Below are 71,075 nucleotides of genomic sequence, written 5' to 3' on the forward strand. Positions count from 1 at the left end.
CATGGGAGGTGGTAGGGGTGAGAGATTAGAGGGCACCCCCATCCCCTCCCTCTTTCATTTTTGCTGCATTAAAACTGCAGGAGACACCATTTGGAGAGAGTGTAACTAAGCACAAGTTCAAGGCCCTCTTTCAAATCTATTGTTCTCTTATTTTTATTTTGTTGTGCGTGACCTTGGGCAACTTAAAAACCTGAGTCTCAGGTTGCTCACATGTAAAACAGGAGTAAGAATAGTCAGTCAGTCAGTTCAGTCTCTTAGTCGTGTCCGACTCTTTGCGACCCCATGAATTGCAGCACGCCAGGCCTCCCTGTCCATCACCAACTCCCGGAGTTCACTTAAATTCATGTCCATCGAGTCGGTGATGCCATCCAGCCATCTCATCTTCTGTCGTCCCCTTCTCCTCCTGCCCTCAATCCCTCCCAGCATCAGGGTCTTTTCCAATGAGTCAACTCTTCGCATGAAGTGGGCAAAGTATTGGAGTTTCAGCTTCAGCATCGGTCCTTCCAATGAACACCCAGGACTGATCTCCTTCAGAATGGACTGGTTGGAACTCCTTGCAGTCCAAGGGACTCTCAAGAGTCTTCTCCAACACCACAGTTCAAAAGCATCAATTCTTTGGCGCTCAGCTTTCTTCACAGTCCAACTCTCATATCCATACATGACCACTGGAAAAACCATAGCCTTGACTAAACGAACCTTTGTTGGCAAAGTAATGTCTCTGCTTTTTAATATGCTGTATAGATTGGTCATAACTTTCCTTCCTCCTTAAAAAGGTTGTTGTAAGGATTAAGTGAATTAATGCATGTAGTGCAGCTTATAACCTGTCCTGCCTGGGTCACAGTATTTTAGGGGTTGCTATTAATATTATTACTATCCTTACTATTATTTTTTAAATGAGGCTCAGAACAGAGAAGGGACTTGACCAGGTGACAAAGGAACTTGGTAGTAAAGTGGGAAGCAGTACTAAGCTTTCCTGTCTAGATGGAGTTCTTGATGTTTTAGACCTTTTGAGATTGATGCTCCATGGAAATCTTTGAAAGTAAACAAAAGTCCATTTGGGGGAGGCCACACTGTAAAAGCGGCCTCTGGCACAATCTCCTGGAGAAGAAAATGGCAACCCACTCCAGTACTCTTGCCTAGAGAATCCTGTGGACAGAGGAGCCTGGTGGGCTGCTGTCCATAGGGTCGCACAGAGTCGGACACGGCTGAAGTGACTTAGCATGCATGCATGCACTGGAGAAGGAAATGGCAACCCACTCCAGTGTTCTTGCCTGGAGAATCCCAGGGACGGAGGAGCCTGGTGGGCTGCCGTCTATGGGGTTGCACAGAGTTGGACACGACTGAAGCGATGCAGCAGCAGCAGGCATAATCTCCATGATCCTCGGGAAGTAAAGGAGGAGAGGGAGTGCAGAGAAAAGGAGGGAGATGAGAGGAGGAAGAAAAGAGAAAGGTGGGGAGAGGAGGAGGTGGAAGAAGAGGTGTCTGGAGCCTCCTGAGCTCAGCCACTGAATAGGAGATGTCTTGTCTCTTGCTGCTATAGCAAGATACCACAGACGGGTGGCTTATAAACAACAGAAATTTATTTCTTACAGTTCTGGAGGCTGAGAAGTCCAAGATCAAGGTGCCAGCAAGGTCAAGCAAGGGAGGGCGCTCTCCCTGGTTCATAGCTGGTTCACCAGCTGAGGACGCCATTCCTGAGGACTCCACCCTCATGACTTAAGCAACTCCCAAAGACCCCACTGCCCAACATACCATCATCTTCAGGGTCAGGATGTCAGCATATAAATTTGGTGGCACACAAACATTCAGACTATAGCAGATGATCACATTGGGGGTGCTCTTGAGGGGACACCCTCATTAGGTGGAGGAACTAGACCTCAAAAAAATTTAAAGTCCAACTTTTGTTTGGAGAATATAGTCTAGAGTTTGGGTTGCTCAGGGTCTCAGCCTGATTTATGGTCAATTTCAATTCAGTCACAGATTCATGAGTCTCTCCTCTCAATCTAAGCTGAGCCCAGCTTGAGAGGGACCATGCTTAAAACCTGAGGAACAGTCGGGGCTTGTGCCCAGCAGTTAAAGAGAATCTGGTTCTGAATCCTGTCACTTTCTGACTGACTGGGCAAGGATTTAAACCTAAGCCTCAGTTTAATCATCTATAAAATTGGGATTATAAATCTTGCCTCATAGTATCATCAGGAGGATCAAATGGGATAAGGCATATAAAGTGCTTAACCCAGGGCTTGGCACTAGGAAGTGCTCAATAAATGCTCATGACTATTATCATCAAATGTGTCTGCCTGCCCCCATATGTGCGCACTGACTTCCTCATCTTCTGTCTAGCTGTGGCCTACATTAGTCAGAATTTGGTCTGCCTCCAAAGAAATAATCCCAAACTACATAATTTAGTAGTAATGTAGAAAAGACAGAAGTTTATTTCTTCTCACATAAAATTTGAGTAGCTGAAGAAGTGTGGAAAGTAACAGTTCCCTTGTATCTGGGATTCAGACATTATGTTATAATGCCATACATCGCCTTGACCCCATGGTCTAAGATGGCAGTATCCAAGTTCCAGGCAGTAGAAAGACAGAATGAAGGAGCCAAAGGGTGCTTGTAGGCTCTCTCATAAAAAAGATTCCTGAAAGCTGTTGTACTACTATGTCTGCTCAAATGCCATTGGCTAGGACATAGTCACATGATCACCTATAGCTGCAAAGGAAGTTGGGACATATAGTCTGTATAATGGGCAGCCATGTGTCCAGCTAAACACAGTGCTATAGAAAGGGAGAATGGGTACAGTGCTATAGAAAGGGAGAATGTATACTATATATCAGAAACCTGTAGCAGGCTCTGCCCCAGGCCTCTGGCTTGTGCAGGAGAGCTAGGCAGCTTAAAGTCAGGTCTCAGAGCACTAAAAAACAGGAATGGGAGCATGCTGCTTCTCCTCAGCTTTCCCCGGTGGCTCAATCTGCAATGAGAATGTGGAACTCAGGCCTCCTGCTGTGGTTCAGAGAAAGTCCTATTCTGTTCAACTACCTCCTGGGCCCTCCCAGGCCTCAACTCTAACGGCAGGAAGAAAACTGGAGAGGCAGCTGATGCCCCCTCCTGGCCAAAGAGAGGACACTGAACGACATGGGTTCGGAGGGGGCAGAGTGACACAGAAGGTGGGCTGGGCATGGCCTAATGAACTCTTCCCTGGTGGGATACACACCTGAAAATTGTGGGGAGGCTGGGCCCCCAACGAGTACCACAATCCAGATGCCTAACTGGACAGACAGATCTGCACTGGGCCTTCCACCCTTTGCTTCCTAGCAGGAACACTCCAGCCGGCCACCTGGCCTCTGCCAGGGCTCAGGGAATACCTTTCCTTCTCCTTCCCTCACCCGACAAAGGTCTCTGAAAAGGAGGAGTTCACCAGCATCTCCCTATCCTGGTGCTTCTAAAACAAGCCATCAGAAGACTTCCTTGGTGGTCCAGTGGCTAAGATTCTGCACTCCCAATGCAGAACCCAAACACAGACAGCCTGGGGTTGGGGAGGAATGGTGATGCACTCCCAATGCAGACAGCCCAAGGTAGTGGGGTGACGGGGGTGGGAGGAACCAGTCCATCCTCCCCAAAGCCGAATGAGTGGACTGATCTCCCTGGACAGTTTCAAAGGTTTGTACTGGAGAAAATACCTCCTTCTTTGCCAGGGATGCACTTGTTATCCAGGCTTTGAGGGCTGAAGTCCTTCTGGCCAATAATTCCTTAACCCACCTGACATCCTCTTCAGGGATTTCTGGCGAGGAGGTGATGTAGGGCTGTAGAGTTTGTTCTGCATTTAGTAATCAGAAAGGAGCACCTGGAGGAGGAAATTACCTCCTCTGTCCCAGGTCCCTGGAAGGAGCAGGGTGAGCAGTGAGGTGGGCTCTGGCTCCTGAGTCCCTTCCCTGTGCTGGATGCTAGGGACCTTACACACCTAACAACCCTGCAAGGGACTCATTGTTACCCCCATTTTAGACATATAGAAACTGAGGCTTGGAGAGACTGGATTACTTGACATCATTGTGTTATCAGAAGGATGCAGAACAAGATTCAAAGTCAGGTCTGTCTGACTCCAGAGCTTCTGTACTTTCTACCTAATCTTGCACAGAATATTTTCAGCAAAGACTGTTTCTTTCCGCTCTTCAGTCTGGCTGCAGGTTCTCTGAGGTCTTTGAATCTCTAACAGGGCATCACTGAAAGGCTCTCTTCCCCAAAGGCTGGCCACTCGGGGACCCCAGATTTGCCCCTTCTTTCTCTGCTTCACGAAAACAAGAGCTTCCTTGAGAGTATCTTTAAGCATTCTGCTGCATTTTTTTGTTGTACACTTAACCTCACACAAAGTCGACCCCCAAAACGAAAAACTCCAATTCATCATGTTCCTCGAGGCGGCATCCACCCCTCCTTGTCTGCCCTCAGCCTGAGCATCTGGTCTGCTTCTGCCTTCAGCCTCCAGATCAGTGGTCATAGCACTGTTGTCTTGGCCACTTCCTGTTGTTGGCATCTGGACAAGGCCCAGCAGTGTTCTTCCAGGGACACTCACTTTTTATTTTTCCTCTGAGAAAGTCAGGTGACTCCACAAGTAGAAAAAGACCCCTGCCCATTCCTGCCCCCTCACATCTGCTGTCACCTGGGTGCTGAGGCTGTAAAGGGAAGAAGGCAGTTTAGGTTGTGTGTAGACTGAAAATGACCAATACGGTAATTCGTTGCTGTACAGCATTTAGTTCCTGCCCCAGATTATGGTATCTGTCAGTGAAGTTTCCTAGGAGAGCAGTGAGTTTCCTGCCACTGAATGCCCTGTGCCCAGCGCAGCACCTGACACAAGACGCAAATAATAAAGGTGGCAGAGAGGGAGCAGATGCTATTAAGCACACAAGTCCCAGGGGCACCTCTGAAGGTGGGAACTCGAAGGGCAAGCGTCTTATCCTCAGCTTGCTCCTCTATTCCCATCAGTTCAGTTCCGCTGCTCAGTTGTGTCCAACCCCACGGACTGCAGCACGCCAGGCCTCCCAGTCCATCACCAAATCCCGGAGTTTACCCAAACTCATGTCCATTGAGTTGGTGATGCCATCCAACAATCTCATCCTCTGTTGTCCCCTTCTCCTCCCACCTTCAATCCATTCCCATCAAAGGCCCTGAAATCACATCATGCCTTCCACTGGTTTCTTCCACCGCAACAAGTCCGTCAATCCTGCCAGCCCTCAGGGAAGGTTATGGCGCCTTCATGATGTCACAGACCTTTCACCAATCCCTAGGGGCCTGCTGCTATTTACTTGTTTCCTTGAAGGTGCCCTTGAGTCTCCATAACATGAGTTTTCTCATCCAGTACCATGTTCTTTCCTTGTCTCTTAAGGCCTGTCCTGCACTACTTTGCACACTTTGGGTCAGACATTAGGAGCCAAAATATTTAGTCAGAAAACAATATAAGTAGGAGAGAGAGGGGCCCTGGCAGAATAAACAGCTCAGCAGTTGAACAGAGCTGGCCCAGCAGAGCACAAGCAGGCCCAGCCAGGTGGTGGTCAGGACAGGAGCATGCCTGACCTGTCCTGGCATACAGTTCCTTCTGAAAGCTGATAGCAGAGCTGAACAGCACTGAGATCTGGAAACAGTGGGCACTTTCTCCTGAAACCCAGGTGACCACAGCTGAGGCTAAGAAGGGCAATCAGCCCACTGCTATTTCTGAAGGCACCCAGTGTGGTTACTCAGTGAACTGTAATTAAGCTCATTTATAATTTGATAAGTGGGAGCAGCCTCACATTTTATAGAGTAATTAAGTCTCACTGAGAGAACAGCACAAGGAGTTTCTGGTCTCCAGCATCCCCAGAGGTCAGTCCCCATTCACACATCCTCTCTCCTCTCATGCATGTCATCGGTGCTGAGTCCGGGGGTCCCCAGCCACAGCCCTGGGAATACCTCCTGGCCTTGGTCTCTCCACCTCAGGCCCTCTCCGAGAGTCCAGACCAGGGGCAGATCCAGACTCAATGGACACACTAGCAGTGACATGTGGGAAATGCTCGGCCTCCCTCCCCCTACTGCTATCTTCAAAACTGGGCTGGGAGAGACTTGAGTTTAATGCTCCCCACCCATTGTTCCTTCACAGGTTATATGACCAGCCTTTGTGTGAGTGGTCCAGCCCAGCTCCAGGGCCTTGATAGAGAAGCTGAGGCAGCCTGGGCATAAAGGAAGGGGTCCAAGGGATGGAAGCCAGGCCTGGATTTCTGCCTTGGCTCTCCCACTTCCGGGCTTTGTGATTTTAAGCAAAACATTCCACCTCTCTGAGCTCAGTTTCCTTATCTGTAAAGTGGGAACAATAGCCTTGCCTAACTCCTAAGCCATTTATGAGGATCAGAGGAGAGATGAGTTGTGAGGCGGCACGTGTGTGTAAGAAATTGTCAGCATCCCAACAGATGTATTAAAACCTGCCTCAGATTTCTTGCTGCTTGAGGGGACTTAGGTGACCATTCAGCCTGCTGTGCGTCATCAAGAATGAGAGACGGAATAACCACAGCTGGAACCTTCTGCTCAGTGAAGAGTATGGAAACCTTGTCAAGTGAGGGACCTTGGCTCTTGAACCTGACTTGGCCATTTCCAACCCAGTGTTTTGTGCCGTTCTGGGTCATGGCCGAGTGTCAAAGGACTTATGTCACAGATGGTAGATTTCAGCTTGGTCTTCAGGTAAATTTTCCCTAACCAATGAAATGCTGTCTTAGGAAGTAAGGAGAAATTTGTCACTGAAATTGTCAAAGCCTGGCCAGCTGCCTGGAGGCTGGGAGTCATGCAGGATGATGGCTGAGTCTCTTTTCCTTCTCTGAGGTTCCAAGGGTCCTGGCAGCCTTCCCATTCCTGAGCCCAGGCCGTGGGCCCAGCCTAGTGGGTGCTCACCCTAGGCTTCTGAAGCCACAAATGTCACAACCACCTTCCCCAGTCCCCACACACATCAAGATGGGCCTAGATGCTCCGGGTTTGCTTGGTCTACAACCGAGCACCGGAGTCCCACAACCATCCCTGACGCAGATCCATATCTGAGGGTTCTCAAGCCTTGCGCTCACACAACCTCATGCCCTCTGAGGGCAGCTCCTGAATGTGTTTCTGTTCAAGGTTAGGTGTTGGTGTTCTTGGAGCACACCCTCAGAAAGGCCCAGGATGGACCACTGTGAGCCAGGCCAGGCAGATTCCCTCGGAGGGCCACTGAGGGCTCCTCCAGCAAAACCCCTTCCAGAGAGCAGTGCCCGGAGCCTGGGAGAGGGAAGAAGATGGGGGAGGGAAGGAGGAGATGGCTCATGGGGCAGCACTTGTGGTTGTACCGTGCATATGCCTATGGATCTTTCTCACTGTTACGTAATTGAGGTATTTTTCCCCCTCCTTATTATAGATCTGGGTGCCATCTGCCTTGCTTTCCATGCATCACTAACTCCGGGCTGGAGGTTAGATCTGACTTGGCCGCCTGGTTCTATCCCTCCCTTGGTGAGAGACTTGGGATAGTCTGTTTCCTCATGTGTAAAATGAGATAATAACCCCACCCTGCCTACCTCCCAGTGCTGCTGAGAGAATTGGAGGAGGGGAGGGGCTGAGCTGGCTGTGCACGGGCCCAGCACCACACAGATGGGCCAGCTTGTGCTCTGACAGCCCGGGCCTGGCTCTACCCAAGCTGAGGGAGCCTCTGCTTGCTCGCATCCACACCTGCAACAGAAGAGCTCCGTACAAGTTTGCAGAGCCAGGCCCCACTTGAAATACAGGAAGTGAGCAAAGTGAGCAGGCCCCCTTCCCTGGGCAGCAGGGGCACTCTGAGCAGCTCATGGCAGGCAGGGCCAGGCTGGTCTGTCACCTGCTTGCACAGCCCTTGGCCCTGGGTGGAATGTTAAGCACAGCCCATGTTCCATAACAAGGCGCTGTCAGGAGCATCTTGCAAGAAAGCCCTCACCCAGCCTCCAGCCATCAAGGGAGGGGCAGTTGAAGGCACAGGACCCTGTCCCCACAGACAGAGGTACTATTGCACCAAACCCTGGGTGCAGGCCAAGCCCAGCCAGAACCCTGCTCCCCAGGGCCAGGCTTTGTCTGCAGCTTCCCCTCCTCTTGCTTCAGGCCTCACTAAGGCCTGGGACCCTGAGCTACTGCTGGCTCAAGGTTACACCATGGGATTGGGGTGCAGGACTCACCCCCTCCCCCTCACCTCACACCCCTTGAGGAAGATCCCACGAGACAAGAATGCCTGGTTCCTGGCCCAGGGCCCTGTGTGGGTCCCTGCTGCTTGGGAGATGGGACTATACTCCAAGAGGACCAGGCCCAGAGCTTTGGGCCTGAACACACAACTGGAGACATGTCCTCAGGCCTCACCGACTGAGCAAACCCTTCCAAGAAGAGGGTGCCAGAGACAATGCTCCTATCCAAGGCAGCATCAGCAGATGTCATTAGTCCTAAGCAGCCCCGGACAGTGGGAGCAGGTGGCAGCCCCACACTCCCACCCCCACAAGAAGGGGCAGATCTGCTGACAGGCAGTAGGGGTCTGGGTACCAGGTGCCCCTGACTTGCCTACCTAGTTCCCAGGCCCCTGGGGTCACAGGGTGAGGTGATGATGAACAGCACCGCTCAGGAGACTTCTGTGCTGGCCCTGGATCTGCTCAGACCCACTGTGATGCTGGGCGAGTCACTTCCTTCTCTGGGTCTCTAATGTCATTTGTAAAAGGGGAACAGACCTCTATTCTGCCCACTTCAGTTGTCTCTTGTAAAGGATCAAAACTAGACCTGCCCCCAAGGAGGCACTCAGCCACTAGAAGGTGAATGGTAATTGTGAGGTTTTAATTCAGTTCAGTCGCTCAGTCATGTCTGACTCTGTGCGACCCCACGGACTAAAGCACACCAGGCTTCCCTGTTCATCACAAACTCCTGGAGCTTACTCAAACTCATGTCCAGAGTCAGTGATGCCATCCAATCATCTCATCCTCTGTCATCCCCTTCTCCTCCTGCCTTCAATCTTTCCCAGCATCAGGGTCTTTTCCAATGAGTCAGTTCTTCCCATCAGGTTTTAATTAGCTTTGAGGTCATCTGGAGGGAAGTTGTTCTGGGTTTTTCAATCACTGGGATAAAAATTAAAAATCAGGGTGGCCTGCAGGGCAGCCTAGCAGCTCTGAATTACTCCTGGAGGTCCCAGACGCAGACGTGGCTTCTCCAGTGTCTGGTTTACTGCTGATCCTGACCCACAGAATGTGACCATCTCCCTTCCCTGCCAGTTCCCAGGCATCCATGCACATGAACAGCTGCTGCATACATTTTTCCTTAATAAAATTAGGCATGAAAAAAAATAAAATTAGGCATGGACACAAAATCTCCAAAGATATAAAAAATGAGAATCTGAAAAGCAAGTTCTGTGATTCAAAAAGCTCTTCTTGTTGTGGAAAGGCAATGGCCATCAAGTGTCCTTCCCAGTGTTTCTGGAGCGTTTCAGCCTCCCTGCCCACCTGTCACCCACACAGGCCCTCTGGGCCTCACTCTGCACACAGTGAGCTGGGCAGGGCATCCCTGACTGACCACAGAGGGGACGAATCCCTAACAGGTAAGCTGAATTCAAAGGCTGTGAGACCCCCTCTTCTTTGGCTTTGCCTGAGCCCTGTGGCAGGTTCCAGCTGCCCAGGTTCTGCCTTCTTATGGAACCAGATTCCATGTTTAATCCAGGAAACTACTAGAAGAGCAGGAACACTGTTTCTAAAGGGGCTTTGTATCTTTGTGCCTAGAGTGCTTCCAAGGTGGGAAGTACCAGCCCTTTGAGACCTCAGGCTTCGGTGGAAACTCCCAAATCGGGAGCTGAGGCCACTCCGGCTGTGAAGGAGGCAGGGCGCCCTCTAGCGGCAGGCCTGGCCCTTTCAGGGCGAGGCAGAAGGGCTGGTTTGATTTGCAGGGCTGGAACTCAGGGCCCTGTCTCAAGGTCTGCAGCTACCTAGAGAAGGGTGGTGCCTGGTTCTGGTCCAAACACGCAGGTTCTGGACAATTTCAGGGATACTATGAGTTTAGCCTTCAAAGCCAAACTCAAGAAGTGATAACACAAACTCTACTTGTCAGTGACCTGGCTTAATTAAAAATAAGGCCACAGCTGGAAGGTGAGCTGTCATTGAAGGCCACGCTGGAGTGCCATAGAACAGGTGTGTGTGCAAGCACCACATGAGACAGACAGGGAACCTGGACCCACCCAGGGGAGAAGATGCCACAGTGCCCATCCTATCTGTCACAGCTCCTGCCAAGGATGCCCCATCAACATGCATCCCGCCCTGGGCAGAGCCAAGCGGATCCAAACTAGAAACAAACTACCTCTTAGCCATTGAGCACCTCCACACGTTTGTCCTAAAACAGGTTGGAGAAATCTCAAATGTAAATCTCCAGAATGTTGCCACCCCTTTCACTCAGCTCTGAATCGCCGGCTGCAGGCTGCACACAGCAACACCAAGGACATGCAGAGAGGTGCACGGTGGGCACGTGGTGTGCACAGGTCAGGCAAGGAGGGTGCAGAGCTCATCCCGGATCCTCCAGTGACTGGCCCCAGAGCCACCCGGAACATAAAACGTGAGGAGCCACCCCGGAACATAAAACGTGAAGAGCTGCCCTGGAACATAAAACGTGAAGAGCCGCCCCGGAACATAAAATGTGAAGAGCCACCCGGAACATAAACCGTGAAACATTTCTGCAGCAGTGGCAGGAACACACACCTTGGACCTTTGTATTTTATAGATATCAATATAAGCAAAATTGACTTAGCAATAAAAGGCAATTCACATATCCTCTTTGGGCCAAAAATGCTCCATGTACAAAAGAAAACCCATCCTTTTAACTTATGAGGCTGGTTTAAGGCGCAAATGAGATATATTTTTTCAATTGGTGTTTGGCTTTAAAATATAAAGGATTTGTATTCTATTTTATAATAAATCTGTTGTTAACATAGAGATATCTACCTAAAATCTTTGTATAAAATCAACTCCAAAAAGACAGATGCACCATGTTTGCCCTGAGGTTTGGGGGCCCTGCCCACCACTCTGCACCCCAACTGAGAAGGCCTGAGCCATTCACTGGGTATGCAAATTGGGCTGGGCTACCTGCTCTAGTTAATGCTCAGACTGGTGGTCGGTCCTCCTGGGATGGGCCTAATCCACCAGTGAGACATCAAGAGGTGATGGCTCAAGCCTCTCCCCGGCCCTCCCTCCACACCCAGGGCTCCCCAGCAGAGGCCAGGGCGAAACTTGTCAGTGAATATAGATCCTGTCGGAGATGGCTCCGGGGAAGTGGGTCATGATCTGCATCCGCAGCCACCAGTAGTAGTCCATGGGATGGTAGCGAGTGTAGGGAGTGGCGGCAGTCAGGGCGTGCGTCACAGCCTTGATGACAGGAGAGGTGTCCGTGGAGCCGCTGGTGCAGTAGCTCTCCATCCTGGCGACCTTCTCATCGAAGTACTTCCTGCCGTAGTCCTGGCGCACCACCTCAGGCAGCTCCTCCCACATCTTGTTGGCGATGGCCTGGATGCGCTCAGTACCGCCGTAGAGGCTGGTGGCGGCGATGAAGTTGCCGGGTTCCACCACGCTGACCTTCACTCCCAGCGGGTGCATCTCGTAGCGCAGGCAGTCAGAGAAAGCCTCCACCCCGAACTTGGTGATGCAGTACGGGGAGCGGGCCACGTTGGCCATGCGGCCCATCATGCTGCTGATGTTAACAACGCGGCCTGTGGAGGAAGACAGCAAACACCTGGTCACGGGGCCCTGCCTGCAGGGGCCCTGGGCCTGGCGTGTTTCAGGAGGCCTGATTACAACCCGGCCTCTTGGCCTGAGACCTCTTTTGCAGCCTGCGTGGCTGGGGCTCAGCCTTCTGAACCATCCAGGGTCAGGCGGGTTTCTCATTTATAGTGGAGGCCAGCTCAGGTCAGCATCAGCATCAGCATCAGCATCCTTGGTATTTCCTGTGTAGCCAGGTGGGCCCAAGAAGGATAGGGAAGGAGAAAAGAGAAGTAGGCTTGCAGAACAGGAGGGCACAACATAAAGGGCAACCGCTCTGTCTTGCCTGCCACGTTCTCCTATTGCCAGTAACTCCAAACTGTTATTACCTGGCCTGGCTCTGTTGCCAAGCAGGCAGAGGCAGGGTTCCAAATGTGCCTTCAGGTCTCAGACAATAACCTGAGCGGAGCCTCAGGCGCTAGGGGAGAGGGGACCTAGAGAGCTCTCCCACAGGCCCAGCCTGGGGGCGCTAGGAGTTGACACAGCCTCTGCCTGCCCTGGAGCAGTAGGTGGAGAAGGAGCCCATCCAGCCTTCCCCAGAAGGCCAGGCAGACCACAGAGCCCCTTGCCCTGGGTATGCCCCTAGTAAGTCAAGGCACGGCCCCACCAGGGCAGTATGGGGGAAACACCTTCCAGAAACCCCCAACTTGGAAGTCGCTGAAACGTGGGCATTTTTTTAAAAAACCGCACAGCTGCTCTCTGGGTCCCTCCTGTCACTGCTGGGTCACTGGGACGGAGGGCATGGATCTTCCCTTTTCTGCCATACTGTTTGCTACTGGAGGGAGAAAATGTGAGCCCGGGACTTCTTAGGTGGCTTGCTTACATGTGGCTACCTAACATGGTTTGGGCATTTTGTCTGTTTTGCCAATTTCTAATCTTGATTATTATTATTTTCAACTACTACCACAACTGTCTCATTTTTAAACTATGGTATAGTAACCCATAGGCTGGATCTACAAACATTTACTTAAGCACACCTCCGTCAGTACATGATGTATACACAAAGCTCTGTGCACACGGGTGGTTATTTGTCTAGATTAAGTTCTCAGACTAGGATTACTGCTATAATCTTTTAGCCTTTGGTGTAGAATGCTGACCTCTTACCTGCTCTACTGTCTGAAAACCACATGTCCCTTTCCACCCCCTGCCCAGGGCACCCCCACTGGCCACATCCACAGGCCCTGTGTCACCTGGGCTTATGGGCTCAGCCAGTGATGGTGGGGGGTAGTGGGTGCTCTGAGACCTGTTACCACTCTGAGTGAAGATGGAAAGGCAGAGCAGGTCTAGGGGACAGGACCTTACCTTTTGCCCTCCTGATGAGGGGGAGGAAGGCTTTCGTCACCCGAACGGTGCCCCAGAGGTTCACTTCCGCCACCTCCTTGTAGGTCTCCATGCTGGTGAACTCCACGTCTCCAAATGTCGAGATGCCCGCATTGTTAACCAGGCCCCACAAGCCTGCACCGGAGGGGACAGAACTGGGTCACCACAGGGCTCAGCCTCAGGCATCACCCGACAGCCTGCAGCCCATCCTCCTAGGCACTTTCATTCCTTTTCCCCACACCTTGGCAGCTTCTTGTCCAAGGCTTTCAAGACATGTTCTAGAGTCACCCAGGAATAACCAGAGATGGCGAGGTCTAAAGTGCCAGCTGTGACCTCCCGTCAGTCTACAGTTTCCAGTTCTCATCTCGCTTCTCCCTGCAGCCACTCTGATCCATCACGACCCAGCCCTGCTGACGCCCCCAGCCTGGAGCGCCCCCTCACCTTACTCACTTCTACCCTCCAGTCTCATCCTGCACCCTGCACCTGTTTGTTCATTCCTGCCTCTGAGCCTTTGCTGATCTTCTCCCTCTTCCCAGAAACCAGGGGAACCTCAGGAGTCCTCCAGGCCAAGTCCTCTCTGGAGAACCAGAGAGGGGACATAGCATCCAAGGTCACACAGCAAGTCAGAGGCTCAGCCAAGCCTTGAAGTCAGGTCAGGCCCCAGTCCGACTCCACTCTGAGGTGCTAACAACTCCTCCATCCTCTGCTCTCCACTCTGAACCACGCACTAAGGGCTGGATGTCATGTGGTCAGCTACCAATATGCCATCAGTCATCAATATGAACACTGAACACACCTGGTCTTTGCAGGGAGCAAAGACCCCTCAGGCTTGTGTGATCCCACTGGCCTTAGTACATGATCAGAGCAAACTCTCCAAGTGTACTTGGGTTGTTTCCTGCAAGACCAACTTGAAGGATCATCTGAGTCTACTTAGTCTGATAATTACTCTCATGGGTAGGGAGACAGAGGACCTGAGAGGGAAGCCTGGCTTCAGTGGGACCAGTGAGCCCGGGGCAGAGCTGAACTGGGATGAGACAATGAGGGCCAAGAGACAACAAGGGGACAAGACAGACAGCAAGGGGACAAGACAGACAGCGAGGGGACCAGACAGACAACGAGGGGATGAGACAGCGAGGGGACAAGACAGCGAGGGGTGAAGACAGCGAGGGGCGAGACAGCAAAGGGCGAGACAGTGAGGGGCAAGACAGACAGCGAGGGGCAAGACAGTGAGGGGCAGCCTTGTGCAGCCGGGCCCCCTCTGAGTTCTGTTTTTTCAGGTACAAGGACTGGACACGCTGGAACCTCAGGACAGCCGGGCCCTGCCCCTTCTTTGTGGAAACCCTCAGGGTTTAGTCTCCCGTGGCCATGAAAGTGCTCCTTCCCAAGATGTAGCCTCGAGCAGAGCTGCCTCCTGGGGGCTGTCCCTTTCTGTGGGAATTTAGGCCTGCTTCACTCCAGTTAATCACAGAAGTGAGTTTGTGTAAATGACAGAGTAATTGGTCTCCAACTGCTTTCCTTCCGTGTTACCCAAATTAAAGCTTTGGCAACTGACCTCTTGTGCTTTCTCCTTCAATTACGGAGAATTAAGAGCATTTATTAGAGAAAGGAAATTGCCGGTTAACAAAGTGCTCATGACGCTCTCACCTCCACTCCCCATGGCAACCAAGCCAAAGCCACCCACTCAGCTCTCATGAGTGACCTCACAGTGACGCAGCCACTCCCCTCCACCCTCTACCCCCTGCAGACCTTCCCCTGGGAGTCACTGCCCCGCTCCTCTTCCCAGGAGGAGCAGGAGGCCTCTCACCAATTGTCAAGGCCGACACTTCACCCTCCACTGCATTCCACATCATGAGCCATCCACCCTTCTTTTTATGCAACTTTCACTCCTCTCCCGTCCATGCTTCCCTCCCTTCAACAGTGTACACGTTAGATGCTCACTAAGTGTTTGTCAGGTGAATGAATGAATGTAAATATCAACACCATGTTTCATATCCCAAAGAACTTTCTCTTAATCGTGCTACTCCCTCACACCACTGTCTGCTCTCCTTCCCTCCATGGCCAGGCTTCTGAGAACACGAGCTACACTCTCCAGTTCCCCATTTTCCTGCCAGTCTGGGTCCCAGCCCCACACTGCTCCAGGGTGTCCAGGGCATCCCCTTGCTAGGGATATCTCTCCCACCCTCATTCCCTGCCATCTTCTCTGGCCTCAGCCTGCCCCCGGTGTGAGCACTACTGATTTGCACACACCTCCTTCATCTCCCCTGGCCCCCTTCTTCCACCTGTCCTCCAGGATCCTGTCCTAGAGCAGCTCCCATGCAGTGACACACGATGCTAGGCAGCCTCATCTTCTTTATGCTCATGAAAGTTTCCAGCTGCTTTGTGTTTGATTCCTATGGACAGTATACATGACATAAAATACATACCACCCTTTTATCCACCTAAAAATTAATAACATCTGACTCTGATATGAAAAAAGGTTAACTGCCCTTGACCTGTGGAAGCACAATGCTCCTGGATTTCAGCTCCGATGATGCGATAAGTAACAAGTCTGTGCACCCAGGAGAGCCCTGGAGTCCTTGGTCAATATTCTGAATAGACTCATAACCTTCCTGCTGGTCTGGGTGACAGCTGCTTTCCTGTAACCGCCCCATCACCCCTCTGAGTAACTTCCCACGCACCCCTCGAGAGTCACGGCTCTCCCAGCCCCACCGCCTCCTCCTGATGGTCATTTTCATCCGAAGGTCCCACAGGTCCCCAACTCACCCTAACTAACCACCAAGTGCTCAAGCCTGCTTTGCTAGTAGTTTCCTTTCGCTAAGTTTCCCTGTCATCTTTGACTGCTCCAGCCCCGTCATTTCCCCTGCATCTAAGGAGTCATGAGTGCTTTAATATTACCAAAAAGGAGCAAAAGGATGGCTGCTGGGCCCTGAACTAAGCATGTTGTATCCATTCATTCACCTGATCCTTAAAACCAGTTGATAGATACTGAGTTGTCCCATGTCCAGATGAAGCAACTGAGGCTCAGAGAGGTTAAGCAGCTTGTTCAATATCACCCAGCTAACCAGTGGATAGGATGGCGTAGGACCCAGGTCTGCATGAGGACATAGCTCTCGCCCTTAATCCTGTGCTGCTGTTGGCTTCCTCTGCTGGGTCACTAGAGTCACTGCCTTCTTTCCAGTGTCCACAGCATTAGTTTGGGTCCCTGTTCTTGGAGAAGGTCTCCCAGGTCTCCCTGTCAGTCGCTATCTTCCCCCATCCTGATCCAACCTGCTCCACCAGGCTCTCCTTCTCAGTCAGCCACTTCCTGCTCCTCTGCTTCCCTCTGGAGTGGGATGTGCGAGCCTCCTTTCCCACACTTGTCATCCACTCCCCGCCAAGGACTCTGCCCTCTCTGAGCCTGGACAGTCTGCCACTCCTCTGATATCATGGCCCCTCCTGCCTCCACGGTGTCCTAACTCTACTCAGCCATTCTGACCCTCAGCCTGAGAGCAGCTTCTGCTAAAGTGCTCCTGCTGTGGTTGGATCAAGCTGTGAGCCTCACAGATGGGCACCCTGAGGCCCACATGGTTGAAGGTACAAACCCAAGCTCAAAACACTAGTAAGAGGCTAAGCCCAGAGCAACTGCAGCCTTCTCACTCCCAGATGAGTACGCCCCAGATGTAGGGACCTCCCTGTCCATGGCATAATGTCCCCAGTGTTATAACCAATCCTCATAGGTCTTGCCGTGAAGCCACTGACTTCCATTTTGCCCAACTACAAACTTCCTCTGCCAGCTCTCACCCTTTCATGTGCTCAGCACACTACCAAACACAGTAAGCACTCAATAAATGTTTACTGAATGCAAGGTAAGAGGTGGTTTCAAGATCAGGCCATGCCCACAGCCTGCAGGTTGGTCCGCTTGCTTGGCCTCTCCCTATGGTGGTGGAGGAAGGGCTGGTCACAGGCTCTGGATGGCCGGTCCCTCAGGTCCCTGTGGGGGAGCAAAGGGGCTGGTGGCAGAAGGCTCACCAGCTCTAACCTGACAATCCCCTTCATCTCACCACCACCACTGGCTCTCCTGGCTTTGGCAGCAACTGTTCCACAGAGCCAGGGTGAAGGGCGTCAAACTCGTCATCAAAATGTGATGACTCTCCATCAAAATGTGCCTTCCACGCTGGGGGAATTGGGGGTGGCGGGGAGGAAGAATGGACTGTCTCCTGGAAGGTTCCTGCTGAGGTGGATGGGTGTGCGTGTGTGTGCTAAGTCACTTCAGTTGTGTCCGACTCTTTGAGACCCATGGACTGTAGCCTGCCAGGCTCCTCTGTCCATGGGATTTTCTAGGCAAGAATACTGGAGTGCGTTGCCATTTCCTTTTCCAGGGGATCTTCCCAACCCAGGGATCGAACCCATGTCTTTTATGTCTCCTACATTGGCAGGCGGGTTCTTGACCACTAGCACCATCTGGGAAGTCAAGGTGGATCGGTGGAGTGAGTCAAAAGTGGCCACAGACTTAGGGAAGGCATCTGGTCTGCAAGCTCAGGGAGGGCGCCCTCTGGTGGTCAAAGACAGTATTGCCTGAGGAGGAGGGGGGAATTTGCACTGTGTAACAGTCGGACACGACTGAGCAACTTCACATTCACTTTTCACTTTCATGCATTGGAGAAGGAAATGGCAACCCACTCCAGTATTCTTGCCTGGAGAATCCCAGGGACGGGGGAGCCTGGTGGGCTGCCGTCTATGGGGTCGCACAGAGTCGGACACGACTGAAGCGACTTAGCAGCAGCAACCCAGAAAAACGCTTCTTCCCTGGTGGCTCTGTGGTAAAGAATCTGCCTGTCAATGCAGAAGACGAGGGTTTAAGCCCTTGTCAGAAAGATCCAGGGGTCAGAAACATCCCCTGGAGAAAGAAATGGCAACCCACTCCAGCATTCTTGCTTGGGAAATCCCACGGACAGAGGAACCTGGTGGGCTAGAGTTGTGGGGTGTAGCCCAGGCGGGGTCGCAAAAGAGTCTGACACAGCTCAGTGACTTAATAATAAACAACAACAGCCCAGTAAAAAACGTCCATGAGGGGTTGGCGGTCAGGGGAGAGGGGGCAGAAGGAAGGGAAAAGGGGAGAGACCTGGGCAGCCACATATATGACAGATTTATTTTGTTTTTCAGATCTAAAAAATCTTGAAATCTTTTTTTCCAAAAAATGCAGTACTGGTTAATTAAGGTGATGGTGAGTGGTTTAACAGCCCTTGCAGGAATGCGTCATGTGGAAAAAAGAACAGGGAACAGTTTCTGCACCAGGGTTGGTGCTGGGATTTGAGCCCAATCCAAGGGCAAGGGGGAGCCCGGGGTCCTCCCCAACTTGCCCAGTTAGGCTAACTGGGCAGACTAGTATTGGGATAGAGTTGTTACGTCTTGGTGGCTGAGGACAAGGACCAGGGTCCTGAGCAGCCCCCGACCCCAGTGTGGCCCTGTTCTGTGCTCAGTTCTACCCTGACCCTTCCTTTCCATGGCCGTTTTATCACCACAAACCCACAGGCTGTGATGAAGTCGGTTTATGGTGCTGACTGCAGCTGTTTTCCAGCCTAATCATTTATGAAGGCAACCCAGAGAAGGCGGGCAGGAGGAGGATTTACCACCGGGGAGGAGGCCAGGCAGGCTGTACCTTCCAAGCTGGTAATCATCCCAGTGGGACCCATCCTGCCTTTGCTTAATGGGGTAGGAGTCCTGGCTCTGCCTGTTCATTACTAAACAGATGTTCAGCGAGTTCTGGAACTCACGGGCCTCTCCTCAGAGAGCAGAGGGGCCTGGGACTGGCCTGCTGTGGGGGTGGGGGTGGCCCTGGGCTGACAAGGTGATGTATCGGTGATAGCTTCTCTGAGAGCCTCCCAGCATGGGAGCCCCTGGGGTCCCTGCTGGGGCATGACAGCAGCTCCGCCTGACTGATAAATGCTCAGCGTGCGGCCAGCACTGGCCCGGGTCACCCCCCACTTGCCTGCTCCCTACCACCCACTGAAGTAAGGGCTCGGAGAGCTGCCCCACCCTACTCTGCAGGGTGGCAGAGGGCTGAATAAGGCACCCCCTTTTCGCCTGGGCTGACAAGAAGCTCGAAGGTAAATGTCCTGGAAGAAGTGACAGAACCAGAATGCAGCACCGTCCCACTGCAAGAGCCATGTCCCCTCCCCTCTGCTATACGACAGAGCCTCTCCCACCAAGGTCCTCCGTGGCCTGGACCGGGAGGGCAGTTGAGTTCTTACAATACAGAATTTTCTGCAGCATGTGACCCTGTTGGCGATGGGCCCCCAACTTTCTGTTCCCTTAGCTCCTGGGGCACTGTACCAAACCTCTCTGAGAGATGTCTTTCTCTTCTGTGGCCCCAAATTGCTTCTGTTCCCCAGGAGTTCCTCCTTGCATCTCCTCCACTCCTAGTCTCACTTCCAACCATGCACACCTGATTTGCAGCCCACAGACTTCGGGGAAGGAGGTGTGTGCATAGGCATGTCAGCATCTACCATCCCTTGGCTGCTCCTCCAGTGCGGGGCAGCAGCTGTCCGGGGTACAGACCTCTCGCCTCTACCTCACCTCGACACACAAAGTCCAGCCGGCTCTGTCTCCGCAATACTCCTTGAATCTGGTGCCTCCTCTTTTCCAACACCTAGTGTACTAATTCAGGAGGCTCACACTCATGCTCTCCCCTCCACACTGCCACCACCATCCCCAGACTACAAGTCTGAGCAGGTCATTCCTCACAGCAAAGCCCCTTCAGCGGCTCCCCTCGCCCTCAAGAGAGCAGCCACGCTCCTTCACCTGGGCCCCAAGCCCTGCACGACCTCCCTGCCTGATCTCATGTGCTGCCAACACAACTGCCAGCCTGACCCTGATTGGCTGCCCTTCAGCACAGCCTGTATGCTCCCCATCACTGTTCACGCTCTCCCTCCCACTTGGAATGCCCGTCCTGTGCTCTGCCAATCTGCCCTGGCTGACCCTCCCCCAGCCCACCCCAAGACCAGGCTATGTCCCTCTGTCCCATGTTGCACTCCGAGAGGGGATATGGATCAACTCCCCAGTGAACTGTGAGGTCCCTGGGGTCAGGGGCTATGTCTTGGCCATCTTTGTGTCCCCAGCATCAGCCCAGCTCCCAGAGCTTGCACTCAATGAGGATTGGCTGGGTTGGTCTGTATAGCCTCAGTGCAGTGTGAAATTTAACCTATTTCCTCCACTCTGCAGCAGGATGAAGAGCCCAAACAAGAGACAAAGTTGTCTTTTGGCAGGATGTTAGCATATGGAAGAGGGTGTTTGGGGAGGGTCCCCTCAGAACAGCCACCCCCACTGCCCCAAGGCGCCCTTACCTTTCTCAGGGTCCTCCAGGCTTGAGCGGATGACCTCCGCCGCTTTATCCACCTCTTCGCTTTTGCAGACGTTGAGCTGGACAGTTCTTAAGCGATCACTCTTCATGCTGTCCAGCTCTTTGACCCCATCACTCCCTTTGTCCTGGGGAGAAGAGAGGAGCTGCCGCACCTGCCTCCTTCCCACCCAGCCTGCGGGATGAGGACCAGGGCCAAGGCAGGGAACTGCCCCCGGTCCCAACCAAAGCCTGGGGCTTGTGCACAGCTTATTAACAGCCGCAGGGGATGGTCTTTGGGGACCCACCTGGACCTGCTCCACCAGTAAATGGTTCTAGTCAACCCCTGAGCACAGTGGCACATCAAATACCAAACTAAGTGCCTCAGACACAAGCCCCCAAAGCCCCCCGGCAGGATGCTGTCTCCCAGCAGAGGTCACAAACCCAGTACGGACCAGGGCCAGGCATGTGGGGATCAGACAGTGGGGAGGGTGGGGCTCAGGAACGGAGCATACACCCTCTCACCCCGCCAGCTGTTGTCCATGTGGGTATGCAATCCCAGGGCTGCCAGACGCTTAGATGTTTAAGCTAGTAACTAGGATCTCCTAATGTTCCAAGTGTTAGAAAAATTACCCTTAAAAAAAAAAAAGCCACTGCATGCCAAAGCACACTCACAGCTGCATGTGACCAGCAGGTTGCCAGCCAGTCACTTCTGTTCTAAGCCAAGAGCCAGTCACACCAGCTTGACCAGAGCCAGACTGCAACTGCAGCTGGGTCACGAACCAGGCTCTGTGCACTCAGGTGCATCCCTTAAGAGGGGCCCATTTTTTCCAGACACCGCTATTTCCAAGGGCATCGTCACCTGCACTGACCTTCTCGGGTTAATGGCATGAGGAACTCGCTTTTAAAAAAAAAAAACCTTCCTAATGACAAAGCACTATGCAAATTCAAGTATTATTAAACAAGAGAAAAGTGTCACTCACTCAGCGCTCATGTCTTGGGCCTCTATCATGTTCAAGCACTGTGCTAATAACACAGACGTGAAAATAAATAATAGCCTCTGTTCTCAAAGAGTCACGTTTTAAGGAAGGAGGCAGATGTGTGAGCAGACAAGACTGGGCAACTATGCTGCGTGAAAGCTTGTGGGAGGCAGGAGGCTGCACAGAAAGTGGGGCGGGCAGGGAAGGGCCTAAAAAAGCAGTGCCAGCCGAGGACATGAACCAGAGCGGAGCCCGGGGACCAAGCACTTCCTGAAGAGGATGACTCCGGTCCTACCACAAGCCACGGAAGGCACAGCAGAGGTAGAGGAAGTGGTGGGATGTGAGGCTGGAGAGTCAGGCAAGGGCCTGCTTGGGGGCAGCGGTGAGCAGATGCAGGATCTGAATAAAGCAGACATCATCTATTGTTTACTGTGCTTCACACTGTGCTGTCTGAAATGCACTATCTCCTTAGTCCTCCCATCCGTGGGCCTTTCTCAGTGGCCCATGGAACAGTGATGCATCTTAGGAGAGGACAGGAGTAGCCGCCAGAAGACGAAGGGACGGAGAGATGCCTCCCTGTTCCATGGACCACTGAGAAAAGTCACTCAGCCGAGGGCTGGCCTGGGCTCCATCTGGTACTGAACAAACATCCCTGGCAAGGCCAGAGCAGGGAGCGTGAGGACGGCTGTGGAGCAAAGTTCTCTACAAGATGGGCTGAGTGCCATCAGTGGTTTGAAACAGGAGGCCCCTAACCCCAGGCCTGAAGAACCCACATCATGAATGTCAGAGGGACCGAGGAGAGAATGGGGAGGCTCTCTATCACGTTGGTCCACCAGTGCTGGAGAGGACTGGAGAGGATAATCTCTCTGGAGAGGACTTGGGAGAACAGGATGGCATGGGGGCCCACTTGTCCTGTGCAGCCCGGAAAACAGAATCAGGGCAGGGAAGTCAAATTCAGCTCAAGACGAGGAGTGACTCTCACAGTCTGGAGATGGCATGGGCTACCCTGGAGGTGTTCAGACAATGAGGATGGATGTGGGGTCTATCTGGATGGGATGGGAGAACACGGTACAGAGAAAACTCAGGCATCAGGCAGGACATCAGGCTGACCCTCCTCTAATATCTCTTCCACCCCTAAACTGTCAACTTCTCTAGGGAGCCTCCCCAGAGGCCCTGGAAGACTCAGCAGCATGGCTCCCTGAGCCTCTGCCCTGCCTGGCACCAGGAACACCAGATACATCAGAGTCACCACTGCACAGAGCAGCGAGGGTGAGGCCTGGTTTGCCCAAGACTTGGCCCTGTGAACCCCTGGATGTGCAGGTCTTCCTAATCGGCATGGTGCTCCAGCTCCGGGGAGCAGAAAGGGGTGAGCGCCTACTGCCGTCCCCCAGGGGTCCACCAGAGAAGAACTGCCCAGACGCTGTCTTCAAGTCCAGAGGCTGGAGGGGCTGCCCACAGACACCTCTCTTTCCCACAGACAGCAGACAGGTATCAGGAAAACACCTATCTTGTTTTAATTCAGTCTTTGTATCAGGGATCCTCAAAAGCCCCTGAGGATAGAGTCTGCACGGCCCAAGTCTCCGAGGGCCGCTGATGTCTGCTCCAATAGAACGATTCCAGCTGAGATGACCAGGCGCTGAGTGCTGTTCCTCCTCTGACCTCTGTTAACCCTGCCACCATCATGCAACAAACAACTTCAGAACCCCACTCCAGACCTCTCCTGTGCCTCTTGCTAGCATCAAGCCGACGCCCCTGCAGCCCCCAGGGGAGAACCCCACCCCACTCAGGGTTAGGGTGGCCCCCAATCCAGGTTAGGGTGCCCACAGGAACATAGTTTGGCTGCTTGACAGCTAAGAGCCTTCTCACAGAGAAAACCACAGCTTCCAGCTCAGCATTCAGGCCCCCAGGAGAGAAGCCGCCCCCTCTCCGCCCCCCCGCCCCGCCATCCCACATCCTCATCAGCCCCTGAGCAGCCTCCACGTCTGGCTTCCCTGACTGTCGGTTGGCCTTCAGCTGTTCAAAGGAGCCTTTTCCCAACCCCCTCAGCCCACAGCCCGCAGCCCTTGGCAGTCTGTCCCCTTCTGGATCCTCCTGTCCCAGGGCTCAGGCTGCACTGTCCGATCATTCCACCTTCTCGCTCCAGGGTTTCTGTGTGTGTCCACATCTGTCTTGCTGCTTAGGGACAAGCATTTGGTCCTTCAGCGTTGGTGCCCTTGTAACCAGTTTCTTGATAAACCCATTTCTTATGTAATCCCTTTAAACTACATCTGTAAGCTATTTTTCCACCCCTGGATGAACATTCAGGCAGACTTGTAACTTTTTACCAGACTTGTCTGGTAACTTTTGCATTCATTCCCAGATTAACAGAGAACTTTTTTGTTTTGGCAGAGTCTGGTTCAGTCTACTGATCCACTAACTCCAGTACAGCCTGGCTTGAATGCCCAAACCCTCAAACTTATATCCAGCTTAGAGCCTGCCTTGACCTGGGCCTGGCAGGGTAGGGTGTGGGAGTGGGGTGCCAACTAGCAGGGCTGGAAGCTGTGCGTCTCACTATTTTCGAGCTCGTCCTTGTCTCCTGTTCCTTAATCTCTGACCCTTTCAGACTTGGATGCGGGGACTGGCCAATGAAAGGGCGAGACCATAGTCTTCTGGGGGGTGGGGGTGCCATCGTCGTCTGCTCCTGGTGCCCTGGGACAGCAGACGCACCAGAGATGGCCCTCCCTTCTTGGGACACTTTTGAGACTTCCACACAGATCCCTCCACAGGACCACTCCCTCCTCTACAGAGGTGTCTCCTGCCTCAGCCCGGGCTTCAGTGGGACGCCGCTTTGTCTGGGATCACACACAGCCTCTCAGGAGTCTCACTGCATCTCATACCCTTAAGGTGTCTCCAGGCAACTCTCCCACTGTCCACATCCAGGCAGCAGTGTCCTGGTTGGGTGGAAGGACAACCCTCTCTCATTGGGGCTATGTTCGCTCTGCTTCCAGATGAGCCACTCTGGCCTCATCTGGAGGCTTTTAGACTTGTTTTGGTAAACATTAACACATCATTTTGTGACCTCTAATCACCAAGGCACAAAAGGTAAGCTCTCCAAGTAAGCTCCCTGAAGCCCACCTCATTTTACTTGAGACTAGAGGGAAAATATACTCTAACTACCATCTCTAAACTTCCAACCTCTTTTGTATCAATTTATTACAACACTGAGGCAGGTCAGGGGCTAATCCCAGCAGAAAGGTTTCATGGTTTCTCAGCATTTTACTGTTAGGCAGCCTAGCACACCTCAAGGCAGAAGGTGAGGACACTTGGCACGTGTTATCCGTGAGCATCTGTCACATATATTAGAAGCATGGAGACAAGAGGAGCAAGACTGGGGCACTGTAATATTACAAAATGAGCCAAAGGAGAAGCCAGCAAAGGGGATGAAGAAAAACCTAGAGAGCAGGGTGTCCATGAAACCAAGAAACAAAGCGTTGTAAGCAAGAGTGGTTTGTTTAGTCAAAGCTGCTGATAATGGCCTGAGAAGTAACCAATGGATGTGTCAAGAGAGAGGCTGCTGGCATTCCCTGATAAAAGCCCGATCAGAGGCATTCTGAGCCCTGCCTTCACCATTAGAGGGAGTAGCCCTAGTATAGCTTTTATGGGGAGCAATCTGGCAGATTTGAATAAATTCTAAAATCTTTCCACCTAGCACTTTCACATCTAGAAATTTTTTCTAACAATCACTAATGAAAGCCTGCAAAGCCAGGTACGAGACTATTCACTGTGGCTTTGTTTGTAATGACAAAAGCGAGAAATAAAGGGCACAGATGGACTGCAGTTGCCATGGGGTTGCAGAGAGTCGGACGTGACTGAGCTTGCACGCCCAGGCGCACACGGGCGGGGCAAGACAGCTGAAAGCAAAGGCTTTACTTTTTCATATCACACACTTCTATATTGTTTGAGTCTATTATGAATATGTACTACTTTCAAAATTCAAAAGAAATAAACGTTGAAAGGACAAACTCTTCTCTGATCTGGAAATATGTTCAAACCATGACAATGCAAATTATTACCTGCGCTTGCTACGTTATTGAAATTTTTTACATTGCATGGATATTGTTTTATAGATATTAAACCTAGTGAAAAAAATTCCTTCCCAGGGTTCCTACTGCCTTCAAAATGAAGAAAAATGTTTCACCCACTGAACAGAGACAATGAGTTGTTCTTAATACCCATTCTTCCCTTCTTCTATAGCAGTAAAACCCGACTTCAAGCAGGGTACATATTGTTTCGGAATAACGACTACATTTACCAGCCTCCCTAGCAGGCAGGCAGGCCATGTGACTAAGCTCTGGCCAATAGAGAGAGAGCACAGGTGCCATAAATGCAGCTTCTGGGTCATGACTTCAAAGACCAGCAAGAGAAGCACTCATAGTAACTGCTGCTGCTGCTAAGTTGCTTCAGTCGTGTCCGACTCTGTGCGACCCCATAGACGGCAGCCCACCAGGCTCCCCCGTCCCTGGGATTCTCCAGGCAAGAACACTAGAGTGGGTTGCCATTTCCTTCTCCAGTGCATGAAAGTGAAAAGTGAACATGAAGTCGCTCAGTCGTGTCCAACTCTTAGCGACCCCATGGACTGCAGCCTACCAGGCTCCTCCATCCATGGGATTTTCCAGGCAAGAGTACTGGAGTGGGGTGCCATTGCCTTCTCCGACTCACAGTAAAAGAAATACAAATTACAACTATACTGAGATACAGTTCTCATTTATCAGACTGGCAAAAATCAAAAGTTTAAAGCATACTCTTATCAGTGAAAGTATGTAGAAACAGGTATTTTCATACATTACTGGTGGGAATGTAAAATTACACAACCCCTATGATAGGAAATTGGGGGATATCTTTTAAAATGATGACGTATTTCATTAACCCTTGACTGAAGAGTCACCTCACTCCTAGGAATTTACCCTAAAGATAAACTTCCAACAATACGTGAAAAAAATACCTATTCACAAAGTTCTTCATTGTCGCATTATTGATAATTGCAAAATATTGGAAAAAACCTATATGTTAGTAAATATATAGGAACCTGTTGGAGTCCACTGTGGTCCACCCACACATGGAACACTGAGATGCTATTTAAAAAAAGTGAAAAAGATCTCTGTGAACTCACATGGGGGTGGTTTCCAAGATATATCAGTAAGTTTTTTAGGTAAAAATGAGAGCATACAGTACGCAAATGTTTATGAAGGTGGAAATGAAAGAATAGAGTAGAAAAAAATAGGAGGTGGTGGAGTAACATTACTTTGAGTTTACCTTTTTAAATAATTTTAGCTTTAGATCCTTGTTAATGTTTGCATCTTCTAAAACTAAATAAATCAAGAAGAATAGGGAGGAACAAAATACAAATAAATGAATCAAACTATTTTTTCAAATAAATAATATAATAATGTATGTATATATGCTCAGTCTCTCAGTCGTGTCTGACTCTTTGTGATCCTATGAACTGCAGTCTGGCAGGCTCCTTTGTGGGATTTTCCAGGAAAGAATACTGGAGTGGATTGCCATTTCCTACTCCAATTTAATAATAATATTAATTAATCCAAGTAACTTTTAAACACAGTACTTTGTATACCTTTGATCAACAGATTAAAAAACACTTACAGAAATCTTAGGCTACACTGTGGGGACCAGAGCAGACTTCCCTTCAGGATAACCTGCTGTGGGAGCAGCTAAGAGAAGGTCCCATGCTGCTGCACCTTCAGATCTACTTTGGCAGGAATGCCATGGCCATGGCCATGTGTGCCTAGGCTGCTCTCAGCCAATGACCAAGCATGACAGGATGCTACTGGGCCATTCCTGCCCGAGACAGGTCTCCTCTAACAAATAACCTTTGCCTTGGGACTCTCCATCATCCCAGCTGAGACTCTCAGACTGTTCTGCAGTCTGAGCTCTGCCTACCTAATCCTCTTCCTTCCAATTTCTTTTCAAAGACCTGCATTGCAGTCTAAAGGACTTCCCTGACTCTTCCTCCTCCATTCTCTTTAGCCATTACAGGCATTTCCTAAATCAATTTCTTAATACATCTAATCCTGTTTTGGCACCTGCTTCTCACAGGATACAAACGGACACAACAACTTAGTAGCTTTGCTGTTTGTAGTGTATGAATGTAGCAATTCTGAAGCATTTGTGTATGTATTGTAGGATTAATTAAATTGATTAATATATATCCACATAGTTGGGAGTCAGCATTCTAACTACAGGAAAAGAAGAAAGAAATATGGAATGAGGGAAGCAGGAAGAATGCTACTGTGATGAATTGGAATAAGTCAGGACAACCTTATGGATTGTGTGTGTGTGTGTGTGTAATATTTATAGGAAATGTATGTAGGAGACAGATACAGTATATGAACATATAAATGTGTGTATGATTATATACACATTCCAGCTTTGGCCACTGAGGTGATCAAGGAGAAGCAATGCCCCATTAGCAACGATCACATCTAATACCCAGATGATGGTGTCCAAATTCCACTAAAAGGAACCAGGTAAAAATACATCTACATGGAGACATGTATGTGAATATTCACAGCAACATTATTCATAAAGGCCAAAAGTCCAAACACTTTTATCCAAATATTTATCAATTAGTAAAATTTTAAATTTAGCATATGCCGTGCCTGCACGTTTAATTGTGCCTGACTCTTTGCGACCCTTTGGACTATAGCCTGCCAGGCTTCTCTGTCCATTGGGTTTTCCAGGCAAGAATACCAGAGTGAGCTAATGTAGCATAAGCCCTTAATGTAGCATATTCATATATTAAAATACTAATCAGTAGTAAAAAGGGATGAACTACTGATATAGTCTACAATTGGATGAATCTCAAACACAGTATGCTAAGTAAAATAAACTTGGCACAAAAGACTATTTATAGTATGATTCTATTTATTTGAATAGTCCAAAAGGGCAAATTTAAAGAGACAGAAATAAGTGGCTACCTAAGACTAGAGGGAGGAGTGGATAGGTATGTACATAATCAAAGAGGGAAATTTTTGAAAGCTGGAAATGTTCTAAAAATGGATGGTGGTAATGGTTGCATGACTGTCTCCTAATTACTTTTGCAACTTCATGTCCCAGTGCTTCCTTTCATGCCCCCTAAATTCTACTTTATGAGTCCCAGTGGAGCCTCATGCTTCCAAGCATATGGTTAGGTTATTCCTTCTGTCTGACTGGTTTTCCTCTCAAGTCTCCATTTATGACAGAATTATTCATTCTCCATGGCCCAGAACAAATGTCACCCCTTCTGTCATGCCAGACTTAATCCTTGCCTTGCGTCTCCTCCGTCTCCTACATGGGCAGGCAGGTTCTTAACCGCTAGTGCCACGTGGGAAGCCCCCTTCCTTCTATGTATTCTCATTAAGCATTCTTTGCACAGCACTGAGAACACTCTCCACTCTAATTCTTCCAGCTGTGTCTGTGCATGATGGTCCCATCACTGGACAATGCTCCTTGGGGACAGGGATCAGGTCTCACTCTTCTTCAGCATCTAACAAAGTGTCAGGCACATCATTAGCATTTGACAAATGAATGAATGAATGAAGCTATGAAGAATAAGGGACACTGAAGAGAATGGAAAAGATATCAGCTGTTTTTAAGCAACAGATGAGCCAGTTGTTGGCAAAGCAATTGAAACCAACCACAAACACTGGCCCAGGTTCTGGGCAGAACTGATATTAAATATACAGCTTGATGTAAGATTCTGGGAAGATGGCAGATTAGGAAGCACCAGGAATCTGCCTCTTCACCTAGACAGTGCACTTGCAGACTCTGTCTGATGTAACTTGTCTGTTAGAATCTAGAATCTGTTAAGGCTTGCAACTTCCAGGAGAATGAATGGATGGTAAACTGCAGTTGATTTTGGGCAATCTAACCACTTCTATTCAATATTACTGAATATTATTCTACCTTACTGGAAGTTGTAGCAATTATGCAAGAAAAATAAAGATATCCAAACTGGAAAGGAAGAAATAAAACTATCTGCTTGCAGATGATATGATCTTACATGTAGAAAACCCTAAAGATTCCACAAAAATATAAGCCTGTTGGAACTCAAAAATGAATTCAACAAAGTAGCAGGACAAAAGTCAACACACAAAAATCAGGCGCATTTCTATACATAAACAATGACGGCCTAAAAAGGAAATCACAAAAACAACTCCATGACAATAGCATCAAAAAAGAATAAAATACTTAGGAATTAAATTAACCAAGAAGGTGAGAGACTTGCACTATGAAAACTACAAAACATTTATGAATGAAATGAAAGATAATAGAAATAAATGGAAACACATCCTAGGTTCATGAATCAGATGACTTAATATTGTTAAAACATCTACTACTCAAAGCAATTTAAGATCTAATCGAATACCTGTCAAAATCTTAGTGATTTTGTTTTTTACAGAAATAGAAAAACCCATCCTAAAATTCATAGGCAATCCCAAGGGATTCCAAATAGCCAAAACAATCTCAAAAAAAGTGAACAAAACTGGAGGACTCAGACTCACTGATTTTGAAACTTACTACAAAGCTACGAAATAGCCTAGTATTGGCATAAAGACAGACATATGGATCAGTGGAATAAAATAGAGAGCCCATAAATAAACCGTAATACATATGGTCAAATGATTTTTGACAAGGGTGCCTTGACCACTCAAAGGGGAAAGGACAGTCTTTTCAACAAATGGTGCTGGGAAAACCAGATATCCACATGTAAAAGAATGAAATTGGACCCTTACCTAATACCATACACAAAAATTAATTCAAAATGGACCAAAACCCTACACGTATGTAAGACCCAAAACAATAAAACTCTTAGAAGAAAACATAGAGCAAAACTTCATGACACTGAATCTGGCAATGATTTCTTGTATATGACACCAAATGTGCAGGTAACAAAATTTAAAATAGGTAAATTGGACTTCATAAAAATTTTTAAATTTTGTATATCAAAAGACAGTATCCACAGAATAAAAAGGCAACCTATAGAGTGGGAGAAAATATTTACAAATCACATATCTGGTAAGGACTTAATATCCAGAATATATAGAGAACTCCTACGACAACAACAACAAAAATATTCCATTAAAAAAGGACTTCAATAGACATTTCTCCAAGGAAGATACATGAATGGCCAATAAGCACATCAAAAGATGCTCAACATCAAAATTTGTGTGGGAAACGCAAACCAAAACTATGATGAGGTATCACCTCACACCCTTTCAGTTCAGTTCAGTTCAGTTCAGTCGCTCAGTTGTGTCTGACTCTTTGTGACCCCATGAATAGCAGCACGCCAGGCCTCCCTGTCCATCACCAATTCCCAGAGTTCACCCAAACTCATGTCCATTGAGTTGGTGATGCCATCCAGCCATCTCATCCTCTGTCGTCCCCTTCCTCCTGCCCTCAATCCCTCCCAGCATCAGGGTCTTTTCCAATGAGTCAACTCTTTGCATGAGGTGGTCAGAGTATTGGAGTTTCAGCTTCAGCATCAGTCCTTCCAATGAACACCCAGGACTGATCTCCTTTAGGATGGACTGGTTGGATCTCCTTGCAGTCCAAGGGACTCTCAAGAGTCTTCTCCAACACCACAGTTCAAAAGAATCAATTCTTCGGCGCTCAGCTTTCTTCACAGTCCAACTCTCACATCCATACATGACCACTGGAAAAACCATAGCCTTGACTAGACGGACCTTTGTTGGCAAAGTAATGTCTCTGGCTTTTTAATATGCTATCTAGGTTGCTCATAACTTTCCTTCCAAGGAGCAAGAGTCTTTTAATTTCATGGCTGCAATCACCATCTGTAGTGATTTTGGAGCCCAAAAAAATAAAGTCAGCCACTGTTTCCACTGTTTCCCATCTATTTCCCATGAAGTGATGGGACCAGATGCCATGATCTTCGTTTTCTGAATGTTGAGCTTTAAGCCAACTTTTTCACTCTCCACTTTCACTTTCATCAAGAGGCTTTTTAGTTCCTCTTCACTTTCTGCCATAAGGGTGGTGTCATCTGTGTATCTTAGATTACTGATATTTCTCCCGGCAATCATGATTCCAGCTTCTGCTTCTTCCAGCCCAGCGTTTCTCATGATGTACTCTGCATAGAAGTTAAATAAGCAGGGTGACAATATACAGTCTTGATGTACTCCTTTTCCTATTTGGAACCAGTCTGTTGTTCCATGTCCAGTTCTAACTCTTGCTTCCTGATCTGCATATAGGTTTCTCAAGAGGCAGGTCAGGTGGTCTGGTATACCCATCTCTTTCAGAATTTTCCACAGTTTATTGTGATCCACACAGTCAAAGGCTTTGGCGTAGTCAATAAAGCAGAAATAGATGTTTGTCGAATTCTCTTGCTTTTTCCATGATGCAGCGGATGTTGGCAATTTGATCTCTGGTTCCTCTGCCTTGTCTAAAACCAGCTTGAACATCTGGAATTTCATGGTTCACGTATTGCTGAAGCCTGGCTTGGAGAATTTTGAGCATTACTTTCCTAGCGTGTGATATGAGTGCAATTGTGTGGTAGTTTGAGCATTCTTAGGCATTGCCTTTCTTTGGGATTGGAACGCAAACTGACCTTTTCCAGTCCTGTGGCCACTGCTGAGTTTTCCAAATTTGCTGGCATATTGAGTGCAGCACTTTCACAGCATCATCTTTCAGGATTTGAAACAGCTCAACTGGAATTCCATCACCTCCACTAGCTTTGTTCGTAGTGATGCTTTCCAAGGCCCACTTGACTTCACATTCCAGGATGTCTGGCTCTAGGTGAGTGATCACACCATCATGATTATCTGGGTCGTGAAGATCTTTTTTTACAGTTCTTCTGTGTATTCTTGCCACCTCTTCTTAATATCTTCTGCTTCTGTTAGGTCCATACCATTTCTGTCCTTTATTGTGCCCATCTTTGCCTGAAATGTTCCCTTGGTATCTCTAATTTTCTTGAAGAGATCTCTAGTCATTTCCCATTCTGTTGTTTTCCTCTATTTCTTTGCATTGATCGCTGAGGAAGGCTTTCTGATCTCTCCTTGCTATTCTTTGGAACTCTGCATTCAGATGCTTATATCTTTCCTTTTCTCTTTTGCTTTTCACTTCTCTTCTTTTCACAGCTATTTGTAAGGCCTCCTCAGACAGCCATTTTGCTTTTCATATGATCTAGTAATTCTACTTGTGGGTATATACCCCCAAAGAATTGAAAGCAGGATCTTGAGATATCTGTACACCCATGTTCATAGCAGCATTATTTACAATAGCCAAAATGTTGGAAGAAACCCAAGTGTCCATCAACAGATGGACAGATAAGCAAAATATATATACATACAATGGAATATTACCCAGCCTTAAAAAGGAAATTTTGTAATATGCTACAGCATGGATGAACTTTGAGGACATTATGCCAAGTGACATAAGCCAGTCACAAAAAGGCAAATATTGCATGAGTCCACTTATATGAGGTACTTAGAGTAGTCAAATTGATAAAGACTGAAACCGTAATAGTGATTACCAGGGCCTGGAGGGGAGGGAAAAATGACAGTTAATGTTTATATTAGGTATAGACTTTCAGTTTCACAAGATGAAAAGTGTTATGAGGATGATGGAGGTGATGATTGCACGATAATGTGAATATATTTATTACCACTGAACTATACATTTAAAAATGGTTAAGATGGTAAATTTTATGCTATGTGTATTTGACTACAATTTTAAAACCCTACAAAAAATAACAATGATGATGAAAATGACTCAACTCTTACCTTCATCAAACAGCCAGCAAACACAAGGAAGCCTTCTGAATGCAGATGCTTGGCCAAGGAGAACCCAAATCCCGAGTCACAGCCCGTGATCAGGACAGCTTTGCTGCCAACCTGTTTCAAAAGGTCAGACTCCACGTTAGGAATCCAGGATTGTGGGGGCTGAATGACCAGGCCTCCTCTGGGCAGCAACAATTAATTAGGGCTTCTTGAGTGGGCCAGGCCTGGTCCTCCCCACCTGTTTTTTCTGTTTGGAGAAGCACCATGGTGTAGTAGAAATGCTTGGACTCAGAATCAAGAGACAGGTTCTAACCCAGACTCTGCTACCAACTAGTGTCATTGCTTGAGAAAGTCACCTCCCTTCTGGACCTCAGTTTCCTCATCTGCATTCACTATCATCAGCATCACCAGCATTACTGACATCTTCCTCATCAAGTATTGAGTACTTATCATGCAAGGCACTATGCATGCATTACTTTAAATCTCACAATATCTCCATACACTAAATGTGATTATTACATCGTGTTTCAAGTGAGGATACAGACATTTTAAAATACCCAACATCATTAGTGATAAAGCCAGAACTGAAACTGGGCCTGAGAGATTTTAGAATCTAAACTCTTAACCCCTAACTTCATTTGATGGGGTTGGGGGTTGTTCAGCAAGTGACAGATGGCTCTGAGTGCCCTGGAAGCAGGGAAGCCCTTGCTCTGAGGGTGGCTTAGAGCCTGGGAGCCCAGAAGGAGGCCTCTGACCACCTGGCTGGTTCCCAGGTAGCCAGGATGCCACTTACCGGGTCCACTGAAGCAGCGTAAGTCCGATGGCCAACAGGGACAAAGGGCGCAGAGTAAAACAGCAGCGAGCCTCTGAAAGAGGAAAGAAAGCCATGACCAGAGGCTGCGGTCACACCAGACCTTGTTCTGAAAGTGAAAGTCACTCAGTTGTGTCCGACTCTTTGCGACCCCATGGACTGTAGAGTCCATGGAATTCTCCAGGCTAGAATACTGGAATGGGTAGCCTTTCCCTTCTCCAGGGGAATCTTCCCAACCGAGGGATCAAACCCAGGTCTCCCACATTGGCAGGTGGATTCTTTACCAACTGAGCCACCAGGGAAGCTGAAGAATACTGGAGTGGGTCTTCTCCAGGGCATCTTCCTGACCCAGGAATCAAACTGGGGTCTCCTGCACAGGCGGATTCTTGACCAACTGAGCTGAGGGAAGCCCTTGTTCTAGAGCAGAAGCAACTCAGCAGACCCTCAGGCATCAGTGAGCACTCCACTATTCCCACCCCAAACCCCTGAGGACTACCTGCTGATACCACTGAGGAGGGCCTGTTTCCTCCAGGGTTATTAGTCTGGGAGAAAGTGGGCTAGCAGTCATAGTGGCCATTTTTGCCACTGTGTAGGGAGAGCCTTCCTGCAATAGCCCTTTGTTAATAAAGCCTTGTACAAATTCAGTGTCTTAATCCTTAGATTTTATGTGGCTTCCTGATAGTTTTTTATTTTGAAATAATTTTAGATTCACATAAAGTTAAGAAATAATACAGAGAGATGTCCTGTACCCTTTACCCAATTACCCCTACTGGTAGCATTTTGCACAACTCTAGTCCGGTATCATAGCCAGGACATTGACATATGCAGTGAAAATACAGAACAGTTCCATCACAAGGATCCCTTGCATTATTCTTTTATAGCCACACATTCCAACATCCTCTAACTACTAATCCATTCATCTGTTCTCCACCTCTATAATTTTGTCATTTCAAGAATGGAATCATACAGCATTAACATTCCTGGGGTTGGTTATTTTCACCCAGTATAATTCTCTAGAGATTCATCCGATTGTCACATTTCAATAATTTGTTCCTTTTTATTGCTAAATTGTATTCCATGGACCAAGGTCATCCGGGTTGCTTCCAGTTTTTAGGACTATTACAAATAAAGCTTCTAGGAACATTCCTGTATAGGCTTTTGTGTGAATTTGTTTTTCTCTTGGGTAAATGCCAAGGAGAGCAATTGCTGGGTCATACAGTAGTTGCATGTTTAGTTTTTTAACAGACTTTCAAACTATTTTCCAGAATGGCTATAGCATTCCACATTCCCAGCAGTAATGTATGAGTGATTCAGTTTCTCTATATCCTCACCAGCATTTCGCAGTATCACTATTTTTCATTTTAACCATGCTGGTAACTGTGTAAAGATATCCACTGTGGTCTTAATTTGTATTTCTCTAAGGGCTAATAATGTTGAACATCTCTTCATGTGCTTATCTGCCATCAGTATATCCCTTTCGATAAAATGTCTTTTTATGTCTTTTGTGCATATTCTTACTGGATTGTTCTTTTACTATTGAGTTTTGAGAGTTCATTATATGTTCCAGATGCTAGTCCTTTGTTGCATATGTAATATGCAAATATTTTCTCCTAGCTCATAACTTGTGTTTTCATCCTCTTAACAGGATCTTATGTAGAGAAATGGTGTTTCATTGCGATGACTCTGATTATTTAATTTTTCCTTTTAAGGCCAAACGGTTGGTGTCAAGTTTCAGAACTCTGTGCCTATGCCCCAAACTAAAGATTTTCTCCTATTTTTTTTCTAAAAGTTTTATAGTTTTGTTTTACAATTTAAACCCATGATCCACTGTGAGTTAACTTTTGTATAAAATGTGAAACTTAAGTCAAAGTTGGTAAGGCTCTGCCTACGAATATCCGTGCTCCAGTCTCATTTTTTGAAAATGTTATCCTTCCTCCATTGAACTGATTGCGCAAATTCTTTGAACTGATCTTTGTCAAATTCTAGTTGAGCAAATCCATGTGGCTCTGTTTCTGGATTCTCTGTTTCACTGAATCATGCATTCCCACCTTATTTTTCTTTTTCAAAATGGTTTTTACTATTCTATTTCCTTTGCCTTTTCATATAAGTTTTAGAATAATCTTGTCTTTATCTATAAAAATCTGACTGAAATTTTTATAGAAATTATGCCAAACTTGTGTATCAGTTTGGGGGAAATCAATGTCTTTACTCTTTTGAGCCTTTCAATTTCTAAACATAGTGTGGGTCTCCATTTATTTAGATCTTTGATTTCTTTCATCAGCATTATGTAGTTTTCAATGTACAAATCGTGTGTAATTTGTTATATTTATATCTAAGTAACTCATTTTTTGAGCAACTATGAATGGTATTGTTTTAGATTCCTATATCCACAAGCTCATTGCTAGGATATAGAAAAAGACTGATATGTGTGTGTTATCACATATTCTGTGTCCTGCTGAGCTCACTTATTAGTTCTGGGAGTGCTTTGTGGATTCCTCGGGATTTTCTATGTAGTCAATCATATAATCTGCAAATTAGGGACAGTTTTATTTCTTCTTTTACAACCTGTATGACTTTTATTTACTTTTCTTGCTTTACTGTACTTCCTTACTGCACTATGGTGAATCGGTTACCTTGCTGCCCATCTTAGGGGGAAAGTATTCAATCTTTCACCAGAAAATATTAATACAATGCTAGCTGCAAGGGTTTTTATAGATGCTCTTTATCAAGTTCAGGAAGTTTCCTTCTATGCCAATTTTTCTGAGAGTTCTTAATCACAAATGAGTATTAAATTTTGTTTTTTCTGCATTGATAGATTCATATGATTGTTCTTCTTTGACTTTCAATTTAGTGGATTACATTAATTGATTTTCAGTGTGAACCATTCTTTGCATCCCTGAAACAAATCCACTTTTTCATGGTTTATAATTCTTCTAATATACTGCTGCTGCTACTGCTGCTGCTTCCGCTGCTGCTAAGTCGCTTCAGTCATGTCCGACTCTGTGCGATCCCAGAGACGGCAGCCCACCAGGCTCCCCCGTCCCTGGGATTCTCCAGGCAAGAACACTGGAGTGGGTTGCCATTTCTTTCTCCAATGCATGAAAGTGAAAAGTGAAAGGGAAGTCGCTCAGTCATGTCTGACTCGTAGCGACCCCATGGAATGCAGCCTACCAGGCTCCTCCGTCCATGGGATTTACCAGGCAAGAGTACTGGAGTGGGGTGCCATTGCCTTCTCTGTCTAATATACTGCTTAATTCTATTGGCTAATATTTTAAGAATTTTGCATCTACATTCATGAGGGGTATTGGTCTGTAGTTCTCTGTTTTTTATGGTCTTTGTCTGGTTTTGGAATCAAGGTAATACTAGCTTCATAAAATAAATTGGAAAGAGTTACCACTGGATATGGATGGGAGTTCTGGCTCCCCACTGGGTCTCCACCAACACCTTCCTGACTGTGAGGAGATACAGTGTCTCATTGCTGCTCCCCATTGTATGTGGGGGTGTACAGGTTACTCCTGAGAGGTGGAGGAAGTCCTGATTCTCTTTCTCCACTAGATGTCCTCTGACACTCCCCCACCCCCACCTCAGGCAGGGAGGGCGCCTTATTACAGGGGTCGGGGGGTGCGGGGGTTAGTGGGGTAGAATGTAAGTCCAGGCCCCTACTTGGCTTTCTCTGACACAGCCTCTGGTGAGGACACTGGTCACACGTGAGTAGAATGGTAAGGTCACTACACCCAAAATTAATTAAATGACCTTATCTAAATAATCACTATATTTCCATAATCCCAGGATTTGCTGTACAAAAAGGACAAAGTGTCCCTGGCAGAACTGTGCTTGTCCCCTGCCATCCCTTTGCACTATTTGATATTTTAGAAAGTTACAAAAAATCACAACAAGAAAAAAAATTATTTCAAACTGACTTGTTCCCAGATTTTCTCTAACCCACTTCCCCATATTCAAATCTATCCACTCACAGCTGGGGGTTGCATTACACCAGGTGTGTCATATATATCATATATATGGGTGTATTACAGCAGGTGCTACTGCTCACATCTAGCTGTCGATGGCAAATTTCTACTTCGCCAGAGAGCACACGTTGGCATGGAAAATAACCATCCATTTTCTAGTTGCGGGGACTCTGAATTTAACCTGCCACTTGATTTTACTCCTCTCAAATAAGAGAAAGAAAAAGGCATTATTTTTCCCTTGCTCTGGCTGCAAAAGAAGAAACTGAGGTAGCAGAGCACATGGAATACTCTTGGAAAAGGCAATTTCCAGAAGGTCTCAAAGAAGAGTTGCTTGTTTAATTTGTATTGAGTTGGCAAAAAGTTTGTTCGAGTTTGTCGTAAGCTGTTACAGAAAAACCCAAATTTGTCCCAGACAGCTGGGTACAAGCAGTAGCACCTGGTATAAGGCACCCAGGTGTAATATATATACATTATACCTGGTGTAATACAACCCCCAACTTTGAGTGGATAGATTTGAATATGGGGAAGTGGGTTAGAGAAAATCTGGCAACAAGTCAGTTTGCAATAATTTTTTTTCTGGCCAACTCAATGCTTTCTCTAAATCACACAATTCAGTGAAGTTTTGCGACATTTTAGTTAACTGGTTTCACGGGTGAGATTTTAAAAAGGACTGGTCTCTAGGTGAATCCTAACATAAGGACAGCACACAACCCACACTGAGAGACATTTTCTTCCAGGGTATCAAGGTCATGCATGACAGAGACTGAGGAACTGACCCCCATAGTGAGTGGGTAACAGGTAGGAAGGCCAGAACTGCAAGTGGCAGACTTTTTTTTTTCCCTTCTCTGTTGTGGAAACCGGTTCTGCCTAAGACTATTCTTTTTTTTCTTTTCTCAAACCTTGGGTTGATAATGGCTCAACAAACCAATATTCATGTCAATTGATTCAAGGCCGGAGGATGATACACCTTGTTCGATCCTATCTCACAACTGCATATTGTGGGAGGGGCCTGGTGCAACTCCCTCAGCGTGGAAGTGTCTCTCTTACCTGATACTAGCTTTCTAACAGACATAAAACACCTTGCTAAAAACTAGCAAGGGGGCACTCTTTTTGTTCCCTTCTGATGTCTGTCAGAAGCTTTCCCTATCTCTGTTATACTTTAATAAAACTTTGCTACACAAAAAGCTCCAAGTAGTCAAGCCTCCTCTCTGACCCTGGATCAAAATCCTCTCATCTGGAGGTCACGAATTCCGGCATAACACACGTCTTGCAGCAGCAACCTTTCAACAGGAGGAGAGTAAGGGGACATAACAACTAAATGGAATGGGGACCCTGGCTTGTATCCTAGACTAGGAAAAGCTGTATTCGTGAGCTATCTGATGACATCTGAATCAAGTCTGTAGTTAATAGTATGATATCAGTGGTAATTTCCTGGTTTTTTATGAATGTACTATGTTTTGTAAGACATTAACATTTGGGAAAGTTAGGTAAAAGTTAGGTAAAGGGGATACGGAATATTTTTGTACTATTTTTGCAACTTTTTACAAATGTAGACTTATTTCAAAATAAAAAAAAAAATCTGATGAAAAATATTCTTCTATGCCTTGTGGGCATAGACCTTGTGGGAAGGTCTCTGTCTTCCAAGGACACCATTGCATGTCCTTTGCTGGTAGACGGTGGGTACTGACAGACACCTTTGAGAGTCAGACCTTATTATGCGTGAAGAGCTCTGCTTTACCCAGAAAGTGTACCGTCAAGGCTATCTCCACCCTTCACTGTCTTACCTTGTCCCATTTTCTCTATCAGAGAAATTCAGGGTTTTCCTTGGAAGCTGTGACAGGGGTCTGGAGAGGCGGGCTGTTAGCATTGTGGCCACAAAAGGCAGAATGGTCAGGCTCCTCCTGGTGGGTTCTGAAACACAAAAAGCACCCTCATTGCCTGTTGCCTTCTGGGCTTTGGGCAGGAGTGGCCATGTTCCTTCCAGGTTGTAAAAATCAAATTGGGCTCTGTTCTACCCAGGTCCAGTTATGGCACCAGACAGTTCCTGCCTTCCACCCTCCTCGCAAGCTACAGCCTCATCTGATAGAAAGAGTCAGATAGCTGAAACATCTAAAAACCTGGGTTCTGGCTCTGGCTATGTACAAACTCATGGGGCAACCCTGGATGAATCATCACCCGGCCAGATCAGCGACCCTCAAAACAGACTGTGCAGCAACCAGTGGGGCACTTGGGGACCTGAGCCCTCAGCGAGCCCAACTCCATGAGTCCCATTCTCTAGTCTGTGTTCCCCATATCCAGCAAAACATCCACCTCAATTTGTCCACGTGACCCCACATGCAGTTTCTCCAGCCCAGGGCCACGTATTATTTGATTTAGCTCTCCACCTCTCTCCGCAAAACTCATCACAGCATGGAGACTAGAGCTACAAAATGAGACATGCTCTAATTAATCTAAATTAAAACACACACACACACACAGTCTCTCCCACCACCCTACCACTCCCTTTTCAGGTTAAGTCAACCTTGTTGCAACAAGACCATGTATCACTAGCGTCACCTTTAGTCTACTCAGCACAGTGACTAGTTGTGCATTATGAATTGTTGATCAGCGTGTGCACTAGGTGCCCTCCTGCTCTGGTTAATTCCCCTCTAGTGACCCCTCCTGGCCTAAGGGAAGGAGAGGGAGGCGGGGAGGGAGTTGAGGCCAGGCAGCCACATTCAGGGGAGCTGTTGCCCTTTTCCTGGTGAACTGTCCTAGTCTCTCGGCACACCTGCCCGTGTTGGGTTAGACTGCCCTTATCAGTAACAAGGCTCTGCCTGAGATGCAGCTCCTCCCCTGCCATCTTGCTGCCACCCTAATCTGATAACCAGCCACCTGGTTCTAGGTCTGATATAAGTTCATTGACTGGCCAACCCCCACAGTGTTCACTGTAGGAGGCAGGTGGAGGTGTTCCATCTGTTTAATCCTTGGGACAGCAATATATAGGGCTTTTTGTCTTGTGTGATCCTTCCAGACTGTGCAGTAGGCTCTTGCTTCCACTCCTGCCCTTATTTGCCACACAGCAGTCTCAGCATTGCAGCCAGAATGATCTTTCTAACACCAGTCAGGTTGTGTGACTCCCTGGCCTAGAAACCTCCCCCTCCTTCCCACGCCTTCTGGAGTCTGCCTCTGCCTCCCTTCCTATTCGATATTGCCCTCCCCTGCACTTGTGCTGCTGCCACGCTGACCTGAACACACGCCAAGCTCTTTCTCGCCTCGAGGCCCTGGACTTTGCCTTTCCTCACACTGGATGACTAGGTCCTTCTCACCCTTCTGACTTCGGAGAGGCTGCCCCAACCCCCCATGCAGCACGCAGGGATTGCTCTCCGTAAGATCACTCTTCAATCCAACATTCTCTTGTTTCGTTACTTGATCTCTCCCTTCCAGCCTCAGTGAGGCCAGGCACCTGGTCCATCTTGGTCACCACTGAACTCCCCGTGCCTGGAAGAAACCCGACACGGAGGAGGCACTCAGCGAGTCTCTGCTGAGTGGGGCTGAGCTGTGGGCTTGAAGCCCACCCCCTATACACCCACAGACTAGCCCTTCATGGAAGGCACAGGCCCATGCTGGGCTCAGATTCTTTAAGGGGGTGCCCCTACCCCCCACCCTGCCCAAGTACGGAGCAGCTGGCTGAGCACACACATCTCCACCTCCTCCCGCCAGGACTGGAGTCTGAGGTCACCGCCACTGGGTAATTTTAAATCCAGTTGTTTATAATTCAAGCCCTTTCCATCCCTTCTGCTCAATGCCTGTGGCAGAGAATGCCTCAATGTCATCTCCAAATAAAGGGCTGCTTTTCAACTTTATTTTCCTTCAAGTCAGCCACATCTAAAAGTTCTGGCATCAAAATAGCTTAAAGTGCATAAAAACTCAGCCCCTTTAATAATGCACTATTCACACTGTCATCTTATATACAAAATACCAGAATTTTAGATCTTTTTTCTTCTGTACTTTTACATTTCTTAAATATGTTGCTATTTTCACTCCAAATACAATGCTACAGGCAGTGAAACCGCTGCACACTCTTCAGGGTGGTTTGTCATCTTAGTGTCTTGTGCTGGGCTTTAGCTTCTGTAAATACTAGCTTCTCAAACTTGAGATGCCACTCACTTGCCTTTTGGTTTGGAAACAGAAATGGTTGTAGGAAGCAGGTGCTTCAAGGGGACAGGCAGAGCCCCTGTGGGGGGTGGAGACCATCTCTTTAGCTTTGAATTCGTTAGTTGCTCCAGGGGGACCAAATTTATAAAATAAAATACAGCTGTAAAATCAAAATGCTCAAGTATTCTGGAATCTGGGGGAAACTTTTCTGAGAACATTTAGGTCTACTCTCAAGGGTACCTCCTTTCCACTGTCAATGAAAACCCATGTGTAACCCACACAAAGTATACTGTCTCAAAAAAAACAAAAAACACCTGCCTGCATTCTTGTCTTGATGCCAGGCTCACTTGCTACATTCTGACAGGAAGATCTTGCAGAGGACACAGCTGGTTGCCCTCCGGTGCTCAGGGTCAAGGTGTCTCCTGCAAGTGGCAAACATTCCCGGTACTGACATCCTCAGAAAAGGCAGGGCATCAGCAACAAACAGGAATTCAGGAAGCAATACTTAGGCAGAAAAGAGAACCCAGAGTTCATGGGCCCTGGTACTAACAAGTGGGAGGGGGAGGTCCTGTTTCACTGCAGAGGGCAAGCTGGGTTTAAGCAAAGAAGCATCCTATGCAAGGACTCCACACTGAGGCACTCAAAGTCAGTAAGTGGTGTGAGACTCCAAGGTCTGACAACCGGCAGCCAGTTTCTAACATACTCTATTTGGCTATTTTGTTTGGCCAGCCTCATGTTTTAAAAGGCAATGTAACAAGGCAGCTATGTTATGCCTGAACTCAATACAAAAAGTTTGTACTTACTATTTTAAGCCTACCCATATCACCTCTGTTAACTGCCTGGCCACTGTGGGAATCAGAGTTTGAGATCTCACCAGACAGGTGTCTATTATCCTTTGGGTGTTTTCCTTCTGATCACTTTTAGTATAATCTTGCCTGAAAATTTCAGCTCAGCTCAGCTATGCATGTTAACTATACAGTTAATGGGGGTTTCCTTGACGTGAAGCAAAGAGGAAATATGAGAACTTTTAAAGCCCTTATTTTAAAAAGATGCCTATTATTCCTTAGAGAGAGAACTATTCAGAAACAAAAGCCTGAAGGAACACTAAACGATATTATAGATGATGTTCTCCCTATCATTTTATCATAAATGCAGAAGTGACTTTTATATAGCTGCCTTTAACAGGGACCTTCAATAAAAGCCAAGGATTTAACTTTAAAACTCAGTTCAGCAAAGGCAAACCTAACACAGACACTTGGATTAGTCCAACAGATTCTAGTCACCCGATTAGACTTAGGTGATGGCCAATTCTTCTCAGAGAATACATCACACTCTCTGCAGTGGCCAAATTTTGGGTGTCCATCTTGCTCACCTGATCCCTGTCCTTCCAGACTTGCCTATTGTATACAGCGTTTGGCCTCTGATGCTGTAGTTGTGCAGTGAGGACCACCCCCCGCCCCTACTCTCTGGCCATGGAAGACTATATCAGGGAGAGACACGCGACCCCAGATGAACCCATTATTCTGTTTCCTGGCACTGTGAAAGCAAGCAAATCAGCCTCGTGGGGCACAGACATGTGACCTGACTGCTAGAGCTGGAAAAGGCAGATAGGCAGCTATGTGACATTGAGCCTGAAGCCAGAGAGTGAGAGATGGAGAAAGCCAATCTGCAAAGAGAAAAAAGTCAGGCACACATGTAGATAGAAACAGAGATGGAAGTGAAGAGAGAAAAAAAACTTACATAGCCTCCTGGGGGTAGATCTGCTCTTGAGACTGGGCTGCCCTCGTCTTCAGCTCTGTAAGGCACGTGATGTCCTTACTCTCTGTGTTAAGCATGCTTAAAATCAGTTGCAGCCAAAACAATATTGGTGAAAACACACTGAAAGCAGGTTCTTTCTGCAGACACTATCATCAATTCTTAAGCTTGCCTGATATTCTGAGAATGGCACACTGCAGACCTCGTAATCCTAACAGGAACATGAGCCTCTCCCTCTTCACATCTGTCAAGGAAACATCTGTCTTTCCCCAAATGAAAGTGCTACCAGAGCTGTCAAAATGGCTATAATTACAACCACCAGATTAAGCAGCCATTCCATCCCTAGGAGAACAGGGCTTGCCTACCAAATTCAAGTCAGACCAGTACACAGTAGGCACATAATATTTGAATGCTTTAAGAGAGTTTGCAGCAGAGGAATACCATGTTGGGCTTATATTTTAATATAACTCTCACTGGGTTAAGAATAGACTGAGGATGGACAAGGGCAGAAGCAAGGAGATCATTTAGAAGCTATGGCAATAATCCAGGACCATAATGTACAGCCATGCAGTTTGTGTACTGCACAATTTCAGCAAAATGTGAAGAGGTACTCCCTGGAGATATATATATAAAGGGCTGCCATGGAGGAAACCATGCTGGTGGAAACCACAGAGCCAATTAGACGAGGTCAAAGTCTGGCTGTGTTTTGAAGAGAAAGCCCACTGTAATTTACTGACAAATTAAATGTAGGGTATGAAAGAAGAAAGAATCAAAGATATTTCCAAGATTTTTTCGTGCAGATGTTAAAAAAAGAGACATCAGTACAACTGGTAGTTTAAGGAGCATCCTATTCAGAAGTGCTTACCACATTTCAAATCAGAATGTACAAGCCTGACACCCTGGTCCTCACTAGGCCCCTCCAAATTCTATCTCCAACTATGCTTTTCTCATCTACTCATACCATTTGCTACATCATCTCTCAATAAGCCTGTACTTTCCAATTTTCCTGCCTTGCTCATCCTATACCTAATCTGAGGTCTCCTTCATCCAGCAAGCCCTGATTCAAACAATCTCCTTCAAGAAACCTTTCCTGATCCCCTAAATCAAAAATCAATCTCATCCATATTTGCAGTTCACTCTTTCCTTATGCGTCTCGGAAATTGCACTTAACCTAGGCTGGGTAGCATTAAAGATATCTTGTTTATAACCATTCACAGCCCCCATCTGATCACCAGTCTCAACCTGGACTGTGACTGCCCCACAAATAGGACCTACGTGTTGTTTGATTGGTCTCAGGTTCCCCCAAAATGACTACTCTGGTGTCTGACAGGAAGCAGCCGCTCTTTAAATGTGTATTGAGAGAATACTAGAGCTACACACATTTCAAAGGTCAGCTTCCTCGCCCGCCACAGGTATATGCCCTGTACAGGGCGGGGCTCCAATGCTCTGGTAGAAAGGAAGATACTTGATGCGTCATAAAGGATCCTGGCAGTCGGAAGCCCACCCCCCACCGTAACTAAATGTTTGCCTCTGCAGCCTCTCGCAGGGTTAGAAGGTGACTTTACATCAGCTGACTTGGGGCACACTTTGGCAGACGGGTTGGAAAAAAACACGCAGAGATCAACGGCGCTTAACGTGGCGCGCGGCAGAATACCCTCCCCCAGCCGGGCGCGGCCCGGAGGCGCACAGACCGCCCTGAGCCCTGTCTCAGACAAGCCCCAGCGCGCTGGGAGAGCGTGGGACGCCAGAGACGCGCAGGCGCCAACTCGCTGCGCGCGCTCTGGCCGCGCGTCCGGGGCAGCTCGGCCAATCGCAGGGCTGCCGCACCTTCCCGCCTACCAGAGGCGAGCAGCCGAGGGGCTCGGCCCAAGCCGCGCTCCCACTGGCTGAGACGGCACCGCCCAGACCCAGCTGTGCTATGCCGGCGCCAGCGGGCTACTGAGGCTCCCGGCCTTGCTCCGCCCGGGCCCACCACCACCCCAGCATCTCCCGCCGGCTCCCGCGGCGCCTCCACCTTGCTCGGTCCTCCTCCTCCCTCGGTCCTGCGGCCTGTGCGGTCCTCCAGCAACAGCCGGCTCAGCTCGTGCTCGAGGAAGCTGGACCGGCGGCCCGACTGCTGTCCAGCATCCTTCCCGAGGGTGCCGCAGGAAGGGAGGAAGCACTACCACCACCACCAAGTCCCCGAGAACAGAGCCTGGTGGAGGACGTGGAAGGAGGACGAGGATGCGGGGCAGGCCGGGAGAGATGCGGGGGCTCGGGCCAGAAAGCAGTCGTACTGGCTTCGGTCCTGGCTCGGTCTCCAACTACCATGTGACCTTGGACCGGTTTCTTCCCTTGTGGCTGCGCTCGCCTTCTGTTAAATGCGGCGGCAAAGAAGAATAAGTGCTGAGGGTTTCACTTGGGAGACTCAGCGCCACATGTTCAACCTGGGTCTCCTCCGACCGAGCACATTATTCCGAATAATAACCTTCAGGCCGGGAGGGCGGAGGATGAGGATTACCTGGGGTTGAGGCAGGTCTGGACGGGATCGATACATCTTTTTACACCTTTACCCCGGCCTTGTTCGCAGGGCCCAGCCTACAGGATGTGGTGCCCCTTCTCCACCCGCATCCCCGCGACCCGGCTTAAGGGCAGAGCAAATCCAAACCAAGCCAATCATCATGCCGGTTTAGGGGCGCCCGCTCATCACCCCTGAACTGCAGAGGTGCGGACCCCTCCTCTTACCCCAAAACAAACTGGCGCGGGGGCTCCAGTTACAGAGGGCTCAGCTGGCGCGTTCGCGATAACCTGGAGCTTCGCAGGCACCCGCGCTCGCGTCCCGTACCACCGAGTTGGGGCGCTACCGCCGTTTCCTTCTCGAAGACCCTTACCCGCTCTCACTCCTGCTGCCTCCACCCTCAGCTGCCGGGGTGCGCCTACAGACAGTGGCTCAGCCGTAGGGCTGCGCGGGGCGGAGCCCGACGGCGGGCGTTGCCAGGGCGGGGAGCGCTCCGCGCCGCGCCGCCTTCTTTGTCCTGGGGCGCCAGGCACAGCCCCCATCCCGCGGAGGGTAACTCTATTCTTTAGGCGCCTAGCCCGGGATTAACCCCTTGCTGACCGTCCTTTACCCCTAAACCACGCTCAGATCTCCTCCACCGCCATCCTGGTTCTGGAGCGAGCGGGGAAAGACCACCCCGGGGGTATGTATGGGTAGGAAGGCGAAGATGCCGCCCCAGGAAGTGAGGAAAGCTGGTGAGATTGAGGCGCCTTCCAGGACGTATGCCTATTTACTGTCTCGAGCTCATTGAGGTAGGTGGGTTGGTTGGTTGGTTTTAAAGTTTGTCTTTTGATCAGATGAAATTAATTTAAAATTTTGTTATTCCAATGGGTTAAAAAAAAAAAAAAAAGATTTAAGAATAGCACAGCTTCCCAGAGTTTCAACAAAGGAACACTGGAGGCTGATCTCCACAAGTCAAGCTTCCCTGCCAAGTTTCCTGGATGAGAAACCAACTGAGGAGAAGGAAGCTGTCTTGGCAAATTAGTGGCAGACCTATGTTTAGGTCAAATTACGGAGAACTGATTGGAAAGGGACCAGGCAGATGAAAACAGGAAGGAAGTGAGGGCCCTGTGGGGCTTTAAAGAAACCTCTCAGCTCCAGGTTATGTGAGCTTCTTGAGGGCTGAGTCTGTCTTCTTGCTTTATCTCCAGCTCCTGGCAGGTAGAGCTTCGAGGACCCGGAGAAACGTAAAGGTAGTTACTCTTGTATTTCTGTACCCATTTCATAGACAGACTCAAGCTTGCTTCAGTGGTGTTTTTTAGAATAGTCACTGGTACAGCATGCCACTGCCATAACATAGATAGCTATGTTGGGTCACCAGATTATACTTTGAGGGTTATGCATTGCTTCAAAAGCAGTTGACTAAAGAGTTAATATTTCCACCCAGGAAAAACATACTTCCTTCCTACCTTTGGACTGAGAATTTATGGAAATAAAGTTCTATTTATGGAAGGCAGGACAATTGACGTGTCTATGTCTATCTGACTCCATTTGTGGCTGACCTCACACCTTCCCAGCCCATCTTTTTATTCCAGCTTTGCTGTGGCAGCCTGCTACATACAGATGTAACCTGAGAGGACCTTGCTTCAGCTGTACTTGATATCTCAGGGCTTCTCTGTCACTGCAGTCTGGACCCCTGCAAGAAGCCACAGCCCATTCTGACATAAACCTGGAAGTACAAAGGAATTAACACGTCCTTCGACAACCTCTAACCAAAACGAACAGAAGCTGGTGGAGAAATGTTCCACTCTTCCGTGGGCAGTTACAAGGTACATTTTGTACAGCACCTAAGATGACAGAACCCTGGCTGCCCGTGGTAGTGTCCAACTTAATCAGCTCAGTAATCCACCCTTGGATTGCCTTTTTCTTTCCTGCCTTGACTGTTTGACTCTTACCAGTCCTCCAGTCCTGTTCCTTGGGATTCATTCCCCCAAATAAACTACCTAATACAAATTCTTGTTCAGAATCTGTTTTTGTGGGGGCGGGGGAGTAGGGGTGGATCCCAGATTAAGCCAATGGTTAGTGCAAAAGAGGCATCTCAACAGGGAACTAAATTCAATATCCTGTGATAAACTGTAATGGAAAAGAATATGAAAAAGAATGTAACCACTTCCCTGGTGGTCCAGTGGTGGTTAAGAATCCACCTGACAATGCACGGGACCTTGGTTCAATCCCTGGTCAGGGAGGTAAGATCCCACATGCCACCGAGCAACTAAGCCCATGTGCCACAGCTACTGAGCCCACGTGCCACAACTAAAGAGTCCACGCCCAGCAACAAAAGATCCCACATGATGCAACAAAGATCCCAGGTGTTGCAACTAAGATCAATGCAGCCAAAGAAATATTTTTAAAAATAATGTATATATGTACAGCTGAATCACTTTGCTGTACAGTAGAAACTAACACAACATTGTAAATCAACTCTACTTGAATAACATTTTATAAAACACAAAAGACCCAGGCAACCAAAAAAAGAGGCATTTCAGCCCAACTTTCCAGGTATTCTCAGCAGACCTTCCCCAAGTCTGCTGATGAAGAATCCATTTGTTCTGTTTGAGCTTTTGTTCTTTTTATTCCCCAGTTGCCCTCCCCGCTGAGTGAGTGAGTGAAGTAGCTCAGTTGTGTCCGACTCTTTGCGACCCCATGAACTGTAGCCCACCAGGCTTCTCTGTCCATGGGACTTTCCAGGCAAGAATACTGGAGTGGGTTGCCATTTCCTTTTCCAGGAGATCTTCCCGACCCAGGGATTGAACCCCGGTCTCCCGCATTGTAGGCAGAGGCTTTACTAATAAGCTCTTGGAGGCAGGCAGGAAGTTTCAGACTTCCAAAAGACAGACCAGCTGAAGGGCGGGGTCTAGGTTAGGGTTGAACAAAGCGGTTCTCAGCCCCACCTTACAGCTTTTCCCTCCTTCCAAGGGAGGTCCTGACTGCTGACCTGCAAACTGAAGAAACTTTCAGCTCTGGAGTTGAACATGGAAGCAGAGACAGGGTGGGGCCCAGGTCATTCCCAACGCAGCATGTTGCCAAGATTATGTCTACTTTTTGCCCCACGCCCACCGTGAAAGCAGTTCCTCTGCTCAGATATAAGGTCTCAGGCCAGGGTCTTTGGCACGTAGCACACTTCATCTCATTTCAATATCAAGAGACTGCTGTTGCAAATTACCAAACTAGGTTTGCGAGGAAACAGCCCTTAGTCCCAGCCCTCAAGAAGGGAAATGAGACATGTATGTAAGCTAAATGAATCCTTAGAGGTCCTGTAACTCTTCTGAAAGAGGGGCTTGTAAGTGTAGTTGAGTGTTCTGGTGAGGCTTCAGGACAGGGTCTATAGAAGGGTAACATCCTGACTCTCAGGATGAAGCCCCCTCAAGAGACCCCCCTCCTAATGGATTCCTCATTAGCAAACTCAGGAAAGGTCTGCTGAGAATGACCCTGAAAGGTGGGCTGAGATGCTTCTTTTGGATTAACCATTGGCTTAATGGTTCCCTTCCCAGAGAGCCCCAGTGTTTGCTCCTGTCCCTCTATTAGGTCCCAATTGCTTCCATGTTCACAAGTAGGAGTTTCTTAAATCCCAGCTCAGGCTAGTCATTCATCCTCCCAAGTCCCAGCCCTCCTCTGATAGACCTGGCCCTGCCCCATCTCTGAATGCCCCTGCTCTTCTCTTCCTTCAGTGTTAAGTGTCCAAAAACAAACATATGTTTGTGTGTGTGTTAGTTGCTTATTCATGTCTGACTCTTTGCGACCTTATGGACTGTAGCCTACCAGGCTCCTCTGTCTGTGAGATTTTCCAGGCAAGAATACCGGAGTGAGTAGCCATTCCCTCTTCCAGGGGATCTTCCTGACCCAGGGATGGAACCCAGGTCTCTGGCATTGCACAGGGATTCTTTACCGTCTGAGCCACAAGGAGCCCCCAACACCAGATGGTGCAGGCTAAACCCTGCCCTTAGCTGGCCACCTGGGAGCCCTCCAGGAAATCATGAGGGCAGTGCTCTGTGCTGAGTTCTCCTGGGCAATAGAGAATCAGCACAACACCGTTTACCCTCCCAGACCCTGGAGGCCTCCCATTTGTTTGATACAACTGAGTTTTCATTTTTTTAAAAAGTTCTTTTTGGCTAGAAATCATGTCCTTAATCTGCAGAATTTTAGAAGTGTTGAGTAGCTTTTTCTATAATTGACAGTGAAGGAAAGAAAAAACCCAATGTACTATTCTAAACAAAGCTGTGGTGCTCAGAATCTAGTGTGCAAGAGAGCCCTGATCCTAACGTGACTATAACACTGAATTCTACCCATGGATGAGAACTGGAGGCCCTTCTCCCTGCAATGAATGAACAAGTAAGTAAGTAAAACAAGGACTTAGACCTTATGGGGAAAAAAAGGTGTATCAGGCATCCCTATCCCCACTCCCTTTCTGTCTCTTGACACTAAATAAATAAAATTTAATTAATGTATGTAATTAAAATGATTGTTTAAGCTGCAGGTTTGCGAGATTTTTTTTCTTTGTGTGTGTGTATTGCAGAGGGGGAACAGTTTGGAAATTTAGCCAAAGTTATTTTGAGGTAATTGGGATCTTTGAAGAGGGAAAAGTATGAGGAAATAAAAAACAACTGTGTTTCTACCTCTGCCTGTCCACCCCAAGCTATAGCACTACTTGAAACTCCTTCCTTCATGCAGCTTAGTTCAACTGAGCCCTTAGATCCCAGGCATCCTGCTTTGTGCTGGGAACATAGTAAAAACACAGTAATGGGGTCCTTGTCTTCAGTAACACGACTTAGCAGCTGATGACTGATCACTGGATACCAAACACTATACCAAGTGCTTTGTGTGCATTATTTCACATAATCTCTGCAGCAGTCCTAAAAGTGACCCAAGATTATTCCCATTTTCCATCCAAGAAAGTTGAGGCCCAAAGAGGTCAAATAATTGCCCACAGCAACACAGCTAGAAAGTGTCAGAGACAGAGCCCACACAAGTCTGTCCTACTCAAAGGACTTTTAGCACACCACCAACTCTTCTAAGTTTCTTGCTTTGAAAAAGGATAAAAATCCAAGTTTATAAAGCTATTTGGAGTACAGAAGTTTTTGTAACCAGTTGGGCATTGTTTTGTGAGTAATCTTAACAGAAACTGGAATTGCTTTGTTCTACTGAGATTTCTTTCAGTAAGTACAATACAGATGGCAAGATCTGATGCCCTCAACTAGAAAAAGAAATTATAGGTCCTAACTGATCATATCAACTTTGAAAGACAAAAATATGGGACAAAATTCTCAACCCTTAAATCTGATTTAATTTTCTGAGCTTCAAATTCTATTTTTTAAAGAATAGTTAATATGTTATAACAAATTATTTTTAAAACCACAATATAAAACCATATGCTTATTTTATTAATATCTTTTCATCCCCCCACCAATGAATGTGTATTATTTATATTTTCTGTTTATTGCTTCTGGGCCAGAGCCTACCATTTCAAAAGGGAAATTAAATTACCAAGTTGAGGCCTTCCATTTTGGGGTTGCCAGCACCTCTTTCCAAAGGCCTATTTGTTCCTCCCCGACCTCCCCTCCCCTCACACCAGGCTCCTCCCAAGACTTGGGTTTTCCTTCTGCTGCTAGTTTTCACACACAGCATTTGCTCACCTTGGCGGACTGGAGCAAGTCTCCCTCAACCATATCTGCAAGCAGGATCCTCTCCAGGCAAGTTACAAGCCAAATATACCTGGAATTCTCTTAATTCTCAGTTGATAGGGTCTAATAAACACTCCCTGGAAACCTCTTCCAGGTATATTATTCCAATGCTTATCTTTAACTGGGAAGGGGAATTCTCACACTCGTATGATAAGCAAAGCCAACTAATGCTAAAGTACAATATTCAGATTTGAGATATGGTTTGTGTTTGTCATTGACTAAGCCAAACTTCATCTTTATAACTGTTTGCTTTAAGCTTAAAATGTCTGTAAGTTTGGCCCTCTGACAAATGGAGGGTCATGGGTGGATGCTGCTGCCTAGGGATGAATAAGAAAAAAAGATGCCAAAGGGCAGCTGCAGCTGACTGCATAGTGAGCTCTCCCCACCAGGGGTGTGTGGGCATGAATGAGCACAGGAACTGGTCTGAACAGAATGAGAAACATCCAGAAAGTGCCCTGAGTGTGGCCCAGAATCAGGACCTGAGAAAGATTGTAAGATGGCTTTGGACAGGGCCAGCTGCAAGAAGGTGAGACCAAAACTTACCTCTTAGACATCACAATCAGGTGAAGAAAAGTACATCTGCAATATAGAGGATCCCGCCATGGCGTCTCTTAGTATTCAGATCAGATCAGATCAGTCGCTCAGTCGTGTCCGACTCTTTGTGACCCCATGAATCGCAGCACACCAGGCCTCCCTGTCCAACACCAACTCCCGGAGTTCACTGAGACTCACGTCCATCGAGTCAGTGATGCCATCCAGCCATCTCATTCTCTGTCGTCCCCTTCTCCTCCTGCCCCCAATCCCTCCCAGCATCAGAGTCTTTTCCAATGAGTCAACTCTTCGCATGAGGTGGCCAAAGTACTGGAGTTTCAGCTTTAGCATCATTCCTTCCAAAGAAATCCCAGGGCTGATCTCCTTCAAAATGGACTGGTTGGATCTCCTTGCAGTCCAAGGGACTCTCAAGAGTCTTCTCCAACACCACAGTTCAAAAGCATCAATTCTTCGGCGCTCAGCCTTCTTCACAGTCCAACTCTCACATCCATACATGACCACAGGAAAAACCATAGTCTTGACTAGACAGACCATTGTTGGCAAAGTAATGTCTCTGCTTTTCAATATGTTATCTAGGTTGGTCATAACTTTCCTTCCAAGGAGTAAGCGTCTTTTAATTTCATGGCTGCAGTCACCATCTGCAGTGATTTTGGAGCCCAAAAAGATAAAGTCTGACACTGTTTTCACTGTTTCCCCATCTATTTCCCATGAAGTGATGGGACCGGATGCCATGATCTTCATTTTCTGAATGTTGAGCTTTAAACCAACTTTTTCACTCTCCACTTTCACCTTCATCAGGAGGCTTTTTAGTTCCTCTTCACTTTCTGCCATAAGGGTGGTGTCATCTGCATATCTGAGGTTATTGATATTTTTCCCAGCAATCTTGATTCCAGCTTGTGTTTCTTCCAGTCCAGCGTTTCTCATGATGTACTCTGCATATTAGTTAAATAAACAGGGTGACAATATACAGCCTTGACATACTCCTTTTCCTATTTGGAACCAGTCTGTTGTTCCATGTCCAGTTCTAACTGTTGCTTCCTGACCTGCATACAAATTTCTCAAGAGGCAGGTCAGGTGGTAAAGTCAATGGAAAATTACAGCTGTTGAATTCAGACAGCACTACTAATGGTCTAGACTCTTCATAAATGAAAGTTTGGGTCACCCCACAACGCAGGAGACCTGAGTTCCATCCCTGAGTTGGGAAGATCCCATGGAGAAGGAAATGGCTTCCCACTCCAGTACTCTTGCCTGGAGAGTTCCATGGACTGAGGAGCCTGGCAGGTCACAGTCCATGGGGTCACAAAGAGTCAGACACAACTGAATGACTAACACTTTCACTTTTTCACTTCACCAGGTAAAGATCTGCTGAGGGCAAAGGGAATATGGAATGCGCAGTGGAAAAGATAATTAAAAATACCAGCTACAACCATGTGACCAGTTACAGAACAAGGGCTATGAGCCTTTCTTCATTTTGTTATGAATATGTGTGTGTTATCTTTCTTTTCTCTCCTATCCCCTTATGTAACACAGGGATCCCTAACCTTTGGGATCGAATGCCTGATGATCTGAGGTGGAACTGATGTAATAATAATAGAAATAAAGTGCACAATATATGTAATGCACTTGAATCATCCTGAAACCATCCCCCCAACCCCCATCCGTGGAAAAACTGTCTTCCATGAAACCTTTCGGTCCCTGGTGCCCAAAAGGTTGTGGACCACTGGTGGAATATAAGATGTTTGACTTTGACTTTGGTTTTGATTCTGTATTATATATCATACTATTGTTAACCTCACATCATTAAGTTATGGGACATCAATAAGAGTGACTATCACCCAAGGACTTTGCATACGGTTTTGGGGAAACAGTGCATTTTTAGTTGTATACAGCATAGTTGTATCATGAAGGTTGAATTATGACCTTGTTATTGTTTTTATTTGGAGAATTAGTATGGTCTAAGGAGACATGTATGGGTGCCAGGTTGACAAGGAGTGAACTGAGATGGTTAATTTTATGTGGCAATCTGGCTAGACCACAGAGCCCATATATTTGGTCAAACATTATCCCGAATGTCTCTGTGAAATTGTTTTTGAATGAGGTTAGCATTTAAATTGGTGGACTTTGAGTAAAGCAAATTACCCTCTGCAATGTGGGTGGGCCCCATCCAAACAAATGAAGGCCTTAGTAGAAAAAGACAGACATATTCATAAGGAGAAGAACTCTGGACAGACCACCTCTGGGCTTGAACTGCAACTCTTCCCCAGGTCTCTACTTTGCCAGATTAACCTAGATTTTGGACTTGCCAAGTCTCTATAAGTGTGTGAGCCAGCTTCTCAAAATCAATCCCTTTTTGTTTCTCTCTCTCTTGCCATCCACACACAGCCTGGTTTGTTTCTCAGGAAAACCCTCACTACACCCACTCAGAGTGGTCTGCTTCCCTGATTGGACCCTGATACTGCATTGAAATAGATCCTTCTACACTGGGATTGTCTCTCTTTCTGTCTGGAGGGCAGGACTCAACAGAACCAAGAAGGGCCCTTACTCAGGGCCCTGAAGCAGAGGTAGGAGGGGTGGTCCCCAGCCAGGGAGGAACATGACAAAGCTTACTTTTTTCACCCTCTCCATCCCTGGGGGTCTCTGCGGTCACTGCCCTCCAGGGTCTCATAGCCCAGGGAGGTGGACCGACACATCTGTAGCTTACTCTTCTTCAGGGTGGCTTGGGTCAGATGATGTAACAGGCAAAACCAGGAGGCTCTGGGAGGATGGAAACGGGAGCTGTTCCCTAAGATTTGGGCCAAAAAACAGGCTCCATGGAGGAAGTGACTGCCTTGGGTTTCAGATTATAAGATAGATGGGATATTTTTTCCTTCAAATTATATTTGGAAAAAAGTTTAAACACATAAAGAAAGATGAAGGGAGAGTATAGTGAACACTCATATAGTCATAATCTAGATACACCAATTGTTAGCAGTTTGTCATATTTCCTTCCTCCCACTGTATGTGTACACACACATATATACTTCACTGAGTCATTTTAAAATATGTTGTAGACATTATAACACATCATTCCCAAACATTTCACCATGTATCTCAAAAGAACAAGGCAATTCTCTCACACAGTCATGACACTACTGATACATTTAAGAAATTAAACATTGATAACAATATGATTTAATTAATTAATTAAATTAATTAATTACTCCAAATTCCTTCAATTAGCCCAATAATGCCCTTATACTTTTGTAGTTTTTCCACCTTAATAAGGGATCATAACTTACATTTAGTTATCTGTCTCTTCAGTTCCTTTTTTATCTAGAACAGTATCCTGCCTTTTCTGTTTTGGAGGGGAGGACTTTTCATGACATTGACATACTCCCAAGGCTGGATTTGTTTGATCCTCATGCTTGGATCCAGGCCAAACATTGTCGGTAGGCATACAATAAAGGTGATTCTACTTACTCATAGGTAGAATTTGGACAAACTGAGATAAGGAAGGATACACCAGACAGAAAACAGTAAAGATTTTCTCATAGGTGTTAGAAAGCCCAGCACGTCAGGGCATAGCTGTGACCCCAAGGAGCTGCACTGTGGCGTGAGGCATGGGGGCAGAGGGCAGGGAAGGATAAGTGTTAGGAGGATGGTCAGGGAAGTCTGGTCTGTGTTCATTGGCCTCTGTTCAGAGGGCGCTGTGGAATCACAGCCTCTGGAGGCATATAAACTTTTCATAAAAGCAAGAATAGAAACAGATTGGAAATAAATCAGCTGATCTGACAGGAGGTACCAGTCTGTGACCCAGAGGTTGGGGACACCTGCTTAAGGTCACACAACTAACCCAGGAGCGTGTCTTTTTTCAGGAGACCCTGGCCAGTTGGGGTATCTCCGGGTGATTCTAGTACAATGTTTCCTCATGGCTGAAGACTCCTTGAGGCCGACCAGGGGTTTCTGTTCTTGCCTCTTCATCCCTCCCATTTCCCCAGGTTCTGCAGCCAGCCTCCAGTGCAGGAGGCATTCAGTTTACCAGCCACAGCACGCTAGCTCCTCCCTCCCATCACTGGGAAAGGTCTGGGGTGGCAGAGGACAGAAGACACAAGCTGGGGTCCTACCAGGCCAATTAGAGAAGAGTGGAGGAAAGCACAGGACATGAGAGCATGTGCAAAGGGGTGTAGGGTAAGCGGGAGACAAAAGCAGCAGACTTAGCCCAGTCTTCCAGTTCTGGCCGAGCTAGAAGGAAAGGGAAAGCTGGCAGTGTGAAGAGAAAGGGGCTGTGGTGGGGTCCAGCTGTGTACTGGCATTCAGGGCACACCAGGTCATCCTCGGAGGTTTGCCCTCGAATGGCCTCTTAGTTTTGTGCATGATGTGAGGCTGCAGTGCCCACGACAGAGAAGGGTGAAAGCCATGCTTACAGGGAGAGTATGTTCCGGAAAGAAGAGGCTGCCTCATGGCACGAGTCCCATGCCACCCCCCACCCCCCGCACCACACATAATTAATAACAGAGCTCTATCCATGGTGCAGGGGTCACAGCTGGAAGGGGGTTGAAGTGTCACATCCCAAAGAGATGTCTAAGACAGAAACTACATCCAGACACCTCAAAGGTGAGGCTGAAGGCAAGAAAAAGAAAGTTTAAATAAAAGGAGTCAAAACTACCATGATTCCAGGCATATAATTATTAATCTAGACTATTTAGGGTATTATTAGAATAATAACAGGTTCAGTAAGTTGGTTGAATATAAGACAAATATAGGGAGAAAATGAAAAGCTTTCCCATTTAGAAAATGTAATGTTAAAAAATAATTCCTAAGACTCACACTACAACAAAAAATACGAATAACTCGTAGATAACAGGGAAATGCAAAATCTTAATAAAGAAAAAGCAAACTGTAAGTCTTTATTGAGTACCATGAGACATAGACTGAAAATTAAGAGAACAGACCATGTTTCCAGTTTGAAAGGCAATATTAAAATGATGGATCTTTCCCCTACATTTATCTAGAATTCAATTCAATTTTTCTAGAATTTGGTTCAGGGGCAGGTGGAGGTACGGGAGAGAGAACCTGACCAACTGATTCTGAATTAAGCAGGAAAATTTTTAAAAATGCTTCATAGATCAAAACATACTACAAAGCTAAGCTAGTTAGTATATGGTGTTGATGCATGAATTGAAAAAGCAGATTAATGGAACAAATAAGCAGAATAGAAGCAGAACCACAAATTAATGGAAATTTAAGACAATAAGAATGGCACTGCCAATCAAAAAGGATGAATTATTTAATGGTATAGGGACAATTATTTACCTATATACCACATGCACAAAAATTAAAATAGATTAAATATCTAAAGTGAAAATTGAAACTACAAAAATACTAGAAGGAAATATGAGACTATCTCTATTATCTTGAGTTTGGAAAAGGATTTGCTAACCCCAACAAATTGCTCTGGAGACATAAAGGAAAAGACTAAAAGATGAGGCTACTTAAAAATTTAAACTTTCATACAAGGAGAGGCAGCATTCAAATCATTGGCTGAGAGAAAACATTTGTAACATATATAAATAAGGGCTAAAAACCCACAACACATAAAGTGCTCCTACATATGAGAAAGAAAAAGATAAGTAATCTACTTGAAAAAATACACATAGGATAAATAAAGCACAACAAAGAAAATCAAAGGCCTAATAAACCTAAGAAGATATGCTCAATTATGATAATAAACCAACTTTAAAAATGCAAGTCAAAAAAAGGTATATTTTAAATCCATGACATTGATGAAAATTAAAAGGTTGAAGAAACACAAGGAGGCCACACCCTCATACATGGCTGGCAGGTGTGAAAGGTTTTGAAAATAATTTGGCAACATGCATGATGCCCCTTGACTCAACAATTCCATTCTAGGACTCTATTCTGCAAAAATACTAACATATTTCACTAAGACGTATGTATGTGGGTATTTGATGCAACATTATTTGTAACAGATTAAAAAATGGGTAATAATCTAAAATTGGAATTGTAAATAAATCATTTAACTTTAATTAATTAATTAAAGTAATAATTTATTTAAAAGTAATTAAAATCAATTTATTAATAAAAGAAATAATTTTAAATTAATTTTATTATTTTAATCAATTGATTAATTTTTATTATTTTAAAAATTAAATAATTTTATTTAATTTTGGTCCACCTATTCCCAAAATATTGTCTAGCCAGAATGACTGCTTTTCTGGGATCACACTTCCTCATGTCCTGTGCTTCTCTATCCCCTGAAACATGAGTCTTGCTTGTTTGTTTTTAAGCCTACTGTGCATTCAGTATTGGTCTAGAATGTCTGTTCCATAAAGGTACATCTTTGCTGTATTTCTATTGTCTAAATCAGGGGCTGGTACTTCCCAGAGGATCCAAGTCTGCTATCCTGGCCACAGTTGATTGATTTATGGTGCTAACCTGATCTGTGGCAAACCAATCAGAACCCTTCTCTGAAAATTTTGAACTAGAAGTAAGAAAGAGAGCTAGTCTAAAAATGTAAAATCTTAACTTCAGGGGGTAGCTGGGGAGTCCTCCCAGAAACGTCATTTCTGCCCCGTGAAGTGGACGAATACAGCTGACTGGGCCACAGAAAGTATGAACAGAGTGTGTGTGTGTGTGTGTGTGTGTGTGTGTGTGTGTGTTAGTTGCTCAGTCGTGTCTGACTCTTTGTGACCCAATGGTCTGTAGCTCACCAGGCTCCTCTATCCATGGAATTCTCCAGGCAAGAATACTAGAGTGGGTTACCATTCCCTTCTCCAGGGGATCTTCCTGACCCAGGGATTGAACCTGGTCTCCTGCATTGCAGGCAGATTCTTTACTGTCTGAGCCACCAGGGAAGCCCATAAACAGAGTAATGAAGCTGAAACACAGAGAAGACCTGCAAATAGAGAAGGTGAGAGAGACTCACTCTGGCTCTGGTGTCCCTCTTTCTCACGAGTTTCCGGAGACATCCTGTTATTATTCTTATGCTCTATTCTCCTTGTTTAAACTAATTCCAGCTGGCATTCAGTCACTTACAACCAAACAAGTACTTAGCCCTATGCCTTCCCACCGTCAAACGCTGTGCAGCCTTTAAAAAGACTGACACCAAGTATATACGTAAAGCCAAGAAAAGATATCCAGGATATATTGTAGTGTGAAAAAAATAAAGGTACAGAACAATGTGTATACAACAAGCCCACCAAAAGATTTCTTTTAATTTTAAGAGAACTATTTGTTTGTATAATATACAAAATTACAAACCTTTACTTAGGCATGGAAAAAGATGTGGAATATTAGATACCAAACTCTCAATAGTTATTATTTATAAGGGATTAGAATGGAAGAGAGATTGAGGCGCTTTTACTTTTTGCTTTATTTCCAAACTGTTTGAATTTTTTCACTCCAAGAATATATTGCTCTTTTATGCTTTAAATAAACTTTTTATTTTGAATAGTTTTAGATGAATAGGAAATTTGCTAGATAGTGCAGAGTTCCCATATACTCTTCGCCCAACTTCTCTAATGTTGATATTGTATAAATCATAGTATATTTGTCAAAACTAAGAAACTAAAATTACCACATTGCTATTAACTAAACTCCGGGCTTTAGTTGGGTTTCACTAGTTTTGTTTTTCCCCCGCTATTGTTCTTTTTGTGTCCGAGGATCTGATCTCAGACACTGCGTTGCATGTGGGTGTCATGTACCCTAGTTTCCTCTAATCTACGAGAACTTCTCAGTCTTGCTTTGATTTTCAGGACCCTGACAGTTTTAAAGTGTTCTGTGGAATGCTCCTCAAGTTGTGTTTGTTAGAAGTCTTTCTCGTGATTGTTGTGGTTTAGTCCCTTAGTTGTGTCTGACTCTTTGCAACCCCATAGACTGTAGCCTGTCAATCTCTTCTGTCCGTGGGATTTCCCAGGCAAGAATGCTGGAGTGTGTTGCCATCTCCTTCTCTAGGGTATCTTCCCAACCCAGGGATCAAACCTGAGTCTCCTGCTTGGCAGGTGGATTCTTTACCACTGAGCCACCAGGGAAACCCCGTTCTCATGATTTGACTGTGGTTTCAGGTTCCAGAGGGAAGATATCACAGAGGTAAATTGCTTTCCTCATCACATCACAAAGGGTCAATATTATCAACATAACTTTTCACTGATGATGTTAACCTTGATTACTTGGTTAAGGAAGTGACTGCCAGGTTTCTACATTGTAAAGCTCCTATTTTTCCCTTTCCATATAATTCTTTGGAGGCAAGTCACTAAGTCCAGCCCACACTCAAGGGGATGTAATTAAGCTCCAAAATCCAGGTATATTACTTTTTTAATTAAAAAGACTTTGAGAGTAGGGGTGCTGCCCTATACTTTTTTTTTTTTTTTTACAATTGCTTCAATATTTACTTATACATTCTACAAATACATATTGAGCCCTTACTATGGGAAGTACTAGCCCCTGATCTAGACACCAGAGATACAGCCAAAGTGTACCTCTATGGGACACACATTCTAGAACAATACTGAAAGCACAGTAAGTTTAAAAACAAATAAGAGGCTAAAGGATCCAAGGAGCTACAATACAGAACCAGAAGTGTGAGTGGGGTGTGAGGCGTGGGCGGGGCACAGTCCCAAAGGCAGGAGAGTGAGCAGGACTATTCAATGCTAGAGACATGGCCGATGCCCATGGTGCAAATTAAAAGCCCTGTCACGGACTTCCCTCGTGGTCCAGCGGTTAAGAACCCACCTACCAAGGGCAGGACACTCAGGTTCGATCCCTGGTCCAGGAAGATCCCACATGCTGAGAGGCAACTAAGCCTGTGCGCCACGACCACTGAGCCCATGCACTCTAGAGCCCATGCTCTGCAACAAGAGAAGCCACCACAGTGAGAAGCCCACACACCAAAACTAGAGAAAGCCTGTGCACAGCAACAAAGACTCAGCACAGCCTAAATAAAGAATCTTTTTTTAAGAAGTCCTATCACATGGTTGAATGGGTAAGCTGAACTTACGTGAAGGGGCTGAGCCAACTGAATAGCATATGAGAGAATATTATAAGCAATTCCAGGCACATAATAGGCACTTCCTAGGTATTTGTTAAATAAATAGATGATTTGTTAAATAAACAGATATTTGTTAAAGTTATTCAGCTACATTGAATAGGCACATTCCCGCTTGTTCTCTTCAGCACTAAGAAAATCCACCAAGACCTTCCAAGGTAATCCAGGGAAGAATTTCAACACTGGGGAGTGTGGCTGCCCCTCACTGCCCCAAGTCCTGCCTCCCCTTAGGTATGCCCGAGGCTGCTCCCCTTTAGCTTCACACTGAGGAATGGGCACAGAACTTTCCCCTAATTCTAGCAGGGCCAGGAGGGCAGAGTTGTTCTGAAACCAGGCTGAAATGTTTGCCCAGTCTTGCCTAGAGGCTTCAAGCAAACTGAAGGGAATGTAGGTAGATAACAGGCAGCCTGTTTCCAGAGGTGATAGCAATGGAGTCACTCAAGGGAAGCTGCGATCCCAGTTAATGCGGGGGAGTCCCTGGAGACCACCGCTCAGCTCTGTGCCTGTCTTTACTTCATCTTCCGAGATGTCCTCAGAGAAGGAAATGGCAACCCAGTCCGGTACTCTTGCCTGGAAAATCCCGTGGACAGAGAAGCCTGGTAGGCTACAGTCCATGGGGTGGCAAAGAGTTGGACACGACTGAGTGACTTCACTTTCACTTTCTGAGGTCTCCTAGCATTTTTGCTGTCTGAGGTTCAATGGGACAAAAAACAAGTGTTCACAGATTCCCCTTGTCCTGAAGGCAGACAGTCAGAGACAAGCCCCCAAAAGGGGGAACCTGCTCCTCTTGTTCTGTTTCTGCTGTTGTCACCGTACTCTGAGGGACAGGATTGTCAGGGACGGCCTGTGTCAAAATGACAAAGCTGTGAAGAACTCTGACTTTATAATAAATTAGCAATGCAGCAGGTCTGAACAATTTTCAGAGTCAAAAAACCAGCATCTGGTTTCTGCCACTATTTTGCCATGTGACCTTACAATCTCTCCTTCCTGGGCGTCCATCTCTGTACAATAGGATGACAAAGTGGGCTTGGGTAAATCTGACGATGGCTTAGCGCTCCTGTGTTCCATCATTTTTATCCAGAATGATGCCCTCCTGACTCCTCCATGAACTTCACTGCCCTTTCAAGTGTCCAAGACCTATGATTCAAGGCACACAAGCAGGAGTTAAGGTAGAGAACCAGGGAAGAGGCCAGTCCCCTTCCCAAGGGTAGTTCCAGCAGGTATGAGAAACCACAATGATCGAAACTGCCTAGAGGTGCAGCTCTCTGCTTAATGGAGAATGAAGCTATATGTTGACTCGATGGTTTAATTACATATTATCACCCAGCCATGTATCACGAGATATTTTAGGTAAACAATACTCCCTCAAATATCAATAAACCTCTGCCAGCAAAGAGTGACTCACCATGGGTACACTCATAATTGCCTTGCTTCTCTTCTAAGAGAAATTAATCTGAGTATGACAACTTAGTTTGGGCCAGAAACAGTAAGAAATTCAATTTAATGGGCTTAAATTAATTAAAAGAAGGCTTTAGAAGATGCCTCTAAAATCACAGATTGCACAAATTTGAATTCTGCAGTTGTAGATATTGATCCTCTTTAATAAAATTACCGTATAGAATGCATGATTTTCATTTATCTCCCAAGTGCTCAATGACATTTAAAGCAACCTCAGTCCTTCAATGGCTTTTCGAACCTTGCCTTCCTGATAGTTGCTCTCTCTCTCAAACCCTTTGGATACTCCAAGTGAAGTTTTACAGATCTTTGAGACCCAGGCCAAATGACTGCCTTAGAAAGGCAGTGACCTTCTCAAAGATCCAGGTCAGCTGATGATGGATCCTTGGTGGCAGAAACAGCTAGCAGGAGATTTAGCCCTTGGCATCTCCGGCAAGATGCACCTATACTTCCTGCCACCACCAAGCCTCCTGGCCCCTGCTCCACACGGCCTCTACCACTCACTGTGGAGCCTTGAGCACTCTTGCACAGTTCATGACATTTTTCCAGAGCCATTCACCTTGACCCGTGATCAAGTCCACTCTGACCTGTCTTGGACTTCCCCTCTGGGTCTTATTTTCCTGTCTTTAGGATAAGCTTACCTATCCCTTATATCTAATGCTGACATCCTTTCTTTATCTTTGCTTCTACTCAACCCCACTCCTTTTAGGGGTTTAGTGATCCCCAGGAGCTAGCAAGTGCCCTGAGGCATCACTGTGAAAGAGGGACTTCTTATCAGGGGAGAAGTCTCTGAAGCAGAGAGACTTCAGAGTGGAGCATCCTTCCATGGAGAGATGCCTTAAAGGTACTGGAGTAGAAATGGGTCCTCAAACTTCCTCCTGCCTTTAGGTATCTGCCCCTTACAGAATACTCATACCCTATTGGCCCAAGCACATCATAGTGTCAGGCCCTGGGTGAACGCAGAGTCATCTGACTTTCCATTCCTCACACATCTGTCCTCCTCTTTACAGATGCTTCCCTACTGTCTTGCTTGCTTTTTTTCTCCCAGTGGGAAACTTGCTGTCATCCTTGTCTTTGTTCCTCTATTCATTCTCCCATTGGCCATTTCTAAGATTTTCTCTTTATCATTGATTTTGAACAATTTGATTATGATGTTCTTTGATGTAGTTTTCTTCATTGGGGTTGATTGAACTTATTGAATCTGTGAGTTTATAGTTTTTATCAAATTTGGGGAATTTCTGGCCATTATTTCTTCAAATACTTTATTCTGTTCTGCCTTCCTTCTCTTCTCTCTGAAGCTGATCTTTGGTCAGGTATCCAAATTTGCTGGGGGTTGGAGGAAGCATATGCAGTTTTTTATCGTAGGTGTGGGAACCCAGGGCATTCCTATCCGGGCTGCAGTGGCCGAGGAGCCCAGTGGAGGTGCCCTGCAGAGGCACTACTTCCCACGCTGACTACCCAGCCCTCTGGCCGCTGACTCATGAGTATCACCACAGTCCCAATGCCTGCCCCTCCGACCCCAAGTCAGTAGTGACTCCCTGGAGGCTTACGTGTGGGCGCCTTTCTTCCTCACCCTGGTTGAGGTGGTAGGGGCTCTGGTAATATATTTCCAGGAGAAAAAGCAGGTGGACTGGCTTCATCATCACTGCCACCCCTGTGCAGCTACAGCCCCGTTGAGATACACGAGGCTGAACTGGGGCTCTTCTCTGACGTGGGGGACCCCAAGGTGGTACATGCCTGGCAGAGTGGCTACCAGCTCAAGCGAATGCCTCGCTGGTGTGAAGACACGTTCTGACGACCTTACCCGGATCTTCAGAAGCCTGCGGCCTGGAGCGCGCAAGGCCGAGTGAGCTGCGGCTTCCCTCTGCTGCTTGTACGCATCCAGCGCCCCCTGCTGGATACTGGGTGTCCCTTCCTCCTCCCACCCGTTCCCAGCAGGATCCCAAGCAGCCAGCCTCACCCTCCTACCTCCATATCACCTCTCTCCCCTCTAGGCCTTCAGTCCTGTGGGCTCTAAGCTCACCACCCGCTCCCAGGCGCTAATGGGAAATTCTCCTTCTGGGTTGGAAGGGAGGCTGAGAGACAGAACTCTGCTCTTTCTATGGGCATCGCTTTTTTTTTTAAAGCCTGCCCTCCCTTGGCTTTGGGGTTGTTTCCATGGTGATAGGATGATGTGTAGTATTCAGTACATATATTTTGTAAATAAAGTGTTTTGTGGCAAAAAAAAAAAAAAAAAGCTTACAGTAAGATAGGTTATAGAAAAACATAAATAGCATGTAAACAAAAACCATTAGAAAGAGGAGAAAAGAAAAATGATAGGTACATACGAAAGCAGAAAATGTCTAAACATTCTAGACATTGGCAAAAAAAAAACGAAAATAAAAGATAAATGACAAAAAGAGAGACAAACATATGCAAAACACGTGACAAAGAGCTAATTAGCTTCATACACAAGAGAACATTTACAAATAGTGAGAGAAAGAAAAAGAAAGAGGAAAGGAGCAAAGATATAAAAATGGCTAAACATCATGTGACCGTGTTCAGCATTACTAATTTTAAAGATATGCCCATCACAGTTCAATATACCATTTCTGTCCACCCCCTCCAATAGACTAAGCGGAATCACTCAGTCGTGTCTGACTCTTTGCAACCCCATGGACTGTAGCCTACCAGGTTCCTCCATCCATGGGATTTTCCAGGCAAGACTACTGGAGTGGGCTGCCATTTCCTTCTCCAGGGGTCCTTCCCAACCCAGGGATCAAACCCAGGTATCCTGCATTGCAGACAGGCACTTTACCATCTGAGCCACACATTTAACATGTACAGGGTTAGAGCAATAATACAAATGCATACCCACATATCATATTATTCAATACATAAAGGTTATAAATCAAGCAAGCCATTAAATAAAATATATTATTTTCTCTTAACAAATATATCTCAATCACAACCTGACAGGCCAGGTTTCAGGTTTAGACTTATTACACCCCTCAGACTTCTGCATCAGAGATAACTTCCAGCCCCTAGTTCAAAGCCTGTCTCTTTTTTTCCCACCCCAGCTCCATCCTCCACTATCAGATACCTTGGGCCTGTGTGTGTGTGCACACCCAGCCCACACATCCAAGCTCTGTCTATACTTCATATAGGATCTAGGGATGAGTATACCAGCCATATGATCTTGGAAGAAGCCTGTACTTACCCCAGAGGTAGGCTTAGAGCTCTTTGGGGAAGAAATCCTAGGGTATCAGATACCCAGAGCATATCAAGAAGTGGAGGGGTGCAGGCTCTAGGTCAACACATCCCCTTGAACCCAAACAGCCCATTCCCTTTGGGAAGGGCACAGTCAGAGAGAGCCAGAATGGAGCTTTCCTCAGCTTAGAGTCCATGGCAGGGATCCCTCTGGCCCTATTTCCAGGAGGTACTAGATGTAGGGAAATAGCTTTATATACTGATTGGTTCAAATTAATTTGGGTGAGAGATCAATGTGACAGTATCCTCCAAAATCCAGCCCAGCAGTTCCACTTCTAGTCATGAATCATCTCAAGTTATTTGCAGAAGTGCCTAATGGTGTTTGCATAATTATGTTCACTAAAACGATGTAAAATCAAAAGGCTACAAATATAAATATCTAACGGTGAATGGGTAACTAAATTACAGCACACTCATGCATTGAAATATATTCTGCAGCCATTAAATAGGTTGGTCTGGTATGAAAAGTCTTCAATACATACATTTTAAGTGAGAAAAGCAAATTGATATTTATGTTGTATGACCAACTGTGTATGTGTGCGATGCTTATATTTGCTACACATTTTTCCAGAGCAATTATAAGAAACTATTATAGGTGATTGCCTCCAATTAGAAGAGCAGGGATTGATGTGTGTTAGTGACTAAGTTGTTTCCGACTCTCCGTGACCCCATGGACTAGCTCACAAGGCTCCTCTGTCCACGGGATTTCCCAGGCAAGAACACTGGAGTGGGTTGCCATTTCCTTCTCCAGGGGATCTTCCCGACCCAGGGATCGAACCTAGGTCTCCTGCTTTGCAGGCAGATTCCTTACCATCTGAGCCACCAGGGAAGCCCCAGGGATTGATGGTGGAGATTTTTACTTCACACTTCTTTCTGTCTGAATTTGTTGTCAATGCATTTAGTATTTTCATAATTAAAACAATAACAAAAAGATACTCTGTAAACATTTCTCAGATAATCCAATAACAACCGAGAATCCATTAGGTGTGCAGGGAATACATGGGCACTGGGGCAACACAACCAAGAATCTCCTCTCCAGTTTGATGGAATTTTGTTCAGCCATTTGCTGTCAGTTCTTTCTCCTTCTTCATTTTCAAGGTGGCAGAACCCTTAGAGAAACCCCAGAGAAAACATGTCTCATGGGTGCTTCCTTCATGGATTTCCTTAGAAGGCTGCCACCTGGGCAGCAGTGAGTCAGCAGCTCCTCTCGCTGCTGGTTTATGCACAGGCCCCTGCAGGTTTGGGGACAAGCTCTGGCCCCAACGTTACCTAGTCTCACCATGTGGCCAGTGGATCAGAGGGACTCTCTGTTACCTGAAAAACAACTCAAAGTCAGCCCTTCCCGGCAGTATCGACCCCCCAGTTCTGAGAGAGGCCCAAAATGATGACCTCTACTGAGGCATGACATCCTCCATGGCAAGGTGTTGATTACTGATCTGGGAGCTCCTGGACCTCAGGGTATAGATTACCTCTGTACTACAGGCACCTAGGTAATGCTGTGCAGTCATTTGCTGAACTGACCCGTCTCATGTCTGTCTGGCCTGTCCCCTCTCCCGCCACAGCACACATCCTCTGTGGAGAGCTGACTGTTTCTGAGCTTCATTCCTTTGCATTTGGAGCACTCAGCTCCTAAAGGTGGGCCATCCTTTTGCGGAAGCTGCCCTGTGCATCTGGGAAAACTCACCAAGGGAGGAATTTTTTTTTTAATTTACTTAATTTATGTATTGTAAAAGTTTTGGCTGTGCTGGGTCTTCGTTGCTGCTCAGGCTTTTCTCTAGTTGCGGTGAGCAGGAGCTACTCTCTGGTTGCCATGTGCCAGCTTCTTATTGTGGTGGCTTCTCTTGTTGTGGAGCATGGGCTCTGGGGTCCTTGGGTTTTAGTGGTTGCAGTTCCCGCGTTCTAGAGCAGAGGCTCAGTACTTGTGGTGCACAGGCTTAGTTGCTCCATGGCATGTGGAATCTTCCTCGATCTGGGATTGAACCTGTGTCTCCTGCATTGGCAGGTGAATTCTTCACCACAGAGCCACCAGACTGAGGTGGCTCCCAGAAAGCCTCCAGTTCCTCCCAGGAAGCCCCTGGGAGGAACTCTTGATGACTTGCTCACTTTAGTACTGAGAGCTTATTCTAGAAAATTTAGAAAATAAAAATTACTAGTCAAATAAGATAAAAATTTCATTTCCCTCCACCTTCCTCCTCCAGCAGAAACCCCTGTGCAACATACTTCCCCTGTGGAACTTATGGCCTTGTGTTATATATCAATTCCAAGTGCCCACTTTCCTCAACCTGTTTATTCCCTCACTGCCATCAGCCAGGGTGTCAGCCATGTCCACTCCAGCACGCAGCATTGGCTATTACTATCTCCAGGCTTCTAGGAGTCACCCTAGAGTTTGCCTCATCCCCTGGGGTCCTTGCCAGGATGTTAAATCTGCTGTCTTGAGAAAGTGTCTGCCAAGTCAGCTCTTGCTTAGTTACTTGGGGGCACTTATATCCCAGCCTCTTGGATCAAGCACTGTTCCCTAAGCAACCAGTTGTGCTTGCTTAAGAAGCTGAAGCCTGTTTAGTGAGGAGCTACCTTGTATTGCCTGGTCTCCTCACTTCCTTTTCCCCCTTACTCTTACTTCCTTGGAACTCAGTCCCTTTCCCAGTAGAGATTTAACATGCAAGCTTGGCCTCAGGCTCTGTTTTCTGGGGAAACTAGGCTGAGGCCAGCATCTTCCTGAATTTACCTGTTCTGAGAAGAGAAGATTTCTTCCTGGCCCTTGGACTGGTGAGTGTCCAGAGCAGGTCTGTCCAGAGCAGGTCTGTCTAACCTGGGGGTGAAAGCAGAAAACCCAACTTTTGTAGACATATATAAAACATTAGGAAGGGTAACATAAAGGTTGAATAGACATTTAGCAGTTTCACAATTTAGTACCTCCCTGTAATGACGGAGCATTTTTTCATTGAAAGCAGCTGGGGATGGTGCTTAGCCCCAGGCAGCAGAGGGGAGTAAAGGAGAAGGGAAGAGAGTACCATATGCTTTTCTGGTTCACAACCTGTACTGTGTTTCTCCTTTTCTCCTGGTCCATGATGCTCCAGATCCTGCCAAAGTTTGGTGAGTCAGTGTATTGGGGAGGATGAGGGGTTAGGGGAGGGAGTAAGGGAACCTGTTTCAGAATTTTAAAAAGCCTTTAGTATAAGAGCTACATTGTAAGAAAGGAGGGGAGTGTTTATTAGGCAAAAACTGGTGACCACCACACCTAGGTACCTTAAGATTCCCAAATCACAGACTTTATTTTGCATACAAGTTCAAGAATTCTTCCAAGAAAGGCTTTATAGTCAGTAAGTGGGGGAGGGAACTTGTAAAGGAGAAAAGACCCTACCATGCCTGGCAGGGGAGAGGGAGGAAGATCTTTTGGTCATAAGTTGGCAAACTTTAACATGGTTGTTAGGAAGAGTCTCTAGTGGTATACCTTTGAAAGTATCCCTATATTTGTCCAGTAAAACATTGAGTCTATCCTGTTGCTGATACCCTATTTTTCTGTAACCTATTACTATGAAGCACCATCTCATGAAGAGGTTCATTTGTTCATCACAGTCAATGGGAAGTGACCAGAAGTTCAAAGTCCAGTGAGAAATCTATCATTATATTTCATTTCTGAATCATCCCAATAATTTCTTCTGGGACTCCAACTGTTTAATAAAGATGTGCTGTGCTTAGTCTCTCAGTTGCAACTGACTCTTTGCAACCCCATGAACTGTAGCCTGCCAGGATCCTCTGTCCATAGGCATTCTCTAGGCAAGAATACTGGAGTGGATTGCCATGCCCTCCTCCAGGGGATCTTCCCAACCCAGGGATTGAACCCAGGTCTCCCGCATTGCAGGCAGATTCTTTACCATCTGAGCCACCAGGGATGCCCAAGAACACTGGAGTAGGTAGCTTATCCCTTCTCCAGGGGAACTTCCTGACCCAAGAATTGAACCAGGGTCTCCTGCATTGCAGGTAGATTCTTTACCAGCTGAACTCCCTGCTGCTGCTGCTAAGTCGCTTCAATCGTGTCCGACTCTGTGCGACCCCATAGACGGCAGCCCACCAGGCTTCCCCATCCCTGGGATTCTCCAGGCAAGAACACTGGAGTGGGTTGCCATTTCCTTCTCCAATGCGCGAAAGTAAAGACGCTCAGTCGTATCCGACTCTTAGTGACCCCATGAACTGCAGCCTACCAGGCTCCTCTGTCCATGGGATTTTCCAGGCAAGAGTACTGGAGTGGGGTGCCATTGCCTTCTCCAGCTGAACTCCCAGGGAAGCCCATTAATAAAGATATAAGATCCAAGGGGAAATAAGGGGTCCAAGCAAAAGAAATTCAGATTAAACTTTCACTTAGCATAAGATGCCCCTGATTCTACATCATGGTCCTCAAAGCCAGAAGAATGAAGAAATACAAACAAGACAAATGAGAAGGGGCCCTGACCTGAGATAAGGCAGGAAAGCAGTGGTTACTGGAGAAAGTGGATGCTACAAAGATGGTTCTCAAGCCTGGCTTGAGAACTGATAGCCACTGATAGCTACATATTGGAACTGATAGCCACTGAGCCAAGGGACGAAGTAGGTGATTGAGTAGGTAACCCCACTAGAGAATTACAAGTAGAAAAAACACGGGAGATCCTTATAATAATTACTCAAAAAAGCGGGTTTGCTTAACCACAAAACCAAGCGGGCTTGCTTAGCAACAAACCGTGTATTAGAAGCATGAGACATGCC

General features: G+C 46.9%; 1 protein-coding gene and 2 long non-coding RNA genes across 7 annotated transcripts in view; 2 read left to right on the plus strand and 1 right to left on the minus strand.

The window, feature by feature from the left end:
* Positions 1-9,378: 9,378 nt before the first annotated feature.
* On the minus strand, positions 9,379-46,861 carry BDH1 (3-hydroxybutyrate dehydrogenase 1). Of its 4 annotated transcripts, XM_055568621.1 has the most exons (9): positions 46,547-46,675; positions 43,808-43,889; positions 42,386-42,489; positions 39,715-39,841; positions 33,945-34,017; positions 33,155-33,265; positions 20,408-20,549; positions 13,068-13,220; positions 9,379-11,716 (listed from the first exon to the last, which is right to left on the minus strand). In XM_055568621.1, exons 4-9 carry the CDS (start codon positions 39,795-39,797, stop codon positions 11,244-11,246), a joined length of 1,035 nt encoding a protein of 344 aa, XP_055424596.1. In that variant the 5' UTR covers positions 39,798-39,841; positions 42,386-42,489; positions 43,808-43,889; positions 46,547-46,675; the 3' UTR covers positions 9,379-11,243. The 4 variants fall into 4 exon arrangements, with proteins under 4 accessions (XP_055424596.1, XP_055424594.1, XP_055424595.1 ...); XM_055568619.1 differs by lacking the exons at positions 42,386-42,489; positions 43,808-43,889; positions 46,547-46,675 and adding an exon at positions 46,693-46,861; XM_055568620.1 differs by lacking the exons at positions 42,386-42,489; positions 43,808-43,889 and having other exon boundaries at positions 46,547-46,683.
* A 111-nt stretch (positions 46,862-46,972) lies between these two features.
* Positions 46,973-48,311, plus strand: LOC129643688 (uncharacterized). 2 transcript variants are annotated; one of them, XR_008710426.1, is made up of 3 exons: positions 46,973-47,110; positions 47,510-47,551; positions 47,876-48,311. It is a non-coding gene; the product is annotated as an uncharacterized LOC129643688 (long non-coding RNA). The 2 variants fall into 2 exon arrangements; XR_008710425.1 differs by having other exon boundaries at positions 47,894-48,311.
* A 21,006-nt stretch (positions 48,312-69,317) lies between these two features.
* LOC129644866 (uncharacterized) overlaps positions 69,318-71,075 on the plus strand; it is a 5,172-nt gene continuing 3,414 nt past the window's right edge. The window contains exon 1 of the long non-coding RNA XR_008711022.1: positions 69,318-69,428. This is a non-coding gene — a long non-coding RNA (uncharacterized LOC129644866). The remainder of the gene's footprint in view (positions 69,429-71,075) is intronic.

This window comes from Bubalus kerabau, chromosome 2, assembly GCF_029407905.1.
Source record: "Bubalus kerabau isolate K-KA32 ecotype Philippines breed swamp buffalo chromosome 2, PCC_UOA_SB_1v2, whole genome shotgun sequence".
NCBI classification, from domain to species: Eukaryota; Metazoa; Chordata; class Mammalia; order Artiodactyla; family Bovidae; genus Bubalus; species Bubalus kerabau.

Coding starts and splice junctions, on each gene's coding strand:
- BDH1 (XM_055568619.1), bottom strand. CDS start 46,861: ATGGGGGCTGTGCCTGGCGCCCCAGGACAAAGAAGGCGGCGCGGCGCG. Junction 34,018..39,714: donor GATAGAGAAAATGGGACAAG/GTAAGACAGTGA, acceptor TTCCTCTTTCAG/AGGCTCGCTGCTGTTTTACT. Junction 20,550..33,154: donor TTGCTGGCTGTTTGATGAAG/GTAAGAGTTGAG, acceptor TCTTCTCCCCAG/GACAAAGGGAGTGATGGGGT.